General features: G+C 47.1%; 1 protein-coding gene across 1 annotated transcript; it reads right to left on the bottom strand.

The window, feature by feature from the left end:
* Positions 1-28,735: 28,735 nt before the first annotated feature.
* LOC144806404 (uncharacterized) lies at positions 28,736-67,096 on the bottom strand. The gene is made up of 4 exons (XM_078672764.1): positions 67,019-67,096; positions 61,996-62,060; positions 56,755-56,819; positions 28,736-32,766 (listed from the first exon to the last, which is right to left on the bottom strand). Exon 4 carries the CDS (start codon positions 32,047-32,049, stop codon positions 30,379-30,381), a length of 1,671 nt encoding a protein of 556 aa, XP_078528890.1. The 5' UTR covers positions 32,050-32,766; positions 56,755-56,819; positions 61,996-62,060; positions 67,019-67,096; the 3' UTR covers positions 28,736-30,378.
* Positions 67,097-72,089: the final 4,993 nt, after the last annotated feature.

Below are 72,089 nucleotides of genomic sequence, written 5' to 3'. Positions count from 1 at the left end.
GCTGGTCTGATATGAACTGCAACTAGATCTGAAATCATGAGGGCACCGCCACAGACAGACCTTTCGAGGGTAGATCTCTATGTCTAATGAGGGGACCTGAGACAGCGACTCACTTCCCAGAGGTCTGTTCTTGTTGGATAGCTCAAGCCTTCCTGAAGGGATGTGTTAAACCCGGCAGCCTTAGGGTGGTCTTCCCTCCAACAGTTTGTCTACCTCCTCCATTTTTTATGATCTCGTTTTTGCTGGTATCAGGACTCTTCGGAGTTTACCACTGCTAACCAGTGCCAGAGTGCTTGTGCTCTCCCCTCTAAACATGATAACATTGGCTCATTCCCCAACTGGCACATGTGTTTTACTTCTAAGTCCCTAGTAAAGTGCACTAAATGTGCCCGGGCATGTAAATTAAATTCTCCTAGTGGGCCTGCAGCACTGATTGTGCCACTCACTTAAGTAGTCCTTTAACCATGTCTCAGGCGTGTCATTGCAGAGCCTGTGTGGGCAGTTCTACATTGCCATGTGGACCTGGCAAAATATCCCCCTTGCCAGGCCCAAACCTTAGCTTTTTAAACATATGTCACCCCATAGGTAGGCTCTGGACAACCCAGAGGGCAGGGAGCTATATATTTAAAAGGCAGAGCATGCGTTTTTAAGTTTTGCATGTCCTGGTAGTGAAAAACACCCAAAGTCGTTTTTCACCACTGAATGCATATCTCTACCATAGGGTAACATTGGGATTACCTTATTGCCTCTTGTAAGTGTAATTTACACCCTGGAAGAGATTAACATTTCAAATTTGGTGTCTCGGAGGCCACAATTTAAAATCAGAACTTATGGTCTACTTAGATTTTAAATTGTAATTCTGGACATGCCACTTTTAGAAAGAAGGCATTTTTCTACTTTTAAACCATAGGCAAAATATCATCTCGGAGGCCACTTGGGAATGCTGTGTAGCATTCTGCACCACAGGAGCCATCTTCATATTGAATAAACATTTAATATTTTTTTATATAGCATTATTTTGTTTAACATGTTTGGCATCACAAAAGATTGCAGTGAATTCCACGTTTATTCCTTGTTTACTTCATGCTAATAATTTGGACACATTGGTATACTCGAGGAGATTCTAGCCTCACATGGCCCACAATTATTAAACATTTTTAGTGCTTTCGTTTGGCAGTAGGTTTAATGCTCATGCATATTTTTGATATATTTTCCCATGTATGTTTTGGAGAAACATTTAAAGACTACACAGTGCGTCTAAAATTCACAGCATGATTGAAGGCGGTGCATTTACATTTCATGGCTTGTTTTAATTTTGTGTGAGGTTTAAATGGTTACACCTGTAGCTTTCACAATGGGTACCTTTGAACGATCAGCTTAAACACATGCACACCTTTGGTGGTGTCATTGATTTCAGAACAAGCTGTCTCGCTGCCTGTCTGGGTGTCAAGTAATTGGAGAAGTAAAGCACATATTTGCAGCACGCCGGGGCTGGGTTTTAGGTTCATGTTTGTTTTCAGATATTGGGCCAGTCAAGCACAGGGTCTAACTCAGTTTCGGTGCAACAGTGTACATTTTAGTACTGTACATTTTTACGGTTTAGTCCTTTCGAGCAGATAATTGGGGTTTAAATTGAGCACAAAAGTAGTGACATATTTGGTCTCAATATGATTTGTAGGTGATGTTGACGCATTCACATGATATACTGTACGCTGCACATGGTTTTATTTTTATCACTGAACATGTTTAAGAATCATTTATGGTTGCTGATGGGTTGTTTTTAATTTAAAGTTACCACTGACGAAGGGCTCGTTGCCTGAAATGCTTTTGGAGAATATTTGTTTTGCTAACCGAGATGAAATGGGATCTAACCTGCTGTTGTAAAAAGCCTGGATGGGCAATCCTTAAGCATTAAAAGTTTGGAATCATTTTGCCTCTGTGTGAACTTTGTATCATGGAAAACTACTGGAATTAAAATGGATAATAAAAAGGATTACAGGAATAAATATTGGACTGTTTTTTGCAACTGTTGCCTACATGGCTGTACGGCTTGAAACTGGAGCAACGATGCACCAGGCACTTTTTAAATTTCATATTTGTGCTAGTGGGACAGAACATGCGTCAAGCCTGCATGCTTAAAAAGACAAAAATCTCATCATCACACAGAAAAGAGTTAAACATATGGAAGGGAAGGTGTGCAGTCTCCCTCTCGTTCTGATATTTTCCTACTTTAGCCATTTGGTGTCTGCTGCCTGTCTCTATTCACGTGTCTGTGCACTCAAAAGGCTTGCTTGGAAGTCCCTCCCACTGCAAAGGCCCAACTGGGTATAAGTACTAGACCTCTGACACCACCAACTCAGTACTCTTCGGGACCTGTGAATACTCTGGCAAGAAGAAACCCTGCTGTGCAGCTGAAGGGCTGCCACACTGCTGGACTGATACTTTGATGGATTCCTTTCTCGCTGTGCTGTCCTGCTGCTTATTATTTCCCTGCCTGGGTGAGAAGGACTGGGCCTGCATCACTTGAACTCAGAGTGACTCCAAGGTCTAGCTGGGTGGCCTGCTGAAATGAAGTTTCTTGGACAAAAAAGACTTCCAGCCACCGTGCTCCTGCACCTGGAATCTGCCATCTGAGAGCCTACCCAGCTAAGTGCTGCCACCAGAGTCCTTGACCCTTCAGAAGTGGGCATAAGATGTTTGTTCCAGCGGCCAAACGCATCCTCTGTGCTGGAGCAGAACCAACGCATTGTCGCTGGTGCATGGAAGAGAACCGGCGCATCACCACTACTGCGTGGGTTGGAACCAATGCAGCCGAGTGGCGGTGCTGCATCTTGGGACTAGTGCGTCATAACTTTCGAAACTGCCACTGTGCACAGCTTTTCCTGATGCCAGCTCCTCGCATCCCTCGTTGACTGCAGCCTTGACAACGCTACAGCACTGCATCACAGCCTCATCGCTCATCAGAACGAATTCATCCCGACACTGCCCGTCTTTTTGTAAGCCCCCTTCTCATCAACAACACAACAGTACCTAGCACCGCAACATCAATGCAACTCGTAAGTTAAACAACGCTTCAACTGCAAAACGTGTCTGTCTTTCAGACCTACGCAATGCTCCGCAACCAGGATTTAAAGGTACTTTGGTTCTCAGGCCTAACTAGGTCCTTTAGCTGGCCTGTGCACAATCGCGGTCGGCCTGAACTTTTGAGTTTGTTCCAGTCTGGCACAACCAGATATTCCAGGTTGGCACTTCTTACTTTTAAGCACTATTTAAAAGTTTATTCTTACAAATTAATAACTACATTTCTACTTATTGGATCTTTTTTGTTTTGGTCTTGTTTTATTTATTAAATTAAGATCCATCTTTATTAACTGATGTGGCATATTTTTGTGTGGTGTTTCAACTGGTTTACTGTATGAATTGTTGCACAAATACTTAACACATTGCCTTTAACTAAAGACTGACTGCTCTATGGCAAGCTAACAGAGGGTGGGCAAAGGTTAATTTAGGGTTTGCCTGACATTTACCCTAACCAGGATTGTGGATGCTGTTTGACTAAGGTTTATACCCCAGTCAACCAACAACCCCATTTCTAACAGGATGGCAACGAGTTTATTTAGACAGTCAGAGGGGAAGAGAATGTACTGGTCACTTACATTGAAGCTGACATCCTTCACCTGTGTGAGTAGCTTGGACTAGAGAGAGTGACTCCTTAGATTCCAGGCAACAAACCTGCAGCGAGCAGCCGAATGCCAAACATTCAAACCTGGAATGCATTTTCAGCACACTATCATATGCTTTGCAGTGTTCCCATTTCTGTGCTCCACATTTTATTCAAGTATGAGTTCATTCATAGATTCTTTCACTACAAATACAGGTTTTTGTGCAACTGAATTCCTTTGCCAATATGTGCATTTGACATCCTAAAACATGAGTTTAGACTCTAAGATAATGTTTGAAGTGTATTTAACCTCAATGCACAGGCATTCATTAAAGAGGACATCTTCAGATTTCAAGGGAGAATAAGGCTTGTGATGCAAACATCTCAGTCCTGAGGGCCACGGACGTCTAGCTCAGTAAGACTCCATCTATCCACTCTTGGAGTATGGAATCCCAAAGAAAGCACTTCTTTCATTCACAGGGCACAGCACCTGCAGTTCTTTGTGACAGCACCTGCACTTATGTCATTCACAGGGGTCGACACCTGCACTTCTGTCATTCACAGGGGACGACACCTGCACTTCTGTCATTCACAGGGGTCGACACCTGCACTTCTTTCATCCACAGGGGACAGCACCTGCTCTTCTATAATTCACAAGTGACAGCACCTGCACTTCTATAATTCACAAGTGACAGCACCTGCACTTCTTTGTGACAGAACCTGCACTTCTGTCATTCACAGGGGACGGCACCTGCACTTCTTTCATTCACAGGGGACAGCACCTGCTCTTCTATCTATCATGAGGGACAGCACCTGCACCTCTACCATTCACAAGGGACAGCACCTGCACTTTTGGCATTCACAGGGGACGACACCTGCACTTCTTTCCTTCACAGGGGACAGCACCTGCACTTCTTTCATTCACAAGGGGCAGCACCTGCACTTCTTTCATTCACAAGGGAGACACCTGCACATCTTTCAATCACAAGGGACAGCGCATGCACTTTCTAAATTCACAAGGGACAGCACCTGCACGTCTTTCATTTACAAGGGACGGCACCTGCACTTCTTTCATTCACAAGGGACAGCACCTGCTCTTCTTTCATTCACAAGGGACAGCACTTGCACTTCTTTGTGACAGCACCTGCACTTCTTTCATTCACAAGGGACAGCACCTGCACTTTTTTCATTCACAAGGGACAGAACTTGCACTTTCTAAATTCACAAGGGACAGCACCTGCACTTCTTTCATTCACAAGGGACAGCACTTGCACTTCTTTGTAACAGCACCTTCACTTCTTTCATTCACAAGGGACAGCACCTGTACTTCTTTCATTCACAGGGAACAGCACCTGCACTTCTTTCATTCACAAGGGAGACTCCTGCACTCCTTTCATTCACAGGGGACAGCACCTGTACTTTTTTGTGACATCACCTGCACTTCTTTCATTCACAAGGGACAGCACCTGCACTTTTTTGTGACAGCACCTGCACTTTCTAAATTCACAAGGGACAGCACCTGCACTTCTTTCATTCACAAGAGACAGCACCTGCACTTCTTTCATCCACAAGGGACAGCACTTTCACTTCTTTGTGACATCACCTTCACTTCTTTCATTCACCAGGGACAGCACCTGCACTTCTTTCATTCACAAGGGAGACACCTGCACTCCTTTCATTCACAGGGGACAGCACCTGTACTTTTTTGTGACAGCACCTGCACTTCTTTCATTCACAAGGGACAGCACCGGCACTTCTTTGTGACAACACCTGCACTTCTGTCATTCACAGGGGACGACACCTGCACTTCTTTTATTCACAGGGGACAGCACCTGCACATCTTTATTTCACAAGGGACAGCACCGGCACTTCTTTGTGACAGCACCTGCACTTCTTTCATTCACAAGGGACGGCACCTGCACTTCTTTCATTCACAAGGGACAGCACCTGCACTTCTTTCATTCACAAGGGACAGCACCTGCACATCTTTCGTTCACAAGGGACAGCACGGCACTTCTTTGTGACAACACCTGCACTTCTGTCATTCACAGGTGACTACTCCTGAACTTCTTTCCTTCACAGGGGACAGCACCTGCACTTCTTTCATTCACAAGGGACAGCACCTGCACATCTTTTATTCACAAGGGACGGCACCTGCACTTCTTTTTTTCACAAGGGACAGCACCTGCACCTCTTTCATTCACAGGGGACAGCACCTGCACCTCTTTCATTCACAAGGGACAGCACCTGCACTTTTTTGTGACAGCACCTTTACTTCTTTCATTCACAAGGGACGGCACCTGCACTTCTTTCATTCACAAGGGACAGCACCTGCACTTCTTTCATTCACAAGGGACGGCACCTGTTTTTCTTTCATTCACAGGGAACAGCACCTGCACTTCTTTCATTCACAAGCGAGACACCTGCACTCCTTTCATTCACAGGGGACAGCACTGGCACTTCTTTGTGACAACACCTGCACTTCTTTCATTCACAAGGGACAGCACCTGCACTTCTTTCATTCACAAGGGACGGCACCTGCACTTCTTTCATTCACAGGGGACAGGACCTGCTCTTCTATCTCTCACAAGGGACAGCTCATGCACTTCTTTGTGACAGCACCTGCACTTCTGTCATTCACAGGTGACTACACCTGAACTTCTTTCCTTCACAGGGGACAGCACCTGCACTTCTTTCATTCACAAGGGACAGCACCTGCACATCTTTTATTCACAAGGGACGGCACCTGCACTTCTTTTTTTCACAAGGGACAGCACCTGCACCTCTTTCATTCACAGGGGACAGCACCTGCACCTCTTTCATTCACAAGGGACAGCACCTGCACTTTTTTGTGACAGCACCTTTACTTCTTTCATTCACAAGGGACGGCACCTGCACTTCTTTCATTCACAAGGGACAGCACCTGCACTTCTTTCATTCACAAGGGACGGCACCTGTTTTTCTTTCATTCACAGGGAACAGCACCTGCACTTCTTTCATTCACAAGCGAGACACCTGCACTCCTTTCATTCACAGGGGACAGCACTGGCACTTCTTTGTGACAACACCTGCACTTCTTTCATTCACAAGGGACAGCACCTGCACTTCTTTCATTCACAAGGGACGGCACCTGTACTTCTTTCATTCACAGGGGACAGCACCTGCACTTCTTTCATTCACAGGGGACAGGACCTGCTCTTCTATCTCTCTCAAGGGACAGCACCTGCACTTCTTTCATTCACAGGGGACAGCACCTGCACTTCTTTGTGACAGCACCTCCACTTCTTTCATAGCACCTGCACTTCTTTCATTCACAAGGACCAGCGCCTGCACTTCTTTCATTCACAAGGACCAGCGCCTGCACTTTTTTCATTCACAGGGGACAGCACCTGCACTTCTTACATTCACAAGGGAAAGCACCTGCACTTCTTTCATTCACAAGGGAGACACCGGCACTTCTTTTTTTCACAACTCTGGCCGAACTGGAGGAGAAGTAGAAGACACCAAATTGCTCTCTGGAGAGCTTTAAGTTGGTCACCATTGAGGGGATCCTAAAAGGCTTAGCCTTGAGAAAATCAGGGTCTCCCAATGATTCATGCCCCCCAAAAATCATGGCTCTCCTAGCCAAGAGATGTGCCCCAGGAATTTGTGACATCTTCAATTGCTCTATATCTACAGGTATAATTCCATCCCCCTGGAAAGAAGCAGTGGTCCACCCTATTCTTATGAAACCTACAGAGGACCCCGCAACCCTTAGCAATTATCGGCCTATTTCCCTTTTATCTCTCTTGGAGAAACTCCTGGAAAATATCATAAACCACCAACTTTGTTCCTATTTGGAACCGAATGAAATCCTGGATCATTCACAGTCGGGCTTTTGCCCAGGCTTTAGTACAGGAACCGCCATTCTGGAGGTTACCGACTCATTAAGACAGACTATAGACTCAGGCGGTTCCGCGATACTGATGCTTTTAGATCGCTCCCCAGCTTTTGACACTATCTTTCATACTAAGCTAGCGGAGAGACTATCTGATTGCGGTATCAAAGGAACAGCCTTAAAATGGCTACAACACTTTTTGTCGGAGAGAACACAAATGGTTACCTTAGGTCCCTATTCCTCGGCCAAAATTCCCTTAGAGAAGGGGGTACCACAGGGTTCCTGTCTGAGTCCTACCCTCTTTAATATATACATGGCCCCTCTGGCTCAGATTGTGGAAAAGCTTGGCTTTGAAATCATCTCATATGCATACGGTACTCAGCTTATGTTCACTATCGGGAAATGTCCAGAGTTAGAAAAAACACGCTTCGCCAATGGTATGAAGCTGATCTCAGACTGGATGACTGGGAATTACCTTCAATTGAATCCAGGGAAGACGGAGATCATGTTAATAGGAAAAGATCCGGACATCTGGTCAGACGACTGGTGGCCAGACCAATTGGGCCCTGCTCCCTCCCCCAAACTTTCCGTAAGGAACTTAGGAATAAAAATTGACCGATCCCTGTCCATGAAAGGCCATATTGCGACAACGACCGGCACATGCTATTACTGTCTCTGATTCCTTTGGAAAATATTTCTGTTTATACCTACCTCATAATCGTAGCACTTTAGTTCACACAATGGTAACTAGTCATTTAGACTATGGCAATGCCCTGCTGGCAGAAGTGGGTGAGACTATCCTGGCCAAATTACAGATATCTCAGAACACAGCCGCAAGGATGATCTTAAATCGCCCGGCAGGCTCTTCGTCAACCCTGTTTCTTAGAGAACTGCACTGGCTCAATGTGAAAAAAAGATCTTTTTTCAAAATCTGCTGCCTAACCCACAACGCTCTTAACGATAAAGGCCCCCGCTACTTGCAACTTAAACTGATTAAAAACTGCCCCTGTAGGAGGCTTAGATCCAGTACACAGGGACTGTTACAAGTTCCTCGGATCTGTCTCACCCGGACAGGAGGGAGAGCCTTTTCCTATCTGGCCCCCAGATATTGGAACCAGCTCCCACAGGCTCTACGAGCCATCTCGAGTTATGGCACTTTTAGGAAACATCTGAAAGCTTTCCTATTCTAAGTAATGCCCTGGTCTGGCTCCACTCTAGCAGAAGTCCAGTCTCTAGTCAGCGCCGAGATGGTCCAGGGTGATTTGAGCGCTTAATAAATACTTAACCTAACCTTAGCCTAACAAGAGACAGCACCTGCACTTCTTTCATTCACAAGGGACAGCACCTGTACTTCTTTCATTCACAAGGGAGACACCTGCACTTCTTTCATTCACAGGGGACAGCACCTGCACTTCTTCCATTCACAAGGGACAGCACCTACACTTCTTTGTGACAGCACCTTCACTTCTTTCATTCACAAGGGACAGCACCTGTACTTCTTTCATTCACAAGGGACAGCACCTGCACTTCTTTCATTCACAAGAGGCAGTACCTGCACTTCTTTCATTCACAAGAGACAGCACCTTCACTTCTTTCATTCACAAGCGACAGCACCTGCACTTCTTTCATTCACAAGAGACAGCACCTGCACTTCTTTCATTCACAAGGGACAGCACCTGTACTTCTTTCATTCACAGAGGTCAGCACATGTACTTCTTTCATTCACAGGGGACAGCACCTGCACTTCTTTCATTCATAAGGACCAGCGCCTGCACTTCTTTCATTCACAAGAGACAGAATCTACACTTTTTTCATTCACAGGGGACAGCACCTGCACTTCTTACATTCACAAGGGAAAGCACCTGCACTTCTTTCATTCACAAGGTACAGCACCTTTACTTCTTTCATTCACAAGGGACAGCACCTGCACTTCTTTAATTCACGAGGGACAGCACCTGCACTTCTTTTATTCACAGGGGACAGCTTCTGTACTTCTTTCATTCCTAAGGTGCAGCACCTGTACTTCTTTCATTCACAGGGGACAGCACCTGCACTTCTTTTATTCACAAGGGACAGCACCAGCACTTCTTTAATTCACAAGAGACAGCACCTGCACTTCTTTCATTACTAAGGTACAGCACCTGTACTTCTTTAATTCACAGGGGACAGCACCTGCACTTCTTTCATTCACAAGGGACAGACCCAGCACTTCTTTCATTCACAAGGGACAGCACCTGCACTTCTTTCATTCACAAGGGACCGCACCTACACTACTTTCATTCACAAGGTACAGCAACTGCACTTCTTTCATTCCTAAGGTACAGCACCTGCACTTCTTTCATTCACAAGGGACAGCACCTGCACTTCTTTCATTCACAAGGGACCGCAACTGCACTTCTTTCATTCACAAGGGACCGCACCTACACTACTTTCATTCACATGGAACAGCAACTGCACTTCTTTCATTCACTTGGGAGACACCTGCACTTGTTTCATTCACAAGGGGCCCAAAAACGACTGGGGGCATTGAAGTAACAGCATTACCTGAGGTCTCCTGAACACCACACTCTCTTGCCTCGCTCTCCCCCGCCGCCGCACCTGCCACCGCGGCCGCCGAGAGGGGGGAGCACTCACTCACCAAATCAAGCCTGCCTACATTTCCCAGTGTCCCCTGCTGGAACTCGGGGCCGCCGCCTGCAGCGTCACTTTCCCGCGCCCAGAGGCACATAAAGACGCGCCGCTCCTGCTGGGGAGCGGGGCCCAAAAACGACTGGGGACATTGAAGTAACAGCATTACCTGAGGTCTCCTGAACGCCACGCTCTCTTGCCTCACTCTACCCCGCCGCCGCACCTGCCACCGCGGCCGCCAAGAGGGGGGAGCACTCACTCACCAAACCAAGCCTGCCTACATTTCCCAGTGTCCCCTGCTGGCCCTCGGGGACGCCGCCTGCAGCGTTACTTTCCCGCGCCCAGAGGCGCATAAAGACGCACCACTCCTGCTGGGGAGCGGGGCCCAAAAACAACTGGGGGCATTGAAGTAACAGCATTACCTGAGGTCTCCTGAACGCCACGCTCTCTTGCCTCGCTCTACCCCGCCGCCGCACCTGCCACCGCGGCCACCGAGAGGGGGGAGCACTCACTCACCAAACCAAGCCTGCCTACATTTCCCAGTGTCCCCTGCTGAAAGTCTGGGACGCCGCCTGCAGCGTCACTTTCCTGCGCCCGGAGGCGCATAAAGACGCGCCACTCCTGCTGGGGAGTGGGGCCCAAAAACGACTGGGGCATTGAAGTAACAGCATTACCTGAGGTCTCCTGAACGCCACGCTCTCTTGCCTCGCTCTACCCCGCCGCCGCACCTGCCACCGCAGCCGCCGAGTGGGGGGAGCACTCACTCACCAAACCAAGCCTGCCTACATTTCCCAGTGTCCCCTGCTGGAACTCGGGGCCGCCGCCTGCAGAGTCACTTTCCCGCGCCCAGAGGCGCATAAAGCCGCGCCGCTCCTCCCGTGTCGAGGGACACGCGCGGGCGACGCCTGGCGGAGCCTGGGCAGAGGGCAGGCCATCTGTGGCCGTCCGAGGACGACCAGGGACAGGACGGGCCACCCCCCTTGGACCTGCCCCAAGGTATTTTTCGTGGCTTTTGTTGCTTGAATGAAAAATTACATATAGGAGGACCTGGGGACTTAATAATATCGGAATAAGCACACTGTAATACACGAGGTACTAACGTGGAAACTCCAGTGTAAATTGACCCAATCATCTAGGTTAATTATAAACATCATTGGTTTTGAGTACAACGGGAGGAAGGGGGTAATAGCCTCAATCACGGTTCGTAAATTATGGCCACAAAACCTAAAACTCGCTCAACCAAGAGCAAATTAGGAACCCCCCTTAAATCGAAAAACCCAGCGCCAGAGACAAGTGATGTAGTAGCCCACAAAGCTACCCCGACAGTTATCGATCTAATGCTAAGGAAGGTTGCAGGGGACATAGAGCACACAGAGAGGCGCATATCCATGACCTTAACCTCTTTGCCCCTGACCCCCACACAAACTGGGGATTTAAACCCCAATGATACATTAGATATAGGCAGCCGGGACAAGTCATTCGATGCTGTCCCCTGTGCCACACTAGTATTAGAGGATGAAGAACTCACAAATAGAGGAGTAAACAGAACACCTAGGCAAAGAAGTAAAAAGCGAAGAAATAAGAATTCACAAATAAAGTCCTGGAAAAATACTACTAGGGGTAATAAGCCAAAAGATACAGAGGACGAGGTTTTAATATTAGAACCATAAGTCCCCCCAATTCCCCCGAGGTGGCTCGATCCTGTAATTCTAGACTTGCAAAAGCACTTGGAAGCTTTTATAACCAGTCAAATTAAACCGCTAGTTAGCAAAGTAGATAAAATAGCCAATGAGTTGCAGAGACAGGGTAAGGCCAGAGAAACGTTAATTTCTAATCAATTAGATAAGGCTTTGCCAGCAGTTAATCTACCACCTCAACAACCCCTAGTACCTAATAACTGTGTAAGTAATGAGCAATGCATCATTGCACAAGTGCATGCAGTGCCCAAAGGGGTAAAAGAGGGGGGGGGTAGAAGAATACAATCACATGGAAGTATGGACAGAAATAAAACAGTAGGACAGGGACAGGCAATACAAATGCAGCCAGAAGTAACTGCTATCCCTCATCAAATAGATAACCACCAAATAAGTAGGGAGCAAAATGATAGATCTCAAGGACCCCTACCATGTGTAAATCTACCCCCAGAAGTGAGCCCCTTTGTTTTTATCTTTGCTGGGGTACCTGAGCTCAGACGGGGGCAGAGAGAATCCTATATAGAACTCAAAAATAGATCACCAATTGGCTAAAGACCCACAGACCCTTGCAGGGGGGGGAAGGGGGGGAAATCTTACATGTAAGGAGGGCAAATTGGGTTGGCACCAGAAGGAAAGATATAGAAGGGAACTGTATCATTGCCAACTTCAGTAACCCGAACCTAGTGGACTACATACTGGCTAATAACAACAGGAATATAACCAGCATGATTAGGACCACGCCACTAGCGTACTTCTACCTTAGGAAATCGGCTACATATCCGCCAAACTTCCAACAGATTAGAAGGGGTAGATTTACAGATGGGCACTGGGCAAGGACCATGGAGTATGGTATCCAGCCCTTACCATACCAGGGTGGACCACAGTGGACAAACAGATTTAGCCCCTTACAGTCCCTGGATGAGAATGAATGACTAGGGATAGAATGTGAGGAGAAGGACGAAAGGGGGATAACGGATGACAGGGAAGCTGTAGCTCAATGTAGCGAACAAAGGAAAAAACTTGTAGAACACCCACACAGCCAAGTTAAAGAAAAAGAGAGGGCTAGGATAGAGAGGACAGCTGACTTGAGTCTAACCGAGCGGGGCATAACAGCTGGTAAAGAACGAGTAGGAATGTTGTGGAATATAGCGGGTCTAGCCGGAAAATTTGATAATTCAGACTGGACGATTCAACTCCAGGGTTTTCACATTTTAGCCTTCCAGGAGACATGGGCAGTCAACTCCACCACCTACCAAATAGAGGGCTACAAGTGCTTCTTTGTACCGGCACAAGAGCAGGAAGAGCGAGAGGAGGGCTGGCACTCTATGTCGACTTAACCCTAGAAGGTAGATGGTCAGAACCAACCTGGACGTCACACACCCTGCAAGCGGTAACGTTTCAGAGTAGAGGGTTGAGGTTACAGCTGTTCAATGTTTATAACCCAGGGCCAATAAATAGGAAGAATGACGCCCTATTTGTGATAGACGAAAGACTCACACAAGAGGCGGAACAGAGGAAAGGGGGGGGAATCAATTATACTATTAATGGGCGACCTTAATTGCCACCTTTGTCCAAATATGCCCCCGTAATATTAGACTGGGACACCTGCCCACTTAAAGTTGGGCTGCATTTTGAACATAACCATGAAGGTACAATACTAACTACATTAACAGAAACCCACTCATTAGCACATACCATTGACCTTATAGTCTGGAGGTAGAGGGCACATATGTTCCAACATTTAAAGGAAGAGGGTGCTCTACCATTATAGATTACATAATGATATCTACCGTCGCCAAAAATAGAATTACAAAGGTTAGAACGAAATGGAGCACCTTTAGCGATCATACCCCCTAGTTATGGAAATTATACACACTAGCGGGGGGTAAGATTAATCATGGGGGCACTAGCCTGCAGCCCACACATCAGGGGAGGCGAGGCTAAGGTGGGCAAAAATAAATTCCCAGGACTTTTATAAAACAATAATCCAAAAAGGAGGAAAACAGGTTGAAGACTGTCTGGATCCCCTAATAGAAGGACCAGAGCTAGTTGCATCATTTGCATCCTTGACAAAACTAGTTGATCAATTATTGGAAGCAAGAGGCCTAAGTAAGGGCCCCAAGCAACCAAGGTGGTTCGATAAAAGTTGTTCTAAGGCTTTAAGGAACCTAAAAGTATGCCTCAAAGCTAACCCGAGGGACAAGGCAGAAGTGGCTAACTGTAGACAAGTCTATAAAACTAAAGTAAAGGAGAGGAAGAACACCCTACAAGCAGAAGTATGGGCTGATTTGAGAGAGGCGGGAGAAAACAGGGACTTTGTAGAATTTTGGAGAATCGTAAATAGGCCCTGTTTCCAAGATAACTCCGCCCCGGTGATCAGCACTAATATCCTGCCAGAGCAATGGGTTGCTCATTTTCAGGGTCTTTACAATAAGTCTAATCTAGCAATTCAAGAAGGGGATTGGGAGGGTACCCGGAGTGCTGAAATAGTCCTCGCAGTAGAGGAGATAACTAAGGCGATCTGAGGTTTGACCCCGAAGAAAGCCCCTGGCCCAGATGGCACCCCACCAGATCTATATAGAAGCAATATAGACCTATGGGCTCCAATCCTAACCAGGGTCTTAAACGCGGCCATCAAATCAGGGCTACCACGCTCCTGGTCCACTGCATTGATCGTACCTATTTTTAAGAAAGGGAGCAGGGATGATCCAAAATGCTACAGGCCGATTTCGCTCATTGATGTCTCGGCCAAAATACTAGGTCGAGTGATCTTGAATAGGCTTATGGCGTGGACAGAGGAGCACCGAACTATAGTTGACATACAGTATGGGTTTAGAGCCGGCAAATCAACTAGTGACCAGTGTCTGAATTTGTACCTCCTAACTGTCAAATACACAAAAGCCAGCAAGGGCACGGTTTACATGGGATTCATGGACCTGGCTGCGGCCTTTGACAATGTGAATAGGATTAAACTGTGGGCCATGATGCACAAGTTAGGCATTGATGTGGGGCTGATAAATATCTTAAAAGAGTTGCACTAGAACACCACGGCCAGAGTCCGTTTTAGTCCAGAAGGGGGGCGTACTGACCCATTTCTATGCTCAGGAGGAGTAAGGCAAGGGTGCATTCTCGCCCCTTTTCTTTTTTCACTCTACATCAATGCCTTAGAGAGTGCCCTCATTTCTCTAGCTGTGGACTGCACTAAAGTAGGACCGCGTCAAATCCCAGTACTATTGTCCGCGGATGACGCGGTCTTGCTTGCTCGAACACCGAGGGCCCTACAACAACTGGTGGATGGATTTGTCAAGTTCATGGCCGACCTAGATCTATCCGTAAATCTAAATAAATCCTTTCTTATGGTGGCAGGTAAAAAACCCGCAAATAAGTCTGTGTTCAAAATAGGGTCACATACCTTGGATAAAGTAAATACTTTTCCCTATCTGGGCCTTCTATTTGATGGTGAAATCCAATTTAGTCAATTGGTCGAGGAACATTGTACCAAGCTAGTCTCTTCGAATGGTGCAATATTAAGCTTTGCTCGTAGGCTGGGGCGATGGTGCACCGAACAAGTAATGACTTTATATGGTTCAATTTTAATGGCAAAGGCCTTGTATGGTGCGGAGGTGTGGGGCTTCAGGGACTGCAAACAACTACAAGTAGAGGAAGATAAATTTCTCTGCAGAATCCTGAAAATCCCGCACTCCATCTTGACCCGAAATTGCTCATGCAGACCTGGGGATGCCATATATCTCAGATTATGTCAAGCTAAGGCAAATTATAGCATGGATTAGAATTTGGACCAACCCGGAGGCATCATTGAGCAGGGAAATTGTCTTAGACTGTCTACAAAGGGATAGCGGGTTACACATTCCTTGGCTAAAATATGTTAAAAGCTCCTTAGTGAATATAGACCAGTATCACCTATTTGGTGACCCGTCCTTGATTTCTAGCAGCTGTAAATTAAGGGTGAAAAAGCTGCTTCTAGAAAAATTTGAATCTGCTAGACGTGGTCTTGGTCCTGTAAAGAGATCAATAGCAGCTCATGGTTTAGTGAGGAACGGGGTGGGAATGGAACCCTATCTGTTTCTGATGTATAGCCACTATGATAGATTTTTAATGTGCCGTTTTAGACTCAATCTGTTACCTAATATTTTAGCTTACCCATCTGGTTTTACAGTAACGATTGAGCAGAAGGCTGCCTGCGGCTGCGACAATAGGTCTCCGCAGGACACCATTCATTTTGTACTTTTATGTTCATTTTATCGAAATCCTAGACGTTTATTTTTGGTTGACATCCTTAGGAAATAGAAATTTCATCACGCAAGAGCTGCATTGCTTTTCTTACAGAAAGCTAGTGATACCCTTACCTTATCCTCTATTTTAAGTTTTTTAAAAGTAGCTGTAAGACTTGGAAATACAAGAAACTAACTAATCTTTGTTGATAATAATTATTTCTCCTTATGAATTGTATCCTCTCCCCTTTATAGTTTTAACTTACTAAAAGTTCAGAAATGTAATTTAATGACATTTTTACTGTGTAATGTATTTTTATGATGATTTTTTAATCTTCGAAATAAAGATTTACTGAACTTACTGAACATTCACAAGGGACAAAACCTGCACTTCTTTTATTCAAAAGGGACAGCACCTGCACCTCTTCCATTCACAAGGGAGAGCACCTGCTCTTCCCAGTATTGGTAGGATACCTGTAATGGGAGAGTACGGCACTTCTGAGCAGCAAGCAGGTATGCTGGAGAGTGAGTACCCGCAGTTCTGTAGTTCCCTTTAAAGCACTGCCAATCAGAAACCTGGCTCTGCACTTTGAAGAATGAATGCCATGGTGGAGACCAGTAAAAAGAAAAGAGCAAATGTTGTGAAGGAAGTGACCCAACTAGGGCCACCCGGGTCACTCTCGACCTCCTCTAAACTTTAATGACACAGTAGAGAATAGAAGCAAACTAGTTTATTCACAAAGTACCCTGCACTGGAAATCAATCTGACCGTCCTCCTATGATGGCTGACGAGGGACTGACTCTTACAGTCATAACGTTACATTATGTATGTTGCGGAGCCCACAAAGACCCGCCTATTATGGAAAAACACTGGTAGCCGTCATAATACAATGGGGGTACAGAACATACGTTTCGATTCCACAGCCTGGCACAAGTTATCTACTGCCCAAGGTCGTCTATCTTATCCTCCCCACTAGACAGGTGGGAGAAGGCCTCTATGTAACAGAAAAGGCATGCATTAACAAGCAAGATTCAACCCTTGAGAAACAAAACTTACCAAGGACCATTTCCGGTAAAGGTTTCAAGTAAAAGTTTGGATTATAATACAAAATGGCGTCTTCGAAAGCTAAAATGGTGGAACAGATGTCAACCTACCTAACGTAACATCTGTACTTATTAATTGTATATGCATACAGCAAGAATATATTACGAAATAGCTACTTAAATGCTAACATAATATCAGGTAAAATACCAGTAATATGAGAGTAATACATTTCAACTCTAACGGACCCTCCTTTAGGCATTTATTAGCTAACACGTGTCGTGTTTTGGCAGCTCCTGAGTTAGCGTTTAGCTCAGCTACACAATCTTTTCCTTTAACTTGACCAAAATGTACGGGGGCCATCTTGAATCCTTTCGGCTTCCATTTTGTATGAACACGCTGCCTCGTGGTCAGTGTGCCCTTTCGTCCTTTATCGATACCCATGTTCATCTACTTTGCTCAGTAACAGGCTATTTTTAGTACTGGTCAAGCGCACATGCGCATTATACCTCGACTGGTCATTCTTTAGGAATGTTAGCACAAACTGACCAGTGCTATTGAACTCCTCCCACATGCTGGCTGTATTCCAAAAATGACCTTATATGTACCTAAAAATGTGTAACTTGTAAACCGCCAACCTTTTTATTGCCATTAAACTGTATAAAAGAGGTCGCGCACCGATGTTCGGTGTGCTACTTCTTGCATTGCCGAAGGGTGCTGTAGGAATGTACCACCACCCCATGGGGTCTTAATAAACTTGTTCTTTGCATTTTCCAGTGTCCGTGCCAACTTCTATACTAAGGTGTTCGAGAGTTTAGCAGAGTATGTAGGCCTGATTGAACCCAACACCACAATTGGCGACCACGAAGGGACTCATCGGCGACTCGGATGCCGGAAGGAGAGGTCGCGACGAAGGTTTGGAAACTCGCCATGGAAGCGATCGCTGCCATTGAGTGACCCGAGTTTTGGCACCCACGGTGTTTTTTCCTTCCTTCTGATCTGACCTTCCAGGTGGCGCCGGTCCTCGACTGAGATTCTGATCTTGGATTGTCGTGTAGTGCCGTTTGGCTGATTCGATTAAAGAACTTGGCAGTTGGACCTTGGACGTTTGAAGATATTTGGTAAGCTTATGATCGGTAAGATAGTCTACTGACACTTACTGTGGCTTTTTGAATGTGAATTTGAATTTGTTTGAGTTAGCTAACGTTTGAATCTTTGAATTTGATTTATATGTGGAGTGTACCTCACATAGGCAGGCATGTAGGGATATTTCTCTGATTTTGTTTTGTTTGAACGGCACACCGTGTATGAAGCACATTAAGTGCCATTTTATGTAGTATCGCGTTTTCGTGATACTTTCGACATGCCTATTCTCAGCACGCTCCGAGGAATGTGCTGTATTGGGAATGGTACCAGTTATCGATTAAATGAATCACAGCCGGCTCCCCCAGAGGGGACTCCAAATCGTGAAATGTATGTGAAATTCGGCATTCCGCCAATAATGTATAGAACGTTATGGCACAAATACACCAAAGCCGATCGCGAATCGCAATGGCCACTACATGGGTCCTTGGATTTACGAAAGGTTCAATATGTAGAGCAGTGTTTGTTTCAGCGTAGGTCTAGACAGGATATGTTTGATTGTGTACGTATGTGGGAGAAAGCAGCGCGCGAATGATTGAAGCGTGAGGAAGCCTTGGCGGAAAAGGTGCAGCGAAAGGCTGCGCATGATAAAGCTTTACAGCTACAGGAGAAGGAGTTACAGGAACAAAAAGAGAGGGAGATTCGAGAACGTAATTTGCAGGTTAATGGGCAGTTTCCGATCCGGCGTCTGCTTTATCCGGTCCTTACTAATGAAACAGATGATTTTTCATTATTAGATCGTTGTCCACCTCCGTACGTCTTACCTACGGCTCCGAACGAGGACTCGGATGAGGGCGATCAGCGTACACAGCGTACAAGGTTACTTGCGGATCGGACTGCGCAATTGCGTTCGTTTGCACGAAAGCTAAATGTTAATACTATCACTGTTTCTGAAATTAGTAAGCAAATGGAACAGTGGACTGATAAAGAGCGATTGTATTTCTTAGATCATTTTGGAGATGAGGTTGTTGAACGGTTTAGAAAGTATTCTTCTGAACTAGAACCCAAGGATATATCCAAGGGTCGCGATAACTTACGTAAAGGTCTTTTTATTCTTTCAGATGCGGATGAATTTTTCAAACGCTTGGTTCACCTACGGAATGAGTCGACACGGCTACGGGAGTTGGAAAAGGCATCGGATCCCCCTGCGTCTGGATCGACGGGGATGTCCAAAGAATGCTCTATCTTTGGAACAGATAAGATCGCTGCGATTAATGTTAGACCTATGCGAGAAGCTGCGCCTTTGTATGTCCCTCATAAAGGGGATGGCACAGACGATGATAAAACATCTAAAGATGCGAAGGGTTATTTTATATATAACTGGGTTTATACGCCTTGGAATAGAGCAGATGTTATGGCGCTTAAGAATGCTTTGCCTGATCCCCGTAAAAATCCAACGGCTTTCTATGAAAGTGTTGAAAGTGCAATTTCTTCATGTATTATGACGCTAGTTGATATTGATCTGTTTTTTGGGCTAATACTGCCCTCTGATATGTGGCGAGCGATTCGTAAATTTGATGATCCAACGGTTCTCGGGGCAAGTTGGAAAGATATAGGTCAAGCTGATTTAGACAGGGAACCAGCATGTAAGCCTTGTCAATTGATATTGGACCTTCCAGGGGCTATATTAGCCAAATTAAAGACGCTTGTGCCCGCTAAAAAGATTGATTGGACCATGTTAGCCTCTTGTAAGCAGAAAACGGATGAATCGGTTTCTGATTTCTTCTCTCGTTTTGAGGAAGCGTTCCACGATTACAGTGGGCAATCATTAACAGAAGATACGGGCAGGCATTTGTTCGTTGACAAGTATGTGGCTAATCTCCTATCGGAGATTGCGAAACGATTAAAGGCGAGTGAAAGTTCATGGACCACGGCAACCCCTGCTTCCTTATTGACTATGGCTCAATACTATGAACGACAGGAATTGGAGGCAAAGGAAAGTAGTGATAAGAAAGTGAAGGATTTGAAGACGAAGGTAATGTTGGCTCAGGTTCAGGCTACAAGGGGGAACGATAGGGGTAGACGAGGATCGTATAATAATGCGCCTCCTCCTCGTACCGATATAGCTGTGAATCAGTGTGCGTACTGTAAACAGTTTGGACATTGGATTGCAGATTGTCCGGTGTTTCGAGAACAGTGTAATTTGCGTGGGCGAGGAAGTGGAAGGTCTAGGAATAATTATGGAGGACCGAGAGGTGGAGCGAATGATCGCGGAGGATATGGAGCAAGGGGTCGTGGACAGACAGACTATAATACGTTCGATAACCGCAATCAATATCAGATAAATGAGGGTGGCTCTGCTGAGCCACGCGATGAGAACTATGCATAGGATTGCGTAGGATGGGGTGTGGAATTGGTTGAGGTACCAGTTGATCAAAGGGGTCCATACATAGAAGCACACGTCTTGGGTTCTACTGATCAGTTTCTGGTCGATACAGGAGCTTCTCGTAGCGCTTTGTCCAAACACTTGGTTCCAAGGGCTCCCCTGTCTGGCGAGGTAATTACAGCTATAGGGTTCGATGGAACACCTACTTCTAGCCCACTGTCTCAACCTGTTACATTTTATGTTGATAAATTTGCTGCCCCATGTCCCTTTTTGTTATCCCCAAACACACCGGATAATATCATGGGACTTGATATGTTAAAACATTTCCGAGCTACTATTCGCTGTGCTCCGGAAGGAGTGCGGGTTGTGCTGAATGAAAATTATCCAGAAATTGAGCGAGTGTGTCTTCTCCAAGAATCTGAAGTGTTAGCCTCCCTACCAAAAACGTTGTGGGCCACTTCTGATACTGATGTAGGACAGATGATTATTCCTCCAGTACGTATTACTGTAAAGGAGGGAGTATCTCTGCCACGTGTCCCACAATATAAAATTTCGAGGGAAGGTGAAATTGCCTTGATACATATCGTGAATGATTTGATTATGGCAGGAGTAGTTGAGGAAGTTCCATATAATGTTTGTAACAGTCCTATTCTACCGATCCTCAAAAGAGATACAGATGCTAAGGTTTACCGATTTATTATTGATTTGAGGGAAATTAATAAGATAGTAGTGCCTCAGTACCCGGTGGTGTCTGACATCACCACGTTGCTTACGTTGGTTCCACCGACGGCAACTACTTTTACAGTCATCGATTTGAAAAATGCGTTTTTCTCGATTCCTGTACATCCTGACAGTCGATACCTATTTGGTTTTACATTAAATAATAAATCGTATAGATTCTGTCGAGTTCCCCAAGGCTATACAGAAAGTCCTAGCATCTATAGTCAGGCTTTAAAAAGACAGCGTGATTCCTTTGAATTACAGGAGGGAGTGGCTCTTATTCAGTATGTGGATGACATTTTACTTGCAGCAGACACGCAGGAACAATGTGAGAAAATTACCTTTTCCTTGCTTTCCTTCCTAGCCGAAAATAATCATAAGGTTTCGAAGAAAAAGTTGCAATACTGTAGACCCAAGGTGACCTACCTCGGTCATCTTTTGTCTAAGGAGGGCCGTGCATTGACACCAGACCGAATTCAAGCAGTTCTAGATACACCAGTCCCCCACACTCAGAAGGATGTTCGTGCCTTTATAGGTCTGACGTTTTTTTGTAGGCAATGGATATTGGGTTTTTCACACATTGTTAAGCCTTTGTTAGCATTGTTGTCCAAAGATACGCAGATTCCCATTGAATGGACGGATGAATGTCAGAATGCTTTTGAACAATTGAGACAAGCTCTTTGTTCTGCACCAGTGTTAGGTACACCTGATTATACGAAGATTTTTACATTGTACGTACACGAGAAGGATGGGTGCGCATTGTCAGTCTTAGTGCAGACACACGGAGATAAACAGAGACCCTGTGCATACTTCTCGGCGGTACTCGACCCTGTGGCACGAGGATTGCCTGGATGTTTTCGAGCAGTTGCAGCAACAGCAGTAGCTATACGACAAAGTGAAGGGATAGTTTTGTCACACAAATTGTTGGTGTTAGTCCCCCATGCGGTAGATGCGTTGTTAAATCAAACGAAAACACAGCATCTAACTAGTGCCCGCCTAACAGGATACGAGCTAACGTTGTTGGCGCCGCACATTACACTAAAGCGATGTGCGACACTGAACCCTGCAACTTTATTGCCGGATCCTGTTGCTGAGACCAAGAAGGAAGAACAACATGACTGTGTTTTTCTGACTTTGGAACAAACAAAGGGCCGTATCGATTTACAGGATACGCCATTTCCAGATGTAGATGGGGAACTGTGGGTTGATGGATCGTGCGTGAAGTTACCAGATGGTACGACTTCCGCAGCCTATGCGATCACGACGCTCAAGACAGTGGTAGAGGCAGCACGTATACCCCAGAAATCGGCTCAAGCAGCGGAATTGATAGCCTTAACGAAAGCATGTGAGTTAAGTGCTGGATTATGTGTGACCATCTACACGGATAGTCGTTATGCTTTTGGAGTAGTGCATGATTTTGGCCTACTCTGGAAGGAACGAGGATTCTTGACTTCACATGGAGTGCACATCATGCATGGAGAATTGGTACGCGATCTCCTGAATGCATTATTGTGTCCAAAGAAAGTAGCGATAGTCAAATGCAGTGCACACAAAAGGTAACAGATAAAATAGGACAAGGCAACGCTTTTGCAGATCGCATTGCGAGAGAGACTGCTATGCTACAAAGCAATTCTCCCATGTACGTGGTGAAATCACAAGCTGAGCGATGGCATGATGCTAGAGAAGAAATATTAGACATACAGAGGTCAGCATCTGAAGCAGAACTTGTGAGATGGGCCACTGAAGGAGTGTTGGATGATGAGGGTTGCTGGCGTAGTAAAGACATGGAAAAATGGAAACTACCTACGGCCTATTTACAAACAATGGTGCAAATGACACATGGGCTGGCACACGTTGGAGCTCTCGCAATTACTAAATTGCTTACACAGGTTTGGGAAAATCCTGAGATTGCTAGTACAGCTAAAGAGTGGTTCAGACCTGTCTGATATGTTTACAGCACAATCCTGGCCAAGGGACTTATACTCCTAAAGGAGGGTTTGTTCCACCTACTGCACCATTCGAAGTACTGCAAATGGATTACATCCAGCTGGAGCGCTGTAATAACCTCAAGTATGTCTTAGTGGTGGTATGTGCTTTCAGTAAATGGATTGAGGCCTACCCCACGAAGGATAATACAGCATTGACAACAGCTAAGGTGTTACTCAAAGAGTACTTCCCGCGCTATGGTGTTTGTAAGTTTATGTGGAATGATAATGGTCCTCATTTCATTGGGAAAGTAGTGGAGTACGTCCTGAAGGGATTGGGAATCAAGCAGAGATTCCACGCTGTCTTTCACCCACAATCAGCAGGTTTGGTAGAAAGATATAATGCAACACTGAAGCTGAAGCTAGCGAAGATTGTGGCATCCACATCTTTGAAATGGCCGGACGCCTTGCCTTTGGCATTGCGGTCTATTCGATCAGTGCCACATTCCCGATCTGGCCTCACACCCTATGAAGTGGTGTTTGGAAGGCCGATGAATATTTGGAGAGTTCCTAAGCCTCGTTTGATACATGATGTGCCTTGTATAATGATGAATGACTATCTGGCACGATTAACAAATGATTTACTTTCTATTCATCAACAGGTTCGAGAAGCGCTCCCTGATAACTCCACTGGAGAGGCTCACAATCTTCATCCTGGGGACCACGTAATGGTCCGCGTATTCGAGAGGTCCAGCAGTTTGGACCCGAGATGGCATGGCCCTGAGCAGGTGCTGCTTGCGACCCGAACGGCAGTGAGAGTCACCAACAAGAAACGGTGGATTCATTCTACTCATTGTCGTCGTGTTTCCCCGGATTTGGTGAACCCTGCGGTGTTGTCCGATTACAGGAAAATTTTGGATACAGAAAAGAGCCCAGCTGTTACGTCCAATGAATCGGAGGGAGCCTTCCCGGACCACATCGTACCTGATGGAGTGAAGTACAATCTACGTCCCAGGAAATAATTTCTTTTTTGCATTTTTGAAACTGGTTGGTAACCGCTCTGAGGTTTGTGAAACGGAAGCCGGGAATATCAAGGGGGGGGGATCAGTTCTGTCCAGTGTAGCGACACCCGTCTTGAATCTCGGAGAACAAACCAACGGCAGCCTCAGTCCAGAACCGCTTTTTATTTTTCTAGTGTTCCTTTTGAAGATCATTGTTTTGTGAACTATGGCACCTCCTTCGATACGAAAAAGGAGAATTCTTGGTGCTGTATTGTTTGTTTTGACCATAGTGGTAATTGCAGTTGTAGCTTGGACTATAGAACAATTGTTTCCGGCACGAGAACATTTACTGCCTACCACTCCAAGTCCATCTGAACATTTTCCTTTTACTTTGCCTTATCATGAAGAGAGACATAGACAGACTTATTTGAATAACAGTTTTATTCAGGTTTTGCATCACACTCACAACATGACCAATACCTCCAACTGTTGGGTATGTGGGATGTTGCCCGGACATCAGAAGAGGGGAGGAACTCCACTCATTCCTCTCCCGTTTTCTCATAATGGTTCTTGTAATGCTTGGTATACTCTTCTTTTTACTTTACGATGGCCAACGAAAGGTGGACTACTCTTTCGACTTAATAAGATATGTTTTAATGATAAAGATGGCTATCCACAAGCGGAAGGAACTAAATTTGAGTGGGAAGAATACCGTCCGGACAATGTATCTACACCTCGTGTTTTTACGAATCAAAGACTTATAAATGTATCAAATTTACACATGATAACGGTTATTGATACAAAAGCAGATCTTTGCATTAGAAATAAAGGTACAATCCCTGTAGGCCGCAGTGAATGTAATGTCATACTTACCTTTGATACACCAAATGGAATTGCATTTGTAGCCTCACGTAATACATATTTCATTTGTGGAAATAAGGGATATCATCGTCTTCCACTGGGATGGTTAGGAACCTGTTACATAGCTTTTGTATTGCCGCCTGTATTCATTGCTCCTCCTATGTATCATAACGATTACGTTTTGTATCATGACTTTGTACTAAACAGAGTTAAAAGAACATTAGACCTTGATGGAATAGATCAAACCGATACCACTTTACAGCAATATGTAGATTTCAATCTGGGATTATTTTCATTTGTAGGAGCTGCATTAAATAGCCGAAAGATAAGGCGACTTACACGTGTTGTGGAAGCCGTCGCTAATGAAACTGCCTCTGCTTTAGGAAACATAACTGAAGAATTGCAAATTACTAGGATTGTGACGCTCCAGAACCGGATGGTTCTAGATGTGATACTAGCTGATCGTGGTGGAGCATGCCGCATTATTGGTAGTAGTTGCTGCGTATACGTGCCTGATAATTCACCTTCTGTATATGATTCAATCACGAAACTGCATAAAATTGCTGCTGAGATCCATCCAGAGAATGGAACTTGGACCTTCTCTGGTTGGTTTTGGACCCTACTTAGTACTTGGGGTTGGAAATTATTAACCATTCTATGTATTTTCATTGGAATATTGTTTTCCCTTTGTTTATGTATTCAATGTGGCCCTACCTTATGTTCTATATGTATCACAGCCTGTGTCCCTTCCAAACGAGCTATTATTAAGCAAGAGAAATTAGTTAACGACGAAGTGTTGAAAATAATGGCCATCAATATTGATGACGAGAACCCTGATTACTTCCGTTATGAGGTAGCTTTTGCTAAACGCTAAAAGGGCCGTGTGTCGTGTTTTGGCAGCTCCTGAGTTAGCATTTAGCTCAGCTACACGATCTTTTCCTTTAACTTGACCAAAATGTACGGGGGCCATCTTGAATCCTTTCGGCTTCCATTTTGTATGAACACGCTGCCTCGTGGTCAGTGTGCCCTTTCGTCCTTTCTCGATACCCATGTTCATCTACTTTGCTCAGTAACAGGCTATTTTTAGTACTGGTCAAGCGCACATGCGCATTATACCTCGACTGGTCATTCTTTAGGAATGTTAGCACAAACTGACCAGTGCTATTGAACTCCTCCCACATGCTGGCTGTGTTCCAAAAATGACCTTATATGTACCTAAAAATGTGTAACTTGTAAACCGCCTACCTTTTTATTGCCATTAAACTGTATAAAAGAGGTCGCGCACCGATGTTCGGTGTGCTACTTCTTGCATTGCCGAAGGGTGCTGTAGGAATGTACCACCACCCCATGGGGTCTTAATAAACTTGTTCTTTGCATTTTCCAGTGTCCGTGCCAACTTCTATACTAAGGTGTTCGAGAGTTTAGCAGAGTATGTAGGCCTGATTGAACCCAACACCACACACGGACATCTTTATTCTTGCTATCAGGTAAAGGTTGTTACAAATATAAAAGTAGAGACAATAGATGAATACAGGCGATAGCATGTCAAGTACAAATATATGTATATATGCATAGCAAACGAGTGGAAGAAAATGACACTAAACATCAGTAGTACAAGTAACATCAGGAACAGAACCTGCAGGAGAAGTAGTTTAACCAAAAACACCCTAATCTATTTGCATAATAGTATCAAGCTCCTTTTGAATCATTACAGTTGCATTAATATCATGAACTGAAATCCTTTTGAGAGAGAAATAAGTAGCACAGTATGAGCAGCATAAGGGAAGACACTGAATCAAGACACAGCAAAATATTAAAATAACAATGAAATAGATCACCTTTTCTAGAATCCAACTCCTTTCCTTGAACATTTTACAAAATGTCTAAAATATGCTGAGTGATATTCCTTTCCTTATTCGTGATACCGACCATACACTGCTCTCCTATTATTGCGCAAGCAGCACCGCTCTTAGCTCGAATAAAATCGACCGCATATCTCGTATGCTCAGAGTATATGCACATACTGAAAGCACAGTCCTGGGCACACGTAATAAGGTTATAACAATGGTTGAAATGTCTCGTATTGTACGGATATCTGTGGTTGACACCAGCATAGTATGCAAATGTATTTAATAATGCAACAATGAAAAACAACCAACCAACAAGTGTTTTGTCACATAAGGGAAGTGACCCCTGACTTCTGCAGGGCTGGGGAAGATGCAAAAATATAGTAAAATAATAGAAAATCGTAGAATTAGTTGTTGCAAAAACCAAGATAAACACAACAATGGGGAAATGTATATCAGGACCACCAATAGCACGTGGAAACCCTAGAAAGAAAAGTGGACAGACAAATGTAAAAGTGACTTAGTGTGGAGACAGGCCTGTGGTGTAAAAGTTGCGACTGCACACGGGAGAGAGCAAAAGAACGATTTTGGAATGATAATGAGAAACAATACTAACAAGTGGCGAATATTGGTGTTGGGGTGACATCAAAAGGTGGTAACATGAAATGCAACTTAAATAAATATACTTGAGCAAAATGACATGTTAATTCTTAACACAAACACACTAATTGCAAACTTCTATAAATAGTACAATGGAGAAAATGAGAGGAGAGACTCTTGAGCATAATCAATGGCAAGCTGAGTAGGGGAACAGATGTAATGGGAACCAAAATGTATAGGGAAGAGACAAGTCATGCATAATAGCTCTAAAAGGGAATGGAAGCACAGGAGCCCAGAAGGGGGAGACTGCCATAGGATCAACTTGTAAAATGATAGTCACGAACATGTGTGTCCCTATACCATAGTCATGAGAATACTAACGTTGAAGGGAGGAGGAAGACAATACCTGTCTGGTGGTGCAGACACTCATACACTCTCATTCATAGTTAAAAGAAGAAGAGTTTCAACCCTGTGACGGGTCCCACAAATGCCTAAAGAGAAAACAGTTCACTACTGAAAGGTCTTAAGGTCTTAAACATCAGTTGTTTGTGATGTCACAGCCTTTCAGGGGCCGTTCCTCATGGGTGATGTGTTGGTCTACGAGCGTTTCAGTGGCAACACCACCTTCTTCAGGACCAATACTTGTTATAAAATGAATCTCAAACAACAAACCAAAAAAAGTTAATCTGTAGCTACCAAGCCAGTGGGGAAATAGTTTCAAGTTCGACAATTTGAACAGCCTTCGTGCAGCCTTTAGCATTGCCTCCAAATATTGGAACAGTGTACTGTCTGTGCAGGGAAGCTAATTATTATCCTATGACAGGCCTTTTTGTGTCATTTCTTTTGCACAAATAGGAGTAGACTCAAATGGCTGTATATGTTGCGCATCCTCTCGCCAAGGTTTAATCCGTAAAAAACTTTACCAGCTCCACTGTGTTTATTACCACGGACAGATGTCGGCAAAACTCCTACTAATGGGCTCTGTTCTGGTCCGGCAAGCCGGTTTGAGCATGCCAGACTGGAACAGAGCCCATTAGTCCCTTTTATTTTTTGTGTGAGTGATGCAAGAGAGGAATAGAGATCTAGACAAAATTAGCCTTTCTATTGCTTAATACACCGTAAATGTGAAACACTTTGGGGCTTAGGGGCTGTATAAAGAACAACGTCAGGAAACAAACGCAAATTAAAAGCACATTTTATTTATTCACTAAAAACTGTTTCACATATCTATTTAAAAATATTTACACTTTCAGCCATTTCCGAGTTTAGTTACAAACTGATAGTGGGAAAAACACATGATGTATAAAAACTGATAGCAAAACCTTTTTACATTATTTTATGTTTCTTGTTTTTAAATCAGGCCGTCGACTTTTCATGTGAAAATTATTATAAAGGCCTGACATCACTTCTTGTGACGCACTACATGTGACGTCATTGTGATTTGCATATGATAATGGGCTCCTTCACTATTTTCCTTACTTGTGCCCTGTTTATTGGCATGACATGGGTCTATAGCTATTAAAAATAAATATACAAATTCACAGGTATTCAGCCCGTTTTTCTGGTGATGTCACACATTGACATGTATTCGGCTGCTTCTTCTATTTTTAGGTAAATAAATATCACTTGCTGTTCCCCCTTCCATTTCTCTCTTTTTAACCCCCTTTCTTTGTTTCTCTCGCTCTCTTTATCTCTCCCCCTCTCTATCTCCCACACACTCCTGTAAGCTTTAGCTTCATGAATGTCACTGCCACTTCTGGCATTCATACAACAAATCCTTCAGAACATTTGAGACCCAGGGACAATCAGTGTGGAAGATGAGTTGCTGGGAGTGCATCTGATTGTCCTGGCACATATATGCTTTTGATGTGAGATTTCACTATTTCACCACATTATTCAGAGTCTGCTGCGCACAGTGGCTCAATTCTGGTAAAAAGTAGAGTTTGGCAAGACACCAAATGAATAGAGAGAGCCAAGCTTGAGAGGAGCCACGCGTCACACTGTGTTATAAGGCCCGATGCACAAGCTGATCCATCAACAGATAACAGTGTGTAAAAGGTGCAGCAAACATTACTTAAAAACAAGGTATATGCTCTTTTATATCTAAAAATAGGTTATTTCTTGAACACTGTTGCTTCGCTTTAGTCAATTACATATACTGCAGTGGCATTTGTTAATAGTAATACATGCATTTTACCAATGAAGCTTCCATCTCCAGAGCCCTGACAACATGTCCACTCTGGATGCGTTGGGTTTACAGGTTTTAATCCGACAAGTTAGCTGAAAGTACCGTTGTTAGTCCCAGTATTGTTCAGTGTTGCTTTTACAGGTAGTGTGATCAGATGCAATTGAATGTTTTTCTTTGTATCTCTTTTTCATCAAATAAAAATCAAGAATGTTTCTTTTCTTTTAGTCCACAATGTGTTCGTCTCCCATTGTGTATCCTGATACATCATGTTGCTTTGCTATGTGTACAGCAGTGAACAATCACTGAACACAAACACTTTTATAATTCTGCAAATACGGTTATCTGCTTTTCTTCTTTACTGCTAGTCCAGTCTTCTATAATTTGGTATTTCAATGTCCCACATAATTTGAAGTTAATCTTTTTCCATAATTCATTCCTCTCATAATAACTGCCCTGTTCAGCTCTTGTCTATGTCCTCCGATGGGTCAATATTATTTTTGATGTTCTTAAAATCTTTTCGGAAGTCTCTGCATCGATAGGATTATTTCCATTGAGTTAAATGAAGCAGTGTATTCACACAGGGTTGTGTGGGATCGAACGTTGATAAAAGCCCTTCTCACTTTCAGTGCCCTTCTATGTTTTCCCCCGTGTGTGTTCGCTGATGGCTTTGTAGCTCTGATAATCGACTAAAACTCTTCCCACATTCATAGAACTTGAATTATTTTCCCCTGTGTGAGTTCGTTGATGATACCTTAATGCTGACGAGAAGTGAAAACTCCTGTCACATTCATTACAATGATAGGGTTTTTCACCCGTGTGTGTTCGCTGATGACATTTTAGGTCTGATAACCGACTAAAGCACTTTGCACATTCACTGCACTTGAATGGTTTTTCCCCCGTGTGTGTTCGTTGATGACTTTGAAGGTGTGATAATCGACTAAAGCTCTTCACACATTCACTGCACTTGAATGGTTTTTCCCCAGTGTGTGTTCGCAGATGTGTTTGAAGGCTTGATAACTCACTAAAGCACTTTGCACATTCACTGCTCTTGAATGGTGTTTCCCCTGTGTGTGTTCGCTGATGTCTTTGAAGGCTTGATAATTCACTAAAGCACTTTGCACATTCACTGCACTTGAATGGTGTTTCCCCTGTGTGTGTTCGCTGATGTCTTTGAAGGCTTGATAACTCACTAAAGCACTTTGCACATTCACTGCACTTGAATGGTTTTTCCCCTGTGTGTGTTCGCTGATGTCTTTGAAGGCTTAATAACGCACTAAAGCACTTTGCACATTCACTGCACTTGAATGGTTTTTCCCCCGTGTGTGTTCGCTGATGACTTTGAAGGCTTGATAACAGACTAAAGCTCTGTGCACATTCACTGCACTTGAATGGTTTTTCCCCTGTGTGTGTTCGCTGATGCCTTTGAAGGCTTGATAACTGACTAAAGCTCTTTGCACATTCACTGCACTTGAATGGTTTTTCCCCCGTGTGTGTTCTCTGATGAATTTGAAGGCTTGATAACCTACTAAAGCTCTTGACACATTCACTGCACTTAAATGGCTTTTCCCTTGCGTGGGTTTGCTGATGTCTTTGAATGTGTGATAACTGACTAAAGCACTTCGCACATTCACTGCACTTGAATGGTTTTTCCCCTGTGTGTGTTCGCTGATGTCTTCGAAGATGTGATAACCGACTAAAGCACTTTGCACATTCACTGCACTTGAATGGTTTTTCCCCTGTGTGTGTTCTCTGATGACTTCGAAGGCTTGATAACTGACTAAAGCTCTTTGCACATTCACTGCACTTGAATGGTTTTTCCCCTGTGTGTGTTCTCTGATGACTTCGAAGGCTTGATAACTCACTAAAGCACTTTGCACATGCACTGCACTTGAATGGTTTTTCCCCTGTGTGTGTTCGCAGATGTTTTCGAAGGCTTGATAACTCACTAAAGCTCTTCACACATTCACTGCACTTGAATGGTTTTTCCCCAGTGTGTGTTCGCAGATGTGTTTGAAGGCTTGATAACTCACTAAAGCTCTTCCCACATTCACTGCACTTGAATGGCTTTTCCCCTGTATGTTTTCGCTGGTGTCTTTGTAGTTCTGATAACCTACTAAAGCTCTTGACACATTCACTGCACTTGAATGGTTTTTGTCCTGTGTAAGTGTGCTGATGAAGCTTGAGTTGTGATGACAAACTAAAGCTCTCGCTGCATGTGTATGATTCTTCTTTCTTGGTTAGTGTCTCTGGGTTGGGTATATATTTGTCTACATCCCATGATTGTATGTCCTGATGGGCCGACATGACTGATAAAGCACTTGTGTTTTTCTCACACACTTTATATGTGTGCAGTATTTTGCACGTTTGATTTCTGTTTTAACAATAAATGCAATAGCCACCAAATATTTGCCACACTCCTAATACGTAGAAGGTGTATTTGTAGGTAATTGTGCCTTTAGATTGGATTATGGCTATGCACGCTTGAGGGTAAAGATGTATCTTCCTTCTGACCGGTGCAAATAGGGACAGTCTATTGTTTTGTAGCTAGAAGAACTCCTCTTTCCTTTACCCGTCAGTTGTCTGGCTCCGCCCTGTTGTGCTCTTCTCTGGTTACTGTGGTTTGTCCAGAAAGAGTTTACAATTCACCTAGAGCACGGAATGATGGCTTGTCATCATATTAGCAAACAGAGCACTGCGGTAATCTCACCATACAGATCCCATGATCAAAGTTGGTATTGGACACTTGTTTATACAGGAGTTGGTTTGTTATTGTTGTTGCCTTGATTTTCCTAAGGTCATTTCTTCGTCTTCTGGCGTGGAGGTGCACAGCTCAGACTCTTGCAATCACTGAACTGCCCTTGATCCTTCATCCGGGATCTGTCAGTTTGTGTGCAGGTTCACCTGTCGCCAACTGCTCTGATGTTTTCCTGAATACTGTAGCTCAATATTTCTAATATTATTGAAGATTTACAGCATTCGCTTCATTATTGATGGTCAATTCATACAGTCGAGGCTTGTTTTCTGTTGGATGTAAAGATATAGAAAATTACTAAATTGAAACATATTGGAATTATAATTCACAATGTTAACTGGTTGTAAAAGACATTTCGGGGGAGATTTACCAAATCTCCACGCAATGCAGCGCAGCCCTCCCCCCGCAAGGCTGCGATGCTCGACAGGGAGGGAGCAGGAAAGCACCATATTTTCAAAGATATGGCTCTCTCCTTCCCTTTCCCTTGCGTTGCGCCAGCATTGATTACAGCGGCCCTGCGCCATGCACACACCTTAGCACAAGAGCGCTATGGTGTGTGTGTGTGAGCCCAGCATAGGTTTTTGTACAGGACGGACACCCTTCCTGGACAAAATACTAGACATGAGGGAATACTTTTTGCACTTTGTATTTGTGTTGCCGATTGCAGCATGCATGCAAAGTCAGAAAAGGAAGGAGAAATTAATTCATTTCTCCTTCCTTGTGTCTTGTTTAAAAGGGTGCAGTTTTTTCACGCTAAACCCAATCTACTGTATTTGGTAAATTGGTTTTACCGTGAGAAACCTTGGGTGGTTGCACGGGAACGCCCATGCACCACCCTTGGCAGGCCCTCATGGTGTGAAGTAATGCGAAGCAGTGATATGTGCTGCTTCACATTACTCTTACGTTATTTCCAATGCTAAACAAGAGTAGGGCTGGAAAGTAAATTAGGAAAAAAAGATTTTGCGCTGTTTTGTGCCACTTTTGTGACGAAAATACGGCGCAAAATATTAGTAACTCTCCCCCTTCTTCTTTACCGCCTTAAAAACTTAGCAAGGAATTGTTCATCATACACAGATATTTAACTAAAAGTTCTGTTGATCAGGTGACATCTTATTAATGTCTGAAAAGGAGGTGATTTACGAGTGATTACAGAGTATCTTAGCAAAGTATGGGAGCTCACGGAGCACCCAAGTGCTAGAGGCATAACTTAAGATAGACGCATATGGTCAGGATTTCATTTAAACAACAATAGAGTTTAAAAAATTAGATGGATCAGGCTGGGCTGCAAAATTTCCAGTAACTTTTTCACAAGGTATACAACAAAAGTAACTCCAGTCACACACTTCATCTCATTCTTTTCCTATTCACTTAAGATCATCTCAAATGCCAACTCCTGTCTTTACCTCGCTGTTCATAAGCCACCTTTGACACTTTCAACAGCTCCCTTGGTTCAAGCATTTCTGGTTTCTTCTAACCTGGAAGATTGGAACATTATTGTGAGTTGAGGGGGGTTTCCTATCGCCATAACATCTGTCCATCTCCCTGAAACTAGTGTAGCTTACAGAGCTCGGTTCTGGCCCTGAAAGACAACTTTAAAAAGCAAGTAATTAGTTCTTAATAAAGTAGATAAAGTTCTGTAAGATGCAGCTCCTTCCAGGGCTTTTGTGTAAAACAGAGAGAGGGGTTCACTGTAAGGCCCATCCTATACATTATAAGCGCTGATAATGCAAACAAACGTTGATTCATATAATTTAATATTCAACGGTGTCAGTCATTTAGTACTTATGGAGAATCCATCACAACCAATAATTTACCTGACATATCCCCGCAGCAGATGTGTGCATATTACTCTTTTTCCCACCTTTTCATGTCCTTCGGCCCCCCTACTGCTCTCTGGTTGCACACTCACTCTGTGGGGTTCATCAGAAGTCAGATAATTGCCTCATACTCACAAGGCCATGGATCTCACTTCTTCTACAACACTTATTGCAGACAAAGGGCCTAGTTAGGAGTTTGTCCAACAGATTAGTGCCTCAAAGCTAGGGTTGGGTGAAGAATTCCGCTCTGCCGGCAGACCCCAAAAGTTTTGCCCACTCTGCACTCTGTGCGGAGTTGGTCCAAAAAACGGAGTTCTTTTCTCTAGCGGTTCGTCAACAGTAAGGTGGCGAGCGCTTGTGAGAAAATACGCGCTAAACCTCCTCCTGGCGAGATAATTCATTGCAGGAGGTCACGACAGGTCACGACCACTCGAGTGTTAAAATCTGCCATTCTCGCTGATGAAGCTGCCATTCGATTAGAATATCAAGTAGAGAGGCAGAGGCAGTAGCGCCCTCTGGAACAACGCATAGTGCTATTCGTGCTGATTTTACAGTGGGGGTTAAATTCCTGGCACTAAAAATCAGTACGAGCAGTGCAACTTAAACTCTGCCACTAGCGGAAGTTTGCAGAGTGCGACAGAGTTTCCCTGACACTTCATGGAGTTCCGCGGAGTAAAACTCCGCAAACGACGCCAAGGCATTATCAAAACGTGACAGATATCCTGTCTGCCTTATTCTAATAGCCACAGGATGTAATGCATTTTTAATGGGGCGGGCAGGATACCTGTCACATTTGTGATGGAATAAACCATCCGCTGAAATATAAATCAGGCATTTGGTGTACATTACGTCCAGTCTGGCTAGCTAGGCTTGACGGATCTTGTGGTTTGTGGGTCTCACACTCCGTTGAGGTCACCACCAGGCAAACCTTCTGTCAACTGTGCCCTGTGCAGATCTTCCTTCCAGGCAGACCTTCCGTCAACTGTGCCCTGTGCAGATCTTCCTTCCAGGCAGGACTTCTGTCAGCTGCATCCTGTGCAGATCTTCATTCCAGGCAGGACTTCTGTCAGCTGTGCCTTGTGCAGATCTTCATTCCAGGCAGAGGCCTCGGTCAGCTGTGCCTTGTCGTGCAGATCTTCCTTCCAGGCAGGAATTCTGTCAGCTGTGCCTTGTGCATATCTTCCTTCCAGACAAGGGCTTCGTTCCTCAATGATCAGTTCAAAGGTCGGGAGAGGTAGAACTGGTCCAGGTCATCACAAGGAAAATCTGATGTAAACAATGCAATAACACAGGCCATGCACAAGGAAAATCTGATGTAAACAATGCAATAACACAGGCCAGGTGTTGGGAAAATCTGATGTAAACAATGCAATAACACAGGCCAGGCTCGAGGAGAATCTGATGCAAACAATGCAATAACACAGGCCTGGATCGAGGAGAATCTGATGCAAACAATGCAATAACACTGGCCAGGCACAAGGAAAATCTTTATGTAAACAATGCAATAACACGGGCCAGACACTAGGAGAATCTGATCTAAACAATGCAATAACACTGGCCAAGCACAAGGAAAATCTGATGTAAACAATGCAATAACACAGGCCAAGCACAAGGAAAATCTGATGTAAACAATGCAATAACACTGGCCAGGCGTTGGGAGAATCTGACGCAAACAATGCAATTACACGAGCCAGAAGCTAGGAGAATCTGATGTAAACAATGCAATAACACAGGCCAGGCACGAGGAGAATCTGATGTAAACAATGCAAAAACACAGGCCAGGCTTTGGGAGAATCTGACGCAAACAATGCAATAACACAGGCCAGGCACAAGGAGAATCTGATGTAAACAATGCAAAAACACAGGCCAGGCGTTGGGAGAATCTGACACAAACAATGCTAATAACACAGGCCAGGCACGAGGAGAATCTGACGCAAACAATGCAATAACACAGGCCAGGCACTAGAAGAATCTGCTGCAAACAATGCAATAACACAGGCCAGGCACAAGGAAAATCTGATATAAACAATGCAATAACACAGGCCAGGCGTTAGGAGAATCTGACACAAACAATGCAATAACACAGGCCAGGAACAAGGAGAATCTGCTGCAAACAATGCAATAACACAGGCCAGGGATAAGGAAAATCTGATATAAAAAATGCAATAACACAGAACAGGGGTTGGGAGAATCTGACGCAAACAATGCAATAACACGGGCCAGACACTAGGAGAATCTGATGTAAACAATGCAATAACACTGGCCAGGCACAAGGAAAATCTGATATAAACAATGCAATAACACAGGCCAGGCACAAGGAAAATCTGGTGTAAACAATGCAATAACACAGGCCAGGCGCTGGGAGAATCTGACACTAACAATGCAATAACACAGGCCAGGCACTAAGAGAATCTGGCACAAACAATACAATAACACAGGCCAGGCACTAGGATTGATGCAAACAATGCAATAGCACAGGCCAGGCACGAGGTGAATCTGAAGCAAACAATGCAATAACACAGGCCAGGCACGAGGAGAATCTGAAGCAAACAATGCAATAACACAGACCAGGCACTGGAAGAATCTAATGCATACAATGCAATAACACAGGCCAAGCACCAGGAGAATTTGATGCAAACAATGCAATAACACAGGCAGGCACTAGAAGAATCTGATACAAACAATGCAATAACACGGGCCAGACACTAGAAGAATCTGATGCAGGTGAGCATGTAATAGCTGGCGGGATCTAGTGTACTGTGTGGACAAGAGGGTGGGAGGGCAAAGACTAGCTTCATATGGACTGAAGCATGGGCAAAGTGAGCTATATTTGAAGCAAGTATTACCATATAGTTAATCATGCAGAGTACGTTTTTTTTTTTGGGGCCAGGTATGGGATATTACGTACCAAGGGGTGTCAGAGATATTATAATTTTTCCTACAAGGGTCATCTGCTTTACAAAGAATTTCAATACAAGGAGTGACTCTAAAAACCAGCGACGGGGCATGCAGTGAGAGGATAGAATGTAGAGTATCACTAACGTTATGGAACAGCACACAACTTTAGAGGCTACTTAGATACAGGGAGACACCTGAAATGGGCTCAACACCTCACATGTACGCCGTACACGAAAGCGCCTTTACACACAGACCAATCATCCTAGGAGGGGCCGAGGGGAGACATAACATCTAATCCCGGCTTTACCACTTTACCTAAAGATGCTGGAAATAAACACCAAATGTTACTTCTCGACAGGGCCACTATACAGGTCCTTATCCTGGGATTGTAGTCCCTCGGCCTCTCCCTCACGATCTCCACCACCCCACATGTGGTTTTCTGCACTAGGAAACTGTGCAACCAGGAGACTCTGTGTTTAACCCTGACCTACCAATTTGTAAAATAGTGAGCTTCAGGAATCACTAAGTACATTCATGCTTCTCCCCCCATTTATGTCCAAGATCGGGGGTATTTACAACCATCCTAAAGCTGTGCTTTTAAAAATGGGCCCAGATTGTGGTGATGCCTCTTTAACTATAGATTCCTTCCAGCGGCTCCTGGCATGTTGTTGTTGATGCGTTGCCAGGAGTGTTCCCAGCAGTTACGTTCCTGGTGAAGTCTTTGTCTTCCTCCAATATAACCATCATCGGCGACCTTAACATACATTGTGATGCCACTGATATGCCAGCAGTTAGTAGTCTATTGGATGATCTTGAAGCAGTGCAGTTACCTCAACTGGTCTGTCTTCCGACCCATGAGGGTGGTCACACCCTTGATCCGGTTTTTACTAACCTCCAACTGGTCGAGGTCTCTACTCCTAGACCCATGGGATGGAGTGATCACCATCTCATTGAGCTGTGTGTCACTATGACAACACGCCAGACCGGGATACCTGATAAAACATCTTACAGGCGCCCCTGGAAAAAGCTCAAACTGGAGGACTTCCATCGTCTTCTGGCCACCTCTCCCTTGGATCTTAAGGAGGACATTGCAACCGGTTACAACACCTTCTGCAACTGGATTGTCCAAGCGCTAGACGCACTTATTCCAGCTAAATGGAGCAGAAATCGCTCCTCGCAACCTAACCCCTGGTATACAGAGGCACTCAGACGGATTAAAGCTACCTGCCGTCAAGCCGAAAGAGCCTGGAGGAAAAACTACGACAGAGATCTAAAGGTACTCTACCTGGCGAGGATTAAGATTTATCATAGAGCTGTCTGTCAGGCGCGGGCCGACTACTATGCTGGAGAGTTTCAGGCCAGTTCCAATCCATCCAAGCTGGTCTTTAAGGTCTTGAAGGAGCTCTCTGCAAACAGACTTCCTAACACGGAGATCTGCTCCTTGGCGCACTGTGATTTGTTAGCCAGCTTTTTTGTGGAGAAGGTAAATACCATCTACCGTTCTTTCCCCATAGCTGATTCTGACAGTACGACCTTTACTTCGCGTACAACACAGTGCCTGGCTATTCTTCCCACACCGTCGGAAATGGAGTTTAATCTCCTAGTAGCCAAGGTTAAGTCTGGGTCGCCGGATGACCCTCTGAGACCGGCCCAGCTCTTGGACTCGGCGTCTATTTGCCTTCCGCCGATTCGCAAATTGGTGGATCAATCCCTCACCACCGGGTCAGTGCCACCTAGTTGGAAGGCGGCCTGTGTTATGCCCATCATAAAAAAGCCGGGACTGGATCCAGTGAAGCCGGAGAGTTATCGACCCATCTCTCTCCTTCCATGGGTGACAAAGATCACAGAGGCCCATGTGAATAACATCTTAACGAAACATCTGAACTCCGCTCACCTTCTGGATCCTACTCAGAATGGTTTTAGATCTGGCCATAGTACAGAGACGGCACTCCTATATATGGTTGAACACCTCCGCTCTGTACTAGATGCAGGTCAAACGGCGGCACTGGTCTTATTAGACCTAAGTGCCGCCTTTGACACTGTATCCCATACCATTCTTATCCGCAGGCTTGGTGAGGCGGGCATATCTGGCAAGGCGTTGGATTGGTTCCAGTCGTTTCTCTCGGAACGATCATTTCAGGTAGTAGTGCCACCATTCAGATCAAAACCTCACGCCATTACTCAAGGAGTTCCGCAAGGTTCGGCGCTGAGCCCCACTCTTTTCAACTTATACGTCCAACCCTTGGCGACTGTTGCGAAGAGTTGGGGTCTCACTATGGTATCTTACGCCGACGATACCCAGCTGGCAGTGGTTCTTGATGGGGACTCTGACCAGCTGGCATCCAACTTTGCGGATGGTTTGAGGGCTGTTGCTAGCTGGCTTACGACCAACTATCTACAGCTCAACGCCCTCAAAACCGAGGTGATGGTGTTAGGGAAACATCCTGATCTGTGGGGTGCGAGCTGGTGGCCTAACGAGTTGGGCCCCCCGCCTAAACCGGTCTCTGAACTCAAAAACCTTGGCGTGTGGCTTGATTCCAAACTTACCTTCTTGTGTCATACTAAGAAGGTGGCATCTACATGCTTTGGCATCTTGCGTGGTTTGTGGCCTATCCTCAAATTTTTTGATGCCCCCACCCGCCAGTTGGTGATTCAAGCCAGCATAGCATCTAGGCTTGATTATGCAAGTTCATTGTTTTTAGGCGCCAATCAGGCGGAGGTCCAGCGACTCCAACGGGTGCAGAACGCGGCTGCCAGGGCTCTGGTAGGCCTGCCGCGGTTCTGTTCAGCCCGCAGTACAATTTGTAAACTACACTGGCTGCCAGTAATCAGGCGTATAGAGTTTAAGACGATGTGTTTTGCTTTTAAAATTCTTAAAACCGACACCCCTTCGATCCTCCTGCATCTTTTGACTTTGTATACGCCATCTCGTAGTCTTCGCTCTGCTAGTCAAAATCTAGCACATGTTCCGCGCTTTAAAAAAAGTAGACTAGGTGGTCGTTCTTTTACTGTATTGGCTGCCAAGCTCTGGAATGCGCTTCCTGGGCACATTCGAGCCTTGGAAGATATTCTGGTTTTTAGGAAGGCTGTTAAAACGCATCTCTTTCCCCTGCCTTATTAACATTTTCTGATCTTTTCTGTTCTGCCTGTTATGTTGCTTTTCCAGTCATAGCGCCGGGACGCCCCTTAGCTGGGGCAGCTGTGCGCTCAAAAAACTTAGTAACATAACATAACATAACATGAGTGGTGAATAAATCTTACCCTTAGCCTACCGATGACACGAGAGTTTGATTACAACATAGATATTGCCTCTGGGGGGGTACACAGCGCCCACTCTCATGGACTATTCACCAGAATGTAACGTGGCCAAGTAATAAACTTTGGAAAAAGTAGTTCTGTGTTCATCAGACTTAAACTGTTTAGTACTAGGCGAATCCTACTCTTTCTGTGCCTCTGTCCCCTGATCTGACAATGTGGACAGGAGGATGGATGGAAGCAATAAACATGAAAGGCACGTTCCCAGCTCAAACCACCAGCATAAATTTCATTCACTCGTTCAGAGCCGCTTAACTGCAGGTCTCCGCACTGCATATCAGCATCTCTAAAGGCAAACACTGTCCAAGTAAAGGGAGGGGGAGAGCCCTATGACCCTTTAGAGCAGAGGTCTTCAAACTTTTGTAGGTTGAACCCCCCCAGCTCACTTTTTTCAGCTGTTGGGCCCCCCAAAACTAGGCAATGAAACATGTTGGTCCAATTACAACATCGAATGGTATCAATCTAACCTTATTTTAAACAGTGCAGTTTGGCAGCACCAGAATAAAATTGATTCAGCTAGCCAAACCTCACTATTTTATATTTTATGTTTTGTTGGTGTTGGGTGTAGGTACTTGTGAAATCTTTTCTGAACACTTGTTTCTATCCTACTAGGTAGTGTATCTGTACACTCCCTTTCTGTTTCTGTTTCTCTTTTCTGTTTGGTGCACATCTTCTTGCACTTTTTCACCCTCCTTGCAAGGAAAGTAACCGATGATGAGAAGTGGGTAGACCGGCCATTCATAGACCGGGAACCCCCTCGGGTGTCACGTCCGTGAGGTACTTTCCTTGCTCTCACACATATTTTCTCTATGTGTTGTACTCTGTGCACAGTGTTGTTTGTAGTTTTGAGGCATGTCCGGACCTGTAAACGCAGCATTGGCTTGACCTGGCCGTTTGGTGAGCAAATAGGAGGTTTGGCCCCTTAAGTTACAGAGTCTGAGATTCACAACATGCAGGCTAATTAGGGCTTCTTGTTTGAGATTCGTTGAGTGGGGGACTGCCCTTGAATAGCCTTTTTTTCCCTCGTATCCCTTTTTGATTGATTTCCCCCCCAAAACTTGACAGAAATTTTTGGAATCTGGTACACTACATAATTTACCACCGCGCCAAATCCGGGGCCATATCCAGCATATAATGTCCAACGTAATAAGAGTGTTTAGTTAAGTGCAGGTTTGTGAGTGGGTGTGCTGAAATGACAGATTATTACATAGCTCAAACCACCATTTTCCTAGATAAAATGTGCGCAAATTGTTTTTACTATGATGCTTTGTTTTACACATGACATTGATTGATAACACCACCAACATAAATGTGACGGGTGTGCCGGTTTTTCGTCACAGACGCTCAATCTGTGGATGGATTTTTGAGAATGAGAAGCAAGTTGTCTGAATGCAAGGTGCATTCCAAGACACTTGAAGTAACTCAGAATGTTATTGAGGGCAGAGTAGGGTTTCAAATGTGTTAAACCATGGGTAGTCACAAACTTTCTCTCGGGGGCCAAATTTACAGTGTGGTTTGTGTCCGAGGGCCGCACCGGTGGGGGCAGGGTAAGTGGGGGAGGGGGCAGGGCTAGAGCAAACAAAAAAAAACTGAGGTTGAACAGAGGTCCCTGCAGCAGACGCCTTTGTCCACTGAGCCAACAGACCAGACATACCCACATCTCTCTCTCTCTCTCTCTCTCTCTCTCTCTCTCTCCATCTCTCCCTCCCTCTCTCCCTCTGTCTCTCCCTCTGTCTCACTCAGACTGTCTCACTCCCTCTCACTCCCTTTCTCTCCCTCCCTGTCTCACTCCCTCTCTCTCTCTCTGTGTCTCGCTCTCTCTGTGTCTCCCTCTCTCTCTGTCTCCCTCTCTCTCTGTCTCCCTCTCTCTCTGTCTCCCTCTCTCTCTGTCTCCCTCTCTCTCCGTCTCCCTCTCTCTCTGTCTCCCTCTCTGTCTCCCTCTCTCTCTGTCTCCCTCTCTCTCTGTCTCCTTCTCTCTCTGTCTCCCTCTCTCTCCGTCTCCCTCTCTCTCCGTCTCCCTCTCTCTCCGTCTCCCTCGCTCCTTCCCTATCCCTCTCTGTCTCCCTCTCTCTCCTACCAACCTCACTCTGTCGCCCTCCTCACTCTGCCGCCCTCCCCCCTCCCTCTGTCTGTCACCCTCAGTCTCCCTCTCTCTCCCTTTCTCTGTCTCCCTCTCCCTTTCTCTGTCTCCCTCCCTCTCCTTGTCTCCCTTTGTCTGTCTTCTTTCTCTGTATCCCTCCCTCTCCTTGTCTCCCTCTGTCTGTTTCCCTGTTTCCCTCCCTCTCCCTCTCTTTGTTTCCCTCTGTCTCCCTCCCTCTCCCTCTCTTCGTCTCCCTCTTTCTGTCTCACTTCCTGTCTCCCTTTCCCTCCCTCCCTCGCTCTCCCTCTGTCTGCCTCCCTCTCCCTCCCCCCTTTCCCGCCCTCCCTCGCTCTCACTCTGTCTGCCTTCCATTCCCTCTCTCCTTTCCTTCCTTCCCTCCCTCGCTCTCCCTCTGTCTGCCTTCCTTTCCCTCCTTCCTTTCCCTCCCTCCCTCCCTCTCCGTCCCTCGCTCTCCCTCTGTCTGCCTCCCTTTCTCTCCCTCCCTCTCCCTCCCTTTCCCTCCTTTTCCCTCCCTCCCTCGCTCGCCCTCTGTTGCCTCCATTTCCCTCCATCCCTCTCCCTCCCTCCCTGCCTCCCTTTCCCGCTCCTCTACTTAAGCACACACACGCAAGCATTTGCAAACATTTGTTCCAACGGAGACACTTCGGTGAATTGAAAAGCTGAAAGCCTTGCTATATTTAGTACGTAAATATACGGTAAGGTACTTTTAATATTATAATTTAAGAACGCATTCTTGTTAGCTTCCTTAACGTTTTTAAAAATATATTTGTATATTTATCAAAAGTACACTAAAAAGTACATCTATCATTGAGATGCAGGAATTGTTACAGTACTTAGCTGCAACCCTCCAAATAGAGGTGTCCTCAAGGCAGTTAAATACAGCTTTGTTATCGTGCCCATTCAAATGGTGGCCTCTCAGCTGATGCTCCTATTCTGCGGGAGTCAAGCAGCACGGAATGTGTAAATTCGCCCCTAATGCATCTGGACTAGCTTGCCTCAACAGTCAGATGTACACCTTGTAGCACTATCATGGACCCTTGACTTGCTTTAGCATTTCTCACTCTTTTAAGATGGGACTTTGCCTGAAAGCGCCTCAAGGTCATCGTGATTCGTGTGCGCTATAGCCCAGCTGACCCCTCGTAACTTCTGCCAGAGTGCATGATGGTGGTAGGAGGTAACTGAGCGGGTTCACACATCTGCTGGAGAAACGTCCTCGCAAGCTGCAGAGTGTGAGTTTGAACCCTAGCAGGGCCGGCTGCGCACCGCCCTCCCACTGTCAGGAAAATTACTATCATGGAGATGCGGGAATTGTTACAGTACTTAGCCGCAACCCTCCAAATAGAGGTGTCCTCATGGCAGTTAAATACAGCTTTTTTATTGTGCCCATTCAAATGGTGGCCACTCAGCTGATGCTCCTATTCTGCGGGAGTCAATCAGCACGGAATGTGTAAATTCGCCCCTAATGCATCTGGACTAGCTTGCCTCAACAATCAGATGTACACCTTGTAGCACTATCAAGGACCCTTGACTTGCTTTAGCATTTCTCACTCTTTTAAGATGGGACTTTGCCTGAAAGCGCCTCAAGGTCATTGTGATTCGTGTGCGCTATAGCCCAGCTGACCCCTCGTAACTTCTGCCAGAGTGCATGATGATGGTAGGAGGTAACTGAGCGGGTTCACACATCTGCTGGAGAAACGTCCTCGCAGGCTGCAGAGTGTTAGTTTGAACCCTAGCAGGGCCGGCTGCGCACCGTCCTCCCACTGTCAGGAAAATGACTATCATGGAGATGCGGGAATTGTTACAGTACTTAGCCGCAACCCTCCTTGCTGAAGCTGAATGAATTAACCCCCTCCTGGGAGGGTAAACAGAATAAAAGCATGGGCACTTCGTGCCTCGTCGATTTCCCCTCCCTCCTCCCTCGACTTGCAGGGAACAAAGGTGAAAATAGAGAGTAGGTGTGAAATTAGAGAGGAGAGCGTGCCCCCCCCCCAAGGATGGTGTCGCGCCCCCCTAGGGGGGCCCGCCCCACAGTTTGACGAACTCTGCTTTAGAGCCTAGGCCGCTCACTAGAAAACGACGACGAAGGACAGGACTCTAACAGGATAAACCGATCCAACTCAAATATGAGGTCAATGTATTATTTATCGCCTTAATGGTGCAAAAGTCACTCTGGAATTAAATCAATACTATTCGAATAATCAATGTTCGATTTATAATAGAGGCATTGCTGTGCTGCAATAAAAGAAATCAGCGTCAACAATAGCTATTCTCACAACAAAGTGCACTTATTTCAAGTTTGGTTTGCATATTTTACAAGAAGGGGATAAAGCGACAACTGATAGACAACATTATAAAGCTTACCGACTTGCCTTTTAAAGGTTACTGTTACTTTTAGAACAACACAAAGGTTAAGGAAAAGACGAAGTATCAAGGTAGACAGTGTATCCACAATGGCGGACAATAACCCCTTATTAATAGTGACCACATACCGACCGTCTCCAGTTAGGGGCGCTTAATTACAAAAGGCCTGCTAATACGGTGAACGACTACAATGCATCAAACTGTGACTATGACATTGGTCTATTAAAACATTTGAATTCTGCGTTTGTTCTTCTCGTTAGGTCTTGATCCTGAAAGATATAGGCTGCTGAGATTCGGGCTTGTGCTTTATGCACGCTTCAGGACTTCGCGGAACGAATGTCATCCAAACATCGCACCATTTGAGGAGGCCATTGGGGTGAGAGTTGGTCGCGTAAAATGGAGCGCCACAATGAAAGAACTGTTCGAAGAAGCACTGGGGTCACCAGCTTCTCAAAAGGGCATGGCCTCTGTTTAGATAGCTGTCCAGAGAGCCAGAGACCTGGATGGGGCCATCAATGTAAGCAATGGCCTGGAGCCGCCATGGCTAATTTGTAACTCCTGGGTCAGTTTGCCTGTGTGGTGGCAGCAAAGAATCGTAGCATGCTGATACGGCTGGTTGGGGTTGCGAACACAATCTAAAAACTGGCATGTGGACACTCACTACGGGATCCTTACTGCCCGGCAGCTCCTGCCACCCAGCACCAAACAAGCAGGACTTGCATAGCTGAGCTGTGTGCGCCCTCCAGGCTGTTCCAGTTGTGATGGCATCACCGAGCCGCACTAGATGAGTGCGGGCAATGGAGCAGACCACCCCAGGGCGCGACAAACCTGGAGGTTCCCGGTGACAAAGAGTAATTTTTTTAAAGATTACTGTGAGGGTGTTAGCAGTACTTCTGAAATGCAGTATTTTCATGGAAACCAAAAAAAAAGGTTAACACTAGCTACGGTATGATTGCGGTTACTAAAAATTTAACATCAGATAGCATGGTAAGCATCTACACGTTCTCTCTTTCTTCAAATTATGCTCGACTGATCTTACACTCTGTACCGCCCATCCTATAATTTGTGTAGCCTATTTTATATTTTGTTTAATTCTTTCTTTAAACTATTGGCTTTCCTGTTCAAGGTGCTGTCTCTCACAGGCAGGGTCGTCACAGCACTGTAAAAATATACAAGTCACTATTCCCAAGTACTCAAATTTGCGACCCTCCAGTTTGAGACAAAGACATCAGAAATTATAACACTAAGCCCAGTGCCCCAGGCGATCTGAATGGCATCGGAGTTGAGCCCATTTACATAATGCCGGCCACAGGCTGTGTGTCCAGCAGCTTCATTCGGATGTATGACATTACAACGCATGCTTTTACCACGCATGCCTTTACAACGCAGTTTTTACAATGCATGCTGTTACAATGCATAGCGCTTAGGCGTCCTGGATAGTGAATAGTTTAATTTACTATTCCAACTCCAGTCCCCGTGGATAGTAGGGAAGGTGTTGGATAGTAAATTAAATATATCCCCTATCCTAGAGCGCCCCCCAGCGCTATGCGTAGTAATGACATGCGTTGTAATAGTTGCGTCGTAAAGGCACTGCGTGGTAAAAGTTGCGTTGTAAAGGATGTCCCGCTTCATACGTGATCTCAAACTCCCTGACATACCAAGCCGCCTAAACGTTTCGATCATAAAAGGCTACTCCAGAGAGTCAAATACTTTATCGGCATCAGCAGACTTCATGTCTGAGTTTACCCGATGCAGCACTGCGAATACCGTCCGTGTGAGAAAGTGGCTCTATATATACTGGACCAAAGTAAGGTACAGGGTTTATAGAATCCACAATCCCCAGAGGTATAACAGAGGTTAAAGTCAGGGCTGACCTTACTCTCTAAAGTGCTAGCTTGGTCGAGCAGTAGGGCAGTACCAGAGGACAGTGTAAAGCATTTGTTGTACACACTCAGTCAGCAAAAGGTTTCACACACTCAAGGACTGAATTCCAGGCCAATTGTTTTGTATCAAAAGATATAGTTGTTTTATTTTTAGAACCAACAGGTGTCAAAATATACTTTTCTCAATATGAGTGATCTCAGGTAATTACTTTACAAAGAGGCAATAAACTTTGTAAACACAATAGGTACAGGGGTTGCAGTAGGCAACACAATTCTAAACACACTATAGCATTGAGCTCAAAGTGTTCTTCTACATAAATGCAGCTGATTACTTTATTGATTACTTTTGTAACTCCAGGACTGGATCCTAGATTCAGTCCTGAGGTCTAAGCTGAAAACAGTTTAGTAAAAACGTTTTAGTTATTGCAATGATTTTTTAAAGAATATAACAGTATTTTAAAAGTTGACAGAAACTTTTCAGTGAAAAACTAGCAATGTTATCCAATGGAAGGAAATTCAAGTCACAGGTAAAGTAGGTTCTCGTTACTTTTGTAATCCAGGACTGGACTCCTAGGTTCAGTATTCGGGTCTCTACCTAAGACGGGTAAGTAATTACGTTTCAGTATTTGGTACGATTTTTAAGGAATATTTGTAATTTTCAAAAGTAGACAGAAGAAATGTCAGAGAAAAACAGTCAATGGTTTCCTATGGAAGAAAATTCAGGTTATTAGTAAACACGGTTAGGATTACTTTTGCGGTTCAGTACTGGGCTAAAATGTACAGTACTGGCTTCTCTCCTGATCACAGGTGAGTACTTTGGAATTCGTTATTCGGCTGATTTTAGATGAATATTTTAAAGTTTCAAAACTTCACACAGAAAATCTTTCGAGTCAAACCAGTCAATGTTATCCAATGGAAGGAAAGTGAGTTATCGGTTTTCAGGTGAGTACTCGACTGGTGAAGTTAAGATTCTGGGCATAGACTCAGGGGTCCCCCAGGGTCAGGTAGGTACAGTTGGTACACCCTCAGCGGCACAGGGGCAGCCGGGTACAGAGGTAGTTAGACTCAATCTTATCCCATGAGAGGCAGGGGGCCTTCGGTTGGTGGCTCCTGGCTAGCAGGCAACGCGGCTGAGGGAGCGGGGCTCTGGGTTACTTGCTCAGGACAATTGGGGAAGTAGATAGGGACAAAGGTTGCACTGCCAGGGGCACTCGGGCAGCTGGGTGCAGGGTGCTTTTGGGCCGTCGGGCGCTCAATGTTATTTAATGGAGATCATGAAAAGGGAACAAAGGCTGCAGGCTCAGGGACGGAGGATCTTCTGGAGCGTCCAACACTTCGAGGGGTAAGTTGGGATCTTGGAGGATAGGTAGGCACCCAGAAATTGGGCACAGGGGGCCGTGGGGCGCCGGGGTGTCTTTTGAGGTCGGGGAATCTTACCACCTGCTGGTTTCGGTCAGAGGGGTTCTTTGTCCTGAGGCTGCAGGCGTCGTCTGGGTCGTCAAGGAGGGTCCTTGGGCACTGGATTCCAAGTCAGAATCGCCGGGGGGACATCCTCTGGGTCTTAGTTCACTCCAGCACAGGCAAGGCTTGGCGGGTGCAGAGTGTGCAGGGTTTGCGGTTCCGGGCTGATGCCAAGGCTTGTTACTTGCTTTGAGCAGTACCACGGCTCGTGGGAGACCCAGGTAGTCAGTGTCACAAGGCAGTCAGGTCCTCTGGGGTTTTTGAGGTGGCTGACCACTGGAGACGCCAGGGTTTAGCAGGAGCAAGTTCGAGGGTCGTCAGGCCAGTAAGGCTGGGGCCAAATCAGTTGGTGTCTTCCTCTTTTTAGCAGCTGCATGGCAGGTCTTCTTGTTTCTTGTTCTTCTTTCTTGTTTCATAATCTGGATCTGGGGAAGAAAGGTTCAGGGTGCCCCTAAATACTAAATTTAAGGGCATTACAAGTAGGGCAAGGGCAGGGACCAATGGGTCTCTGTCCTGGGGTGGATACACCCCCTAGCCTGCTCCTCTCCTCTGGGAGGGGGGCAGGAGCCTAGCTGTGATTGGGCAGGTCTCCCATCTTCAAGATGGCCGGAGCCCGGGGTTGTGCATCCTTGCCTCTCCCACCTGAGGGGTGGAGTTGGCACAGGCTGGCACCCCCCCTTCCTGACGTAGGTTTTCCCACCAGTCTTCCCGCCAGAGTGTGGGTTAGAACTGGTGGGGGCCAGTTGCTCAGTACATCAAGTGGTCTGAAGAAGCACACAAAGGCGGAATGCCTTTGAAGCTTCCCCTGCCCATCCTGGGGGAGGAGGCTTGGTACCTCGTCCCAGGATGTGCATTGTTGCAGGCCCAGGAGAGCGGGGGCTCTCCTCCCAGGGGTCCAGCAACATGTCTGCTGTGTGGCAGCCTAGGCAGCCTGTCAGACAAGACGTGGATTGTAGGTTAGGTTTCAGGGGGCATCTCTAAGATGCCCTCTGTAGTGCATTTTAGGTTTAAATTTGTTTTATTGGTTTCAGAGAAAAACAAATACAGTGCAATGCATTGTTGAGTCCATGAAAACATGCAAATGACAGACTGAAGTAACCACTGGGCATGAAGTTGCGCATACCCTGCAAGAGCTGTCAGGCCCCACGGATTTGACATTAAATCCCACACTGGCATCAGTTTTGGTTTAATGTGCTGAGAAGTTTGATATCAAACTTGTCAGTCTTCAGTGTAGCCATTATGGTGCTGTGGAGTTCGTAATGACAACCTCCCAGCACCATATACTCTTAATAGCATCACTACACTTACAGTGCCCAGGAATGGCTCTGGGTACTGTAGGGGCACAGGGCTCATGTACTTGTGCCCACACCATTGGCATAGGGCCCCTAGTAGAGGGGGGGCTGATGTATGCCAGGGCAGTGGGTGTGTGGGCATGGCACACAGGGATGTGTGCCATGTTGACTCTTTGTTTAGTTTTTCACCAGGACACTCAGCCTGCAAAGGCAGTGTGTGTGCGTGTGTGTCAGGGTACATGGCCCCTAAGGGTGGCACAATAAGTTCTGCAGCCCTTAGGGGTCTTCTCTGGTCACAATGCCCTGGGTACCTAGGGTACCATTTACTAGGGGCTGACATGTGGCCAGAGATGCCAATTGGGTTTAGGCTTTAGTACAGTTTTTAGGGAAGGAACACAGGCCCTGGGCACCTGATTGGCAGGGACCCAGAGCACACCAAGGAAAAGTGCATCAGGTATCAGGTAAAAAGTGTGTGTGTGTGTGGGGGGGGTACTGCAACAGAAACTCACTTTCTCACAGTCCGTAGATGAACCGCTGTGGATTTATGTGGGACAAATCCCGACTGTACAGTGGAGACTATTTTCTCTAGTGGGAGGGATAGCCGAGTCGCATCACCTCAGACAGGAATTTATTATCACTGTTACGCAGTGGCAGAGGGCGATAAGAGGTACACTTTCACAGTCTCTGCAGAGAGCTCTGTTGGAGCCCTGGATGGACTTTGTGCAGAGTGGGTGGGACTCAAGGTATTTGGTGAGCTGCTTGTTGACCCTGGCCTCAGTTACTTTGGTGAACATCAAGGAACAGAGAGACAGGCCAATCCTTAGAGTTAGAACTGCTGTGACTACTGAAGCAGACATCTGGAAGTAATGTTGGGTGAAACACTATGAATGGCTGCACGTTGAGGTGCGACGGACAGCAAGAACAAGAAGGTTGGGCAGGGATGTGTCCCAGCGTAATTACGAGAGCCTGTGATGAACTCAAACATTCCATCCATCATTTATCTTATTCCTAAATACGACAGGTGTGCATAGATGCGGGTCCCTTGCTCGCTGCACCGCTGGAATCAAGCCACACCCAACAGTCAGGGCTCAGACGTGGTCCCGTGCTTGCTGCACCGCTGGAATCAAGCTGCAGCCTACAGACAGGGCCCAGATGTGGGTCCCGTGCTCGCTGCACCGCTGGAATCAACCTGCACCCTACAGTCAGGGCCCAGATGTGGGTCCCGTGCTTGCTGCACCGCTGGAATCAAGCTGCACCCCGCAGTCAGGGTCCAGATGTGGGTCCCGTGCTCGCTACACCTCTGGAATAAAGTCGCACCCTACAGTCGAGGCCCAGAGAGGCTGAAACCAGTCTTGGGTTGCTTCTGTTCCGGTTCAGAAAGGATCTGGATTGGCTCTTCAGCTGGAATGCTCCTATTGGAAGGAGTCTAAAGGTGGCATTGTGGCCAAAAAACAGTTGATCTCCCACTCTGACTTGGCCTGGTTGGGACCAGGAGGTGAGCCGGAGTCTAGTGAGCACTAGCATGTGGGCAGGGCTTGTTATAGACCAGGATGTGAGCCTGAGTCTAGTGAGGACCAGGACGTGAGCTGGGGCCTGGTGGGGACCAGGATGTGAGTCAGGGCCTGGTGGACCAGGACGTGAGCCAGCGCCTTGTGAGGACCAGGACATGAGCCAGGGCCTTGTGAGGACCAGGACGTGAGCCGGCGCCTGGTGGACCAGGATGTGACCCGGAGACTGGTGAGGACCAGGACATTAGCCTATCACATTAGTGTGGAAGCGGGCATCCATCCGCCCACTACTTAAGAAACCATCGCTGGATGTCACCGACCCTAATAGTTATAGGCCAATTGCTAGATTGCCTCTGCAAAATTATGAACTCCCAACTCTGTTCCTTTCTGCGTAACTCAAAGGGTCTAGATCCGGCCCAACATGGGTTTAGGGAAGGTCACAGCACCGAGACCGCCCTGATTAAGTCCACAGAGGAGGTCCGGAAGGTGCTTGACGATGGGGGCGAAGCAGTGCTGATCCTACTGGATCTGTCAGCGGCCTTCGATACGGTTCACCATGCTATCCTCCCTTAGCCCCACTTTATTTAATATTTATGTATCCTCCCTTGCCCCGGTGATTCGTTCCTTCGGGTTCAAGTTAACATCCTACGCAGATGATACCCAGATTGTGGTCTCGGTGCTTCCAGGGAAAGAATTGGGGGTGGCAGCTAGGTTTCAGGACTGCATGTCTGCAGTCAGTTCCTGGATGGCAAAAAGCTGCTTAAAATTAAATTCCTCCAAGACCGAGGTGCTCATTTTCGGGTCGAACACAAATCTTTGGAGCTCCAAATGGTGGCCTACAGATATGGGCCCTCCGCCACCTCCAGCTCAAAAGGTGAAGAATCTTGGAGTCATTATAGACAACCAACTGACCTTCAAACCCCATGTCAAGGCGCTGACCACTTCCATACATTGGATTCTGAAAACCATCAGGAAGGTTCTTCCATTTCACAAACTTCAGGTCCTACAAAATGCAGCTGCCCGCCTGATCGGGGGCCTGTCCAAGTTTTCATCAGTCACTAAGGAATTGGAGAGGTTGCATTGGCTCCCGATGCGGAAGAGGACTTTATTCAAAACCCTCTGCATTGCCTTCAAGGCACTGCATGGCTTGGGCCCGGTGTTTCTTCAGGATCATTTCCAGTGGTACAGACCTGGGAGACAACTGAAGTCTGCCACTCTGGGACTGATTAAAACAACTCGGATCAAGAAGGCACGCTGGGGGGGGGCAGGAGCTTTGTGGGGGGAGCAGCAAAGGCATGGAACTCCCTCCCCTTGACCCTCAAACTAAATACAAACTTGTTAGCCTTCAGGAAAAACCTTAAAACATGGCTCTTTACCCTCTAGCCCGGGAGTCTGAGCCTCAGGGAGTTACCACTTTCAGCGCCAGGACACCGATCGGTGTTTGTGCGCTCTATAAGTGTTATAAATAAATAAATAAATAAATAAATAAATTAGCCGAAGTATGTTGAGGACCAGGATGCTGAGCTGGGGGTCTGGTGGACCAGGATACTGAGCCAGCTTTCGCTCCCTTTGTGAGGCCAGACTAAACACCCGGTTCGTCCTCTCTTGCAGGACCAGGCACGGGCCAGCACAGTGATCCAAGGACACCAGAGCCTGGGGGGCTGGACTTGCACCGCCAGTTTTTCATTGTATTTCTCCCTGAAACAGATAAAACTTTGTGTAATCTCCTCGAGAGAGATCCACGTTATCTCTGATCTCACTGGACTCACAATCTGCAGAAAGAGGTTGAGAATGAGTCCTTGCACATTAACTGTTCTACTCTTCTCTGCCACGATGCCCAGAGAGGTACCAAATATTTCTGTAGAGTGATGCCCCAAATATTCATGCCTGTACTTTCATATAATTTTTTTTTCTAATTTTTTTTAACACAAGGGGGACCCAATTGGTAGCTGTGGACCATGGGTATTAGTTCTTACAAAGAACAAAAGGTCCAAAGCTTAAAAAGATAGCATAATTCTATGGTATAGACCACAATAGGCTACTATACGTTTTCCTTGCCCTGCCGGGCAGGGAGTTTTATTATAGGTTAATTCAAATCTTTTTGGTTTTTAAATACATTTTTACAACAAACAATTTTCGCTGTGAGGCACAGTCCTGCGCCATTCATAAAAGGTTGAAAATAGAAGGAAAGAAATAAAGGAATTAAGAGAGAAATACTTCAGGCAACAGAGAAGTGAGCGGTCTGGGCACTGTAAGGATCAAAAGATATAACAATGTTTCCCAGAGCAGAAAATACATACAATAATACCAATGGTCAACAGTACGTCTGCTAAGAAAGGTCGACGTTTCGATCCCGCGCTCTAATTAAATGGGATCATCATCAGGACTTTAACAAAATAATTGCCGGATAGAACACTAAATGCGCCTTGGTGAGGGCTGTGTAAGAACAACAGGAGTAAACCCATAGACCACGTCGGGATGGGTGTGAAGTATGAACAATAACAATTCCCAACAGGTTTCAATTTGAGACAGTTAAGTAATGTATGCAGTCTGCATTACATAAGCAAGAAACAAAACAAGGAGGCTCATATGGTTTCAAAGCTTGTTATTCACCATATTAAAGGAGGGTGTTACACATGGAAATACAGTTAAGCAGCACTGTACAGAGAGAATCATGTGACAACCCGAGGGCACTTGGTGAGTGAAGAATATATAATTAGTGAAAAGTGAAGACGCAAGTGCTAAAGGTGAACAGCGTGAACGGCGCAATGTGACAAGAAAGTAATACAATGATGGCTCCGCAGGGTTAAGTTAAATTCACTTAAATCGTTGAACAAACAGTTTTACAGGAGCACAAAACGTAAAGATGCGCTCTAAAATTGCGCTGTGATGTCGACGGCGTTTCGATCCCTGTGAGTCGGGATTATCATCAGGACAGGGTTGTCGATGTGAGGCAGTGTAGATCACGTCGTGTAGATCCCGTGAGTCACTGGACGCCCAGGCAGGGTCCGAAATTGCGGCGTCTGGATGCGAAGTGTGCAGTCGAGAGCTGGTCTGGTTGGGCAGCACCTGAATCAAGCAAGGCGGCCAAGGGCGTAGAGGGCTCTCGATATCTGGGCGGCTCGCGATTAGTGCTGTTGGTTCCTCGCCGATTAGGTCTCAGGCGCCCTAATCGGCGAGGAACCAACAGCCAGATCAGCTTGCATCGGGACACTGTTCCCAAATTCGCGGAACGATTAATTGGTATCAACTGTCAACCCCTGACCCCTAACTCCTGAGGGACCACGAGCACGACCATTGAGCAATCTGAAATTTGCGGATCGACTTCACCATATTGACCGCAATTTGATTGAAACCCCTTTTCCCGCTCACCAGAGGAACAGGAGATACGAGTGCCAGAACTACACGTACCGCACTCCGGTGCCCGTGGCAGCCCCCTATGCCCCAGTCGGGAGCCACACATATCGCTCGCAGAACACAACGTGTTCTTGACGACCAGCCCTCACCAAGGCGCATTTAGTGTTCTATCCAGGCAATTATTTTGTTAAAGTCCTGATGATGATCCCATTTAATTAGAGCGCCTTATCGAAACGTCGACCTTTCTTAGCAGACGTACTGTTGACCATTGGTATTATTGTATGTATTTTCTGCTCTGGGAAACATTGTTATATCTTTTGATCCTTACAGTGCCCAGACCGCTCACTTCTCTGTTGCCTGAAGTATTTCTCTCTTATTTCCTTTATTTCTTTCCTTCTATTTTCAACCTTTTATGAATGGCGCAGGACTGTGCTTCACAGCGAAAATTGTTTGTTGTAAAAATGTATTTAAAAAGCAAAAAGATTTGAATTAACCTATAATAAAACTCCCTGCCTGGCTGGGCAAGGAAAACGTATAGTAGCCTATTGTGGTCTATACAATAGAATTACGCTATCTTTTTAAGCAACATACTTTCATATAATACATAAGTGCATTCTGGGGGTTGTAGTATCCATTACTTCACTAAAGACAGTGGTTTAAAAAAGAAACTCCATGCTTGGAGGAGATGTGTGCCTTTGTCATGAGCCATCTGGGGCTCAATAATAACTCTGGATACTTTTCAAAAACTCGGATTATGAGCGCTTAAAATAAAATTATATGTCTGAAAAGGAGTATCTCTGGGCGGTGAGAGCAGCGGCTGAGGCATTCCACATTCCTCCTACCCAGAGGACAAGTCTCTCCTCCTACCCCAACATAGCAGGTTTCATAACAACACAGGACAGAGCTCACCTCCTTTGCATCACCCCACTAGGACAAGACAGGCCTCTCCTCCTAGCCGCGCAGGACAGGCTTCACCTCCTCTGCATTCCCCTGGACAGGCCTCAGCTCCTCTGCACCCCTGGACAGGATTCGTCTCCTCTGCATCCCCTGGACAGGCCTCACCTCCTCTGCACCCCCTTGGACAGGCCTCACCTCCACTGTAACCCCTGGACAGGCCTCGCCTCATTTGCACCCCTGGACAGGCTTCATCTCCTCTGCACCCCCTTGACAGGCATCACTTTCCCTGCACCCCCTGGACAGGCATCACCTCCTCTGAACTCCCCTGGACAGGCCTCACCTGCTCTGCATCCCTTTGACAGGCCTCATCTCAACTGCGCCCCCTGTACACACCTCACCTCCTCTGCACCCCCCTGGACAGGCCTCAACTCCTCTGCACACCCTGGACAGACATCGCCTCCTCTGCACCCCTGGGACAGGCCTCACCTCCTCTGCACCCCCTGCACACACCTCACCTCCTCTGCACCCCCATGGACAGGCCTCACTTCCTCTGCACACCCTGGACAGGCCTCAACTACTCTGCACACCCTGGACAGGCCTCACCTCCTCTGCACCCGCTTGGACAGGCCTCACCTCCACTGCACCCCAAGCCCAGGACAGGCCTCAACTCCTTTGTCCCCCCCCGGACAGGCCTCACCTCCTCTGCACCCCTTTGGACAGGATTCACCTCCTCTGCACCCCTTTGGGCAGGCCTCACCTCCTCTGCACCCCATTGACAGGCCTCACCTCGTCTGCACCCCTCCTGGATAGGCTGCACCCCCAGGACAGGCCTCAACTCCTCTGCACCCCCTGAACAGGTCTCACCCCTCTCAGCACAGTACAGGTCTCACCTCTTCTGTACCCCCTGGACAGGTGTCAGAGTGCAGGAAAAAGGAATCAAAGCTCTTCTTTGTTCCGCAGTATCTGCCATTGAACCGGCATTGCAAAGATTACCCGCTCGCAAAAGGTCGCGGGTGATTATAGCGTGGAAACGGGCATTCTCCCCTGTACTACCAACAGGGAGGACCGTGGTGCAAGTTGCTGGTCTAGTCCTGAGCTCGTGTACACAGGCGCGAGGTCTAGACTAGCTGGGAAGTGCGCCGGTTGATTTTCGAACCGAGGCACTTCACCAACTGATTTTCAGAGATTAGTCATGTTCTTTCTGTAGTCTAGTTAGATAGAAATAGTGCAGTTTTGTGCCAGGCTTAGGCGCAGGTTAGAGTGCTTCAGTGCATCGGTTAGTTAGTTAGGTAATTTAGAACTAGAGAGAAATGCAAATTTAAAGTAAATAAGAAAAAAGAAATATAAAGAGAAGAATTAATACTTACCCATTGAATACTTCAGTTCCTGATTTCTTCGTTGCTTGATTGACGGCGTAGGCTCCAGAAGGTTCCTAAGTGAGAAGTAAGAAAAATTCAGAAGATAAGAAAGTAAGGCAGAGAGTGAATGAACGAATGAGTGAAAAAGAATAAATTAACTCACAGAGTTAAAGAGTGCTAAAATGTTGTTTATAATGCAGGTTACGAAAGAATAAAATACTTATATTAAAGAATAGAAGAGGAGCAAATGCCATAGGCACTCTGGGTAAGGAAATATATATATATATATATTATAGAGAGACAGAGAGCAAGAAAGTGGAGAAGGAACTGAAGGAAATTAGCAATGGTGTGCTTTTCTGTTACAGCGATTTCCACTCATGCTTGAAGATAGAGAGGGAGTAAGAAAGGCATAAAATGGAGTACGGCAGAAAGGAAGAAGAAGAGTGGAAGAGCCAGAAGGTCAGGCAGTGTCTTCTCTGTCCCATTCCCCTTTCCCCCGGCTGGGTTCACACAGAAACTAGTTAACTCTTCAGTTGGTGGCTGTGGGAAAACTAGGGGTGGAATTTGGAAAATCTCATCGTTCTGCTCCTGGGAGTGTCGGCACTGTGAGTAACCACGACCCTTGACAGAGCGAAGTGCCCACGTCAATACTCGCCCGAGCAGAATGGCTGAAGAGTTTGATTTAAAACATTTAGGAAATATTCTTAAGGAGATTCAAGAAGAGTTAATAGCAGTCAGAGAGGAAAATAAGGTAATCAAATTTGAAATGAAGGCCCACATTTTCTTAACTCAGTGCTCGTTGTACTTCATGTGTCGGCCCACTGTCTTCCCAGTACACAATCTCGTATAACATTCATCTTGTCGTATCTCAATGGGGACGCAGCCTGTGGTCAATGCCCCTGGTCACCCAAGACTCACCAATTTTATATTACTTTGAGGAGTTCAAGAAAGAGTTTTTGCGACTTTTTGATCGTCCGAAGGTGGCACAGGCTACGGATACTGAATTACTGGAGTTGAGGCAAGGGAATCGAGAGCTTGTCTTCACCTGGCCCAATTTAACAAACTTGTTGTAGAAACTGAATGGCCGGAGGCCAAAAGGGCAGCCTTGTTCTATCGGGGTTTGAAAGATGACTTAAAGGATGCTTTGCCACTGATCCCAAATCGCCCTACAGAAGTTTCAGCTTTGATTGATCTCGTTTTAGAGATAGACTATCGACTAATGGAAAGAAGGGGTGAAAGATGACGTGAATTTCGGCCCAGTGTACCACGATTTGACCGGGTCAGAGCAGAGGTTGTTAAATCTTCTGATAGAGAACATGGAGTCGAACCTATGCAAATTGGAACTATTAGAGGCCCCCTTTCCAAAGAAGAGAAAGAAAAGCGTCGACAGAATAATCTATGGCTTTATTGTGGTATTAGTGGACATTTTGTAAAGGAATGTCCCAAGAAGCCAAAAACCTTCAAGAAGGAAAACTCTCTGCACCACCAGTAGAAGGAGTTGGGCTGGTGGTTGCTAACAAGGATATAATTCGAATTTCTTATCAAGTGGTCAATACTCTACAATCTTCCACTCCACACCTCATTCTGACGATGACCCTAAGATTTCGAGACAGAGTTCTTTCAGGAGTGGCCATGATGCTGGACTCCGGTGCTACGGGGAACTTTTGTGACCTCAATATGCCTTGAAAATTGGTCTGACGGCATTACCTAAAAAGAGAAGTGAGGCAGTTAGGGCTGTTGGCGGTAAAAATTCATCTTCCAGCCCAATAACCAGTCACACGGAAGTTGTGGAACTTGTTTCTGTCGAAGTTCAAAAGGAGGAGATTCAATTTAACTTGATTGATGCTCCTCAGTTTGGAATCATCCTGGGTTTGCCTTGGTTAACTGAACACAACCCAACAATTAACTGGAGTGATCGAACCGTGAAGTTTAACTCAAGTTATTGTTTGGAAAAATGCTTAGGAGAAAAGCGGAAAGAGCAAGATGGAAATCCAGCAGCTTTAATAAGCAAGCAAAAGATGATGGTGTGTGCGGTTCAAACTGTGAGTCTTACGGTAGAACATCAAGAGTTTGCTGAAGTTTTCAGTGAATCGGAATCAAAGAAGTTGCCCCCACATCGGTCGTATGACTGCAAAATCGATTTGGATCCTGGATCTAATCTTCCTTGTAGCCGAATGTATGCGCTTACTGAAGCTGAAAACCGTCATCTTAAAGATTACATTTAGAAATACAGAGAAAACAGGTTCATACGACCATCATAGTCCCCCGTTTCTTCACCATTATTTTTCTCACCGAAACGTGACAGAGATCTGAGAATGTGTATAGATTATCGTACCTTGAACAAGATTACAATAAAGAATCGTTATCCTCTTCCCTTGATTTCAGTTCTTCTAGATCATGGGTACTCACAAACTTTCTCTCGGGGGGCAAATTTATAGTGTGGTTTGTGGCCAAGGGCCGCTCCTGTGGGGGCGAGGGCAGTGGGGGAGGGGGACGTGTCTAAAGAAAAAAAAACTGAGACCATGAGGTTGAACACAGGTCCCGGCAGCGGACGCTTTCATCCACTGAGTCACCAGACCCAGCACACACACACACGCACACCTCTCTCTCGCTCTCTCCCCCTTACTCTGACTGTCTATCTCCCTCTCTCTCTCCCTCCCTTTGTCTCCCTCTGTCTCCCTCCCTCTGTCTCCCTCTCTCTCTCTCCCTCTCTCTGCCTCCCTCCCTCCCTCTGTCTCCCTCCCTCTGTCTCTGTCTGTCTCCCTCCCTCCGTCTAACTCCCTCTCTTCTCTCTGTCTCCCTCTGCCTGTCACCCTCTTTCAACCTCACTCTGTCTATCATCCTCTGTCTCCCTCCCTGTCCCCTTCCCTCAGTTTCCTTCCCTCAGTTTCCTTCCCTCTGTCTCCTTCCCTCTGTCTCACTCCCTCTGTCTCCCTCTCCCTGTCTCCCTCTCCCTGTCTCCCTACTTCCTCTGTCTCCCTCCCTCTGTCTCCCTTCTCCCTCTGTCTTAAAGTCCTTGCACATTACCTGTTCTACTCTTCTCTGCCATGATGCCCCAGGAGGTACCAAATATTTCCGTAGAGTGATTCCCCGAATATTCATGCCTGTCCTTTCATATAATACATAAGTGCATTCTTGGGGTTGTAGTATCCGTTACATTACTAAAGACAGTGGTTTAAAAAATAAACTCCATACTTGATGGAGATGTGTGCCTTTGTCATGAGCCATCTGGGGCTCAATAATAACTCGGGGTACTTTTCAAAAACTCGGATTATGAGCTCTTAAAATCAAATTATACGTCTGGAAAGGAGTATCTCTGGGCGGTGAGAGCAGCGGCTGAGGCATTCCACACTCCTCCTACCCAGAGGACAAGCCAGGGCAGGCTTCTTCTACTACCCTAACATGGCAGGTTTCATAACAGCACAGGACAGGCCTCACCTCCTTTGAATCACCCCACTAGGACAAGACAGGCCTCTCCTCCTACCCGCGCAGGACAGGCTTCATCTCTTCTGCATTCCCCTGGACAGACCTCAGCTCCTCTGCACCCCTGGACAGGATTCGCCTCCGCTGCCCCCCCTGGACAGGCCTCTTCTCCTCTTCATCCCCTTGGACAGGCCTCACCTCCACTGTAACCCCAGGACAGGCCTCACCTCATTTGCACCCCTGGACAGGCCTCACCTCCTCTGCACCCCTGGACAGGCCTTACCTCCTCTACACCCCCTGGACAGGACTCGCCTCCTCTGTACCCCCTCGACAGGCCTCACCTCCTCTGCACCCCTGGATAGGCCACACCTCCTCTGAATCCCTTGGACAGGACTCACCTCCACTGTATCCCCTGGACAGGCCTCAGCTCCAATGTAACCCCTGGATAGGCCTCACCTCCTTTTCATCGCCCTCACCAGGACAAGACGGGCCTCGCCTCTTCTGCACCCCCCTGGACAGGCTTTACCTACTCTGTACCCCCTGGACATGCCTCACCTCCTCTGCACCCACTGGAAGGCCCCACTTCCACTGCACCTCTCAGGACAGGCATCACTTCCTCTGCACACCCTCTGGACAGGCTTCACCTCCTCTGCACCCCCTGGACAGGCATCGCTTCCTCTGCACCCCCTGGACAGGCATCACTTCATCTTCACCCCTGGACAGGCCTCACCTGCTCTGCACTCCCCTGGACAGGCCTCACCTGCTCTGCATCCCTTGGACAGGCCTCATCTCAACTGCGCCGCCTGTACACACCTCACCTCCTCTGCACCCCCCTGGACAGGCCTCAACTCCTCTGCACACCCTGGACAGGCCTTACCTCCTCTGCACCCCTTGGACAGGCCTCCCCTCCTCTGCGCCCCCTTCACACACCTCATCTCCTCTGCACCCCCATGGACAGGCCTCACTTCCTCTGCACCCCTTGGACAGGCCTCAACTCCTCTGCACACCCTGGACACGCCTCTCCTTCTCTGCACCGCTTGGGCAGACCTCACGCCTCCGCACCCCTGGAGAGGCCTCACCTACACTGCACCCCCAGCCCAGGACAGGCCTCAACTCCTTTGTACTCGCCTGGACAGGCCTCACCTCCTCTGTACCAGATTGGACAGGACTCACCTCCTCTGCACCCCCTTGGGCAGGCCTCACCTCCTCTGCACCCCCTTGACAGGCCTCACCTCGTCTGCACCCCTCCTGGATAGGCTGCACCGCCACTGCACCCCCAGCCCAGGACAGGCCTCAACTCCTCTGCACCCCCTCAACAGGTCTCACCTCCTCAGCACAGTACAGGCCTCACCTCTTCTGCACCCCCTGGACAGGTGTCAGGGTGCAGGAAAAGGAATCAAAGCTCTTCTTTGTCTCGCGGTATCTGTCTTTGAACCGGCATTGCAAAAATCACCCGCTCGCAAAAGGTCGCGGGTGATTCTAGCACGGACCCAGGCATTCTCCCCTGTACTACCAACAGGGAAGACAGCGGTGCAAGTTGCCGGCCTAGTCCTGCGCTCCTGGACACAGGTGCGAGGTCTAGACAAGCTGTGAAGTGCGCCGGTTGATTTTAGAACCAAGGCACTTCACCAACTGATTTTCAGAGATTAGTCACGTTCTTTCTGTAGTCTAGTTTGATAGAAATAGTGCCGTTTTGTGCCAGGCTTAGGCGCAGGTTAGAGTGCTTCGGTGCGTCGGTTAGTTAGTTTGGTAATTTAGAAGTAGAGAGAAGTACCAATTTAAAGTAAATAGGGAAAAAGAAATATAAAGAGAAGAATTAATACTTACCCATTGAATACTTCAGTTCCTGATTTCTTCGTTGCTTGGTTGACAGCGGAGGCTCCAGAAGGTTCCTAAGGGAGAAGTAAGAAGAATTCAGATAAGAAAGTAAGGCAGAGAATGAATGAACGAATGAGTGAAAAAGAATAAATTAACTCACAGAGTTAAAGGGTGCTAAAGTGTTGTTTATAATGAAGGTTACCAAAGAATAAAGTACTTATATTAAAGAATAGAAGAGGAGCAAATGCCACAGGCACTCTGGGTAAGGACACATATATATATATTTATTTATTTAATGCGATTTAAATAGCGCGAACATTAGCCGAAGGTGTCAGAGCGCTTTACATAAGAACCAGTAGCGATACATAAGGACTTGGAATTACATGAGTTACATAAAAGATACACACAGAAAAAAATTGCAAATGTACAAGATGTAGAGTCACACACGGAAGAGATAAACACAGAAAAAACTGCAAACGTAGAAGTTGCAAGTCACTCAAGGAAGAGATACAAATGGATATACTCTAAGAGTCACATAGGAATGGTAGAGACTACAAAGGTCTACTGCACATACTAGTGATTAGAGTTATCTCTATATACATAAATATACAAATAGTAGATTTTCTCAGGTCAAGACCCAAAAAACCAGGAGAGCAGAGTTCCATTAAGGAGGGGGGACGTAGTCTCAGCACCAAGGGAGGGTGGGAGGGATGCAAGGGAATGGAGAAAAGGCAAATCATAGGATCGTCAAAGGGGAAACGAGGGACAAATGGTTAAAGGACGAGGGAATGGACAAGATGGCGGGTCAGGGTCCAGAGAAAAGCGGCCGAGAACAGCAGCAAAATGGCGGGCACGACAAGAGTAAAGAAGTCCATGAGAGTGACCCAGTTAGTATGAATCAAAGTGCCAGAAGAAGTCCAGGGGGGTACACAGTCCAAAAATCAAATTAGTAATGGTGTGCTTTTCTGTTACAGCGATTTCCATCCATGCTTGAAGATAGAGAGGGAGTAAGAACGGCATAAAATGGAGTACGGCAGAAAGGAAGAAGTAGAGTGGAAGAGCCAGAAGGTCAGGCAGTCTCTTCTCTGTCCCATGCCCCTTTCTCCCGGCTGGGTTCGCACGGCCACTAGTTAACTCTTCAGTTGGTGGCTGTGGGAAAACCAGTGGTGGAATTTGAAAAATCTCATGTTCTGCTCCTGGGAGTGTGGCACTGTGCGTAAACACAACCCTTGACAACAGGCCTCCCCTGCATCCCCTGGACAGGCCTCACCTCATCTGCACTTCCTTGGACAGGACTCACCTCCTCTGCACCCCATTGGACAGGTTCACCTCCTCTTCTCCCCCTGGACATGCTCACCTCCTCTTCTCCCCAGGACAGGCTTCACCTCCTCTGCACCCCTGGACAGGCCTCAACAACTCTGGACCCCCTGGACAGGCCTAACCTCCTCTGCACCCCATGGATATGCCTTACCTCCTCTGCACCCCAGGACAGGCCTCACCTCCTCTGCTCCCGCTGGAGAGGCATCTCCTCTGCACCCCTCAGGACAGACCTCACATCCTCTGCACCCCTGGACAGGCCTCTCCTCCTCTGCACCCCAGGACAGGCCTCACCTCCTCTGCACCCCCTAGACAGGGTCACCTCCTCTGCCCTCAGGACAGGCTTCATCTCCTCTTCTACCCATGGACAGACCTCACCTCCTCTGCTCCCCCTGAACAGGCTTCACCTCCACTGCTTGCCCTGGACAGGCCTCTCCTCCTCTGCACCCCAGGACAGGCCTCACCTCCTCTGCACCCCTGGACAGGCCTCACCTCCTCTGCACCCCGGCACAGGCCTCACCTCCTCCGCACATCCTGGACAGGCCTTAGCTCCTCTGCACCCCTGGACAGGCCTCACCTCCTCTGCACACCTGGACAGGCCTCTCCTTCTCTGCCCCTCCTCTGGACAGGCCTCACCACCTCTGCCCCTCCTCTGGACAGTCCTCTCCTCCTCTGCACCCCTGGACAGGCCTCACCTCCTCTGCACCCCTGGACAGGCCTCTCCTCCTCTGCCCCTCCTCTGGACAGGCCTCTCCTCTTTGCCCCTCCTCTGGACAGGCCTCTCCTCCTCTGCACCCCTGGACAGGCCTCTCCTCCTCTGCACCATAAGTGAGCAGTAATTGGGCCAAACCATACTCTAAACCGTAATAGGTAAACATTTGATCATCTGATGGCGAGGAATCTTTGGTTTTTGTGTGACATGTATGGTTCAGGACACACTCTTACAAAGCAGACGGCCCTCACTGAAGTACGACTATTATGACAAATACTGGCCACTCAAGATGGAATCATTAGATGCATCAAAGGGTTTTGCCCATTCTGTGTCTAAGGGAAAATGTGTTCGTCCATATGGCCCATTGTGGTAAAGCTGCTGCCGAAGTCTAATTCTATCACAGCTCTGTGGTAAGTATTAGCGGTGAAACCTCGCGGCTCCAACCACAACCGTTTTGATGGCACTGCCTTCTTTTTTGATACCATGTTCATACTGATAACGCAGGATTCATACAGCGGTGTATCATAAGCATAAAAACAAATTTCCATAGACAGAATTCCTTACAGTTAATTCCAAGGAACATCAAAAGCCTGCTTGGAACAGACAAGATTGATAAGAGTTTCCCTTCCTTAGCCCTGATACCGGCTAATCACGAGTTTAGCCATTTCATATTTGAGCATTGCTACACAACTTGTTCTCGTATCAGTTGTGCCTCGCTAGCACAGGCAATGGAAATGGCTCTGGGATTTAATCAAGCCCTCCAAGACTCTCACGTAGCACTCTCCTTTGGGAAGTTTTAATGCTCTTCTTGACCCACTGTAAAAAAAAATGAGGTCTTGTTCGTTGACGATCCTATAAACTCATCACCAAGTATCACTGTAAGTTCTGTTTGGGACCGTTGGTAAGACTGCGATACCTCAGTCATAAACCTGTCTACCCCGCCGCTTGCCCCACAAGTGAGGTCAGGCTGGGGTACACCAATGAGTTTTCTATATGGCCATTATGTATTGCAATGTCACAGTCATTCAAATGAGAACCCTGCACACCTTGTGAGATAATACTTTGCTGTAAGTTGAAATGAAATCTTCAGAACTGTCTCCTAAGAAAGGATTCCTCACACCCCTGCTCTTGCCTGATGTATTAGAAAAGCTAACCTTCACATTGCCGGAGAAAAGAGAGCTGTACTTGAGATACACTCAAACATGTATGTCCATTTCTGACTTATGGCTGGATCACAGATGTTTTGTAAATACCAGCTTGGGTCTGAAATGCTTGTTATTGTATTTTATTTCTTTGCAATACCTTATGCTAAATGTATACTATGTAAATATATGATATTGATTTTCCAGTACAGCGGACACTGAAATTTTGTACAACTTTTTTTCCTCAAGCAAAAGCTTCACTGTGTTAAGTCAATATCGTCATAGTCCGCACTACACATAAGGGGTACATTTTTTTGGAAGCCCGTATCATTGATTTATGAAGTAGGCCAGGCATTTTGATTTATTTGCAGTGCTAGTTGATTTCTGTAGCTTATTATCCCTTGGACAACTAGATTTGCAAAATATTTCCACATCCCAGATAGGGTCACACTCTATCTACGTTGTGCATTATGGTTCTTTAATTTTCCAGGCCACATATTGATCTGCATACATTTTTTACATATTCTAGAACCAACTTTTCACGCAAAGCAATTGCAACACCCAACTGAACACATTGTAGGGAATGCAAGATTAAGTAAAGCATGTGTAATATAAACTGGAACAACATGGTTACCTCAATACGTTTACACTCACTATTTAGAAATCAAAGCGTGTTTTTTGCCTGAAAAGTAAACACATGGAAGAGACCCGTTTCAATGTCCATTGCTTATATGCTTACATCCTTACAAAACGTAAATAGTATGATTTAAAAAGACCACATCTCTGAACACAGAGCTGTTGTACACATTTTATAAAACTAAACAGTCGTTAAGGATTGCATTAAATGTTTTCCACTCCACACACCAACAGAAAGACGAGAAAACGAAAGTACTGTTTCACTGGCAAACTCCGTGAAGTGGCGCTAATGTGTTTAGGTGTGAATAAAAGCAATCTGGCCACTTTGCGACACCTCTGTTTTGCTTTACTTTGTTATTTTTCTTATTTTGAACCTTTTTTTCTTTCCATCCCGAGGCTGCACTTTGGAATAGAAAAATTTGAGAACTAGACGACATTTCCAGCAAAAGTGTTTCTTTCTCTTTTGGATCCCTCTCACAGGAGAACAAATGAAGGAAACGAGAGGAAAGAGAGGGTAAGCGTTGTTTCTTGAAGTCACGCTTTCATTCAGCAAGTGAGGAAGAGCGAGACAGAGACAGAAAGAGAGGGAAGAAGAGGAAGAAAGGAGGAGGCTCCTGACCACGGCACAGCACGAGAAACGCACACACTCCTTGTCAGAGTACAAGGCGGAAGTGCCTCTTTCTGGCCAGACACAGCCAGGCGCGGCCTGCGCGTCGATGGGTGCGTGAGTCCAATCTCAGCAACAATGAGAATGTAAATTTCCCTCAAATGTGCAGGTAAAGAAGAGTGATGGCAAAGATTTCTCACAGTGCAGTATAAAGCAGTGCAGTGATAAGCATCTCTCCTAGTGCAGTAAACATCAGTGCAGCGTACACATTTTCACTATGAATGCCCCCCTGTAGTGCAGTACAAAGCAGTCCATTGTGAACATAGTCCTCATAGCGTAGTAAAACGTAGTACAGGGCGCAGAGATTTCTTATAGTGTGATAAAAGCAGTGCCCTGTGCACAGATTACCTCTTTAAGCTGTAAATATCTCTCACAGTGCCATGAAAAGCAATGCAATGTGCACATATTTCTTATAGTTAAGTAATAAACACGTACAATGTGCACAGATTTCACATAGTATTGTAAAACGCAGTCCAGTGTGCAAAGATGTCTCATACAGTATTACAAGTAATACAAGTAATACAGTGTGCACAGAATTAAATATTAAGATGTAAATACCTCCGCGTGCAGTGAAATGCAAAGTAACATGCAGGATTCCCCAGAGAGCAGTAAAAAGCAGCACAGTATGCACAGATTGTTATATAGTGGCTCTCTCCACCTCCTGGAGGGGGGGGGGGCAGGTTTGGAGTCTGAGGGGGGGGCAGGTTTGGAGTCTGAGGGGGGGGCAGGTTTGCAGTCTGAGGGGGGGGCAGGTTTGGAGTCTGAGGGGGGCAGGTTTGGAGTCTGAGGGGGGCAGGTTTGGAGTCTGGGGGGGGGCAGGTTTGGAGTCTGAGGGGGTGGGGGCAGATCTGGGGGGTCGGTGAGGGTCTGAAGCTGAAGCGAGCTGCACAGACACTGGGGGGAGGGTCCTTCTGCTGAACACAGACAGAAGCCGGGAGGAATGATGCTCGGGTTCGAGGAAGGGCTAGTTCGACCCAAAGTGGTTGAATTGGTTCCCAGTCCGAGCTGGCGGCCCCTGCGTCTGCTCGTGCCTGCTCACATACATTGGTGCTGTAGCGCCTCGCAGCCCCTGTGTATCAAAGCTCAAACGGTGACATTGTTTTCTGAAGGAAGTCAGGCGAGGCCTCTCTTTATCATGGCTCTCGTGCTCCTGACCTCCCCACCCCCTCGTAACAGCGCATGCGCAGGACCGTGAGTCATCACTGCGCAGGTGGGAAGCGAAGGCACTACTTCCTATCGATCTCGTGCTCCTGACCTCCCTTGCTCCCCAACAACATATTGAAGCGTCTCATAACTGCGCAGGCGCAGGGCCACGCGTCATCACTGCGCAAGTGGGGAGCGAAGGCACTATTTCCTATCGATCTCGTGCTCCTGACCTCAACAACATAATGAAACGTCTCATAACTGCGCATGCGCAGGACCGCGAGTCATCACTGCGCATGTCAGGGGGGGCGAAGGTACTATTTCCTATCGATCTCGTGCTCCTGACCCCCCTTGCTCCCCAACAACATAATCATGCGTCTCATAACCGCGCATGCGCAGGATTGCGCGCCATCACTGCGCACGTGCGGAGCAAAGACACTATTTCCTATCGCTCTCGTGCTCCTGACCTCCCCGCCCCCCAAACAACATCATGGCGGCGTCTCTAAGGCCAAGGAGCTGAGAGGCCCAAACAGAGCCCTGCAGCAGCCCCGGCGAGGAGAGCTGCCACCCTCGGGCCAGGAGCTGAGAGGCCCAAACCAGAGCCCTTCAGCAGCCCCGGCGAGGACAGCTGCCACCCTGGGGCCAGGAGCTGAGAGGCCCAAACCAGAGCCCTTCAGCAGCCCCGGCGAGGACAGCTGCCACCCTGGGGCCAGGAGCTGAGAGGCCCAAACCAGAGCCCTTCAGCAGCCCCGGCGGGGACAGCTGCCACCCTGGGGCCAGGAGCTGAGAGGCCCAAACCAGAGCCCTTCAGCAGCCCCGGCGAGGGCAGCTGCCACCCTGGGGCCAGGAGCTGAGAGGCCCAAACCAGAGCCCTTCAGCAGCCCCGGCGAGGACAGCTGCCACCCTGGGGCCAGGAGCTGAGAGGCCCAAACCAGAGCCCTTCAGCAGCCCCGGCGAGGACAGCTGCCACCCTGGGGCCAGGAGCTGAGAGGCCCAAACCAGAGCCCTTCAGCAGCCCCGGCGAGGACAGCTGCCACCCTGGGGCCAGGAGCTGAGAGGCCCAAACCAGAGCCCTTCAGCAGCCCCGGCGGGGACAGCTGCCACCCTGGGGCCAGGAGCTGAGAGGCCCAAACCAGAGCCCTTCAGCAGCCCCGGCGAGGACAGCTGCCACCCTGGGGCCAGGAGCTGAGAGGCCCAAACCAGAGCCCTTCAGCAGCCCCGGCGGGGACAGCTGCCACCCTGGGGCCAGGAGCTGAGAGGCCCAAACCAGAGCCCTTCAGCAGCCCCGGCGGGGACAGCTGCCACCCTGGGGCCAGGAGCTGAGAGGCCCAAACCAGAGCCCTTCAGCAGCCCCGGCGAGGACAGCTGCCACCCTGGGGCCAGGAGCTGAGAGGCCCAAACCAGAGCCCTTCAGCAGCCCCGGCGGGGACAGCTGCCACCCTGGGGCCAGGAGCTGAGAGGCCCAAACCAGAGCCCTTCAGCAGCCCCGGCGGGGACAGCTGCCACCCTGGGGCCAGGAGCTGAGAGGCCCAAACCAGAGCCCTTCAGCAGCCCCGGCGGGGACAGCTGCCACCCTGGGGCCAGGAGCTGAGAGGCCCAAACCAGAGCCCTTCAGCAGCCCCGGCGGGGACAGCTGCCACCCTGGGGCCAGGAGCTGAGAGGCCCAAACCAGAGCCCTTCAGCAGCCCCGGCGGGGACAGCTGCCACCCTGGGGCCAGGAGCTGAGAGGCCCAAACCAGAGCCCTTCAGCAGCCCCGGCGGGGACAGCTGCCACCCTGGGGCCAGGAGCTGAGAGGCCCAAACCAGAGCCCTTCAGCAGCCCCGGCGGGGACAGCTGCCACCCTGGGGCCAGGAGCTGAGAGGCCCAAACCAGAGCCCTTCAGCAGCCCCGGCGAGGACAGCTGCCACCCTGGGGCCAGGAGCTGAGAGGCCCAAACCAGAGCCCTTCAGCAGCCCCGGCGAGGACAGCTGCCACCCTGGGGCCAGGAGCTGAGAGGCCCAAACCAGAGCCCTTCAGCAGCCCCGGCGGGGACAGCTGCCACCCTGGGGCCAGGAGCTGAGAGGCCCAAACCAGAGCCCTTCAGCAGCCCCGGCGGGGACAGCTGCCACCCTGGGGCCAGGAGCTGAGAGGCCCAAACCAGAGCCCTTCAGCAGCCCCGGCGAGGACAGCTGCCACCCTGGGGCCAGGAGCTGAGAGGCCCAAACCAGAGCCCTTCAGCAGCCCCGGCGGGGACAGCTGCCACCCTGGGGCCAGGAGCTGAGAGGCCCAAACCAGAGCCCTTCAGCAGCCCCGGCGGGGACAGCTGCCACCCTGGGGCCAGGAGCTGAGAGGCCCAAACCAGAGCCCTTCAGCAGCCCCGGCGGGGACAGCTGCCACCCTGGGGCCAGGAGCTGAGAGGCCCAAACCAGAGCCCTTCAGCAGCCCCGGCGGGGACAGCTGCCACCCTGGGGCCAGGAGCTGAGAGGCCCAAACCAGAGCCCTTCAGCAGCCCCGGCGGGGACAGCTGCCACCCTGGGGCCAGGAGCTGAGAGGCCCAAACCAGAGCCCTTCAGCAGCCCCGGCGAGGACAGCTGCCACCCTGGGGCCAGGAGCTGAGAGGCCCAAACCAGAGCCCTTCAGCAGCCCCGGCGAGGACAGCTGCCACCCTGGGGCCAGGAGCTGAGAGGCCCAAACCAGAGCCCTTCAGCAGCCCCGGCGAGGACAGCTGCCACCCTGGGGCCAGGAGCTGAGAGGCCCAAACCAGAGCCCTTCAGCAGCCCCGGCGAGGACAGCTGCCACCCTGGGGCCAGGAGCTGAGAGGCCCAAACCAGAGCCCTTCAGCAGCCCCGGCGGGGACAGCTGCCACCCTGGGGCCAGGAGCTGAGAGCCCAAACCAGAGCCCTTCAGCAGCCCCGGCGAGGACAGCTGCCACCCTGGGGCCAGGAGCTGAGAGGCCCAAACCAGAGCCCTTCAGCAGCCCCGGCGGGGACAGCTGCCACCCTGGGGCCAGGAGCTGAGAGGCCCAAACCAGAGCCCTTCAGCAGCCCCGGCGGGGACAGCTGCCACCCTGGGGCCAGGAGCTGAGAGGCCCAAACCAGAGCCCTTCAGCAGCCCCGGCGGGGACAGCTGCCACCCTGGGGCCAGGAGCTGAGAGGCCCAAACCAGAGCCCTTCAGCAGCCCCGGCGGGGACAGCTGCCACCCTGGGGCCAGGAGCTGAGAGGCCCAAACCAGAGCCCTTCAGCAGCCCCGGCGGGGACAGCTGCCACCCTGGGGCCAGGAGCTGAGAGGCCCAAACCAGAGCCCTTCAGCAGCCCCGGCGAGGACAGCTGCCACCCTGGGGCCAGGAGGTTAAAAATGATCCTGTCCAGAGAGCAGCGGTGGGCATCTGTTACAGGTATATTTCTCGTTCTTTGTCTAATGACATCATCATCAGAATTGAGTTATCGTCTGTCTTCATAAGTGGCCCTGCTAGTGCTTTAAAAGAGTAACTGCTGCTGCAGCCATCAAGAATGTGAACACATTTTGGGTCTGTAAAGGAAATGAATATTGCTGAAAGCTTCTGTCAAAAGCGTCCTTACTTTGCACTGGAGGCAATGGGTTATGACAAGGGCTAGTTACAAGAAGAAGTTATGAAAACGGAAAATGCAAGAAAAAAACAATTGTGCTTTCTTCAATTATTTACAAAGTGTCAAACATAAACCACTGAAAGGGATAACGTAGCAGCGTTTGCACTCGGTAAACTAATTCAGCTGATTGTAACTAGTTATTATAAATGTAATAACTTAACAGTGGCGTGCAGCAGTCTAAGGGATTCTGCTAGGGCCCTAAATTAATTAATGTCAATGAAGTTCCTGGAATCAGTCCAGGCCACTGTTGCACTGCTATAATCACTCAAAACGAGTGTAAATCCAAAATTTCAAAAAAGTATACAAACTATTTCATATTAATTCATTACTTGTACACATTGTAATCATGCATAAGTTCACAATTTAACTCATTTTCATTTTATTCAATTGATAGTTTCATGTATATATTCACAAGAAAGCGCAATATGTGACGTTGTTGCAAATTCACAAGCATCTACATATAAACAACAATATGATTATGCGCATCCCAATGCATTTCGGGCAGATAACAGTGCCCTTCTTCAGGGGAATCTGTGAAATGATATAGCATAATGTGAGTATCTGTAGGCGGCAGTATATACAAGGAGACATTCTAGAGGTTATCAGGATTTATCAAACTCAAATTTAGACTGTGCACACCAACAGTGGCAGTTTCTTCCACATTGAACTTGTAAGTGGTTTTTAATGCAACTGATTTGAATTAAATTGTGAACTTATGCATGATTACAATGTGTACAAGTAATGAATTAATATGAAATAGTTTGTATACTTTTTTGAAATTTTGGATTTACACTCGTTTTGAGTGATTATAGCAGTGCAACAGTGGCCTGGACTGATTCCAGGAACTTCATTGACAAACATAAGCCACTGACATTTTAC

The sequence above is a fragment of the Lissotriton helveticus genome (assembly GCF_964261635.1).
Source record: "Lissotriton helveticus chromosome 1_1 unlocalized genomic scaffold, aLisHel1.1 SUPER_1_unloc_7, whole genome shotgun sequence".
NCBI lineage: Eukaryota > Metazoa > Chordata > Amphibia > Caudata > Salamandridae > Lissotriton > Lissotriton helveticus.
This window is presented reverse-complemented; position numbering and strand designations above follow the sequence as displayed.

What these genes read in the sequence shown, in the direction of transcription:
- LOC144806404 (XM_078672764.1), bottom strand. Translation starts at nt 32,049, where the DNA reads ATGTCGGCCCATCAGGACATACAATCATGGGATGTAGACAAATATATA.